Raw genomic sequence first — 72,089 nt, forward strand, 5'->3', positions numbered from 1 at the left:
TTAATTTGTGAATTACTAACTGGCTTAGTATGCAATCCAAAAAAATATACTGTGTTAAATAAATATAGTGCTTAGTCAAAATTGACAACATTGCACTAGTTGTGTTCTGAATCTAATAACAGTACTATGATTTGAATAGAATTTCAGTGTTAAGCATAAGTCTTAGGGCAGCATAGTGATTTCCTCCCCATCACCAATTTCTATTCCTTGGCAATTCAAATGGTTGCAGTTTATATGTTGCAATTCAAGTGGATGCACAGTTTTCTGGTTTATATGTGTTTTATAAAATAATTTTTTAATATTATATTTTGCCTTTCAACTTTTTTTTCTAATACTTTAGTGACTTTGACATTGAAGTATTATATTAATACAGAACTGTGTAATCATTTTCATGTAAATCAATCAGGAAAATTCTGTAAACTAGCCAACTATAGATTTATTGGAAAATAGCTACATTTTTCCATCTCTTTGTTACAAGCAAATTTCATTTTGTTAGATTAAGTGATGGAATACATGAGGAGCTTCCAAGATATCTAAAATATCAAACTGATTTTTCCTATGGTTCTCAGTTCATAGAATTTCAGAGCTCCATGCCATTACTTATTTTGAAGAGTATATTTCAAAGTTTTTCATGTAAACTCATTATTTTTCATTTCAGTTCAAAAGATGTTTAGGGATTCTTTTTTAATTGAAACAATTGCCATTTCACTGAGGAAGGAATAATGCCAAATTAAAATTAAAAGGCAGTGTTATGTACTTACTAACTTTGCATTTTTCTTCAAATCACATAGAAAATACAATAACGAAAGTTACTCAAATTAAGATGCAACTAAATGCTTTTACAAGAGAAGTTATTAAAGGGAAGTTACATGCCACAAAAGAGAAGCTGCCCATTTTCAATATGATTATAATGAAGATCAATTCTTGTAAATCATATTTAATGCAAATGCTAGATTGTTATCATCAAACAGAAACTTACAAAGAACTTTAAGCAACATGTGGCTTTGTTGTGTGATCCTCTAATACACAGATCTCCAACCTTGGCAACTTCCAGAGTTGAATTCCACAAGTCTTAAAGGTTCCAAGGTTGGGGATCCCTGCTCTAATAGATTGTTATCTGTCCAGAAATAACAACTGCACCAATTGTAAAACCAGAAGGCTTCAGATCCTCTTCCTACCACTCAATATCAATTGGAATTAGTTTAGTGGAAAAAGAATTGTAACATGTCTTGGGTAGTACAGTAATGCAAAATAAGTACAGTAAACTATCTGAAGTGGAATCAAGATATTAACTGTAGTCCATCAACACTGAAAGGCAATAAGTGGTGCTGATTTTTGGAGAGGTGTTACTTTTCATACACACTTGACCTAGATGGACCTCTGTTCTTATAGCAGGTTAGGCAGCTTCTTATGTCTGCAACCTACATAACTGCACTCCAGACACTTATCATTTTGTTTGCAAAAATGTAAAATATGGGATGAGTATGCAGTTTAAAAAAAAGGAACAGAACAAACAATTTACAGGGTGTATACAAGAAAATCACTTTTGCTAGTCATTCCAGCATTGGCCTCAAAGTACACATCTCGACATTGCTGATTATGGGGCAATATGAAGTCTTAGCAACAATTAGCTACAATTGCCCAGCTTCAATTCACTTTTTAAATCACCATTTCCTGGTTCTAATTTTCTGATTTCATCCAAATTCAGGCAGCCAAAATAGAAAAAAAAGAAACACAAGTGAAATAACCTGACTCCATGCAGATGTAGTTTTTTCTCCGTAATTCTAAATTGTGCTCCTGGACCCAAAAAGTTAAGTAAAAGAGAAAGATTGTGTTTCACTCTGACGTTTTGTAGCTGTGTGAAGACGACCACCACTGTACCTCCTCAGGAATAGGAAAGACTATCTTTACTTTTTAGTATGAAAGAATGCGAGAAGGTATTGTACACATATTCACAGGCCTGGAGAAAAGCAATAATAAATGCTATATAAAAGTAGCCAACAAGGAGATGAAGACCTTTTCAATTCAATTCTTTTCAGTTCTCCAAAACTACTGATCCAAATGAGAGAGATGCACTGAAAACCACTCCATCAACAAAGTCAGTAGAAAGAGTATTGGTTTTCAACTGCTCTGGTTCTGTTGCGTGAACCTTCACTTTCATGGTAATCTTCTGTGCCAACAGCAGCCGAATCAAACAACCGCTCTGTGCTGTTACTTCGGCTTCGGGCGTTCAGAGTCCCTTCCATCCTATGGTAAAGTGAATGGCTGGCTGAGGAAGAAGAGGAAGAGGTAGTGCCCTCTGATGGAGATGCTGGCTGGAAAGTGACCGGAACAAAGCTGGAAAAGTAATGTTGAGACTGGAGGTCATTTCTGCAAGCAGGCTGCTGGGAAGCTACTGCTGGAGATTGAGTGAGCTCTGAATGGAAGAAGAAAGAAAAAGGCTATTGAATCTAGCTTTTCTGTTCTATGAATATTCCAACTACTACATACTTTTCCAACATTTACAATTGGCTACATTTTCATATGAATTGTTTCATTTATTTCTATTAGTTTTTATACTATGGTTTCTTTTCTAATGTCACCTTGAATTTATTTATTTATTTACAGAGGTCCCTACTCCTTAAAACTAAATAATCTAATATCCAGTTTAATAGAAATACAACTTTAAATTTAAATGCACTAACATTCTTTAAGCAAGAACACAATTACTTGCTGGGTTTACCCAGCAAACTTCAAGTAAATAAAGGATACTATATTAACAATGAATGTTATCGTTTCTTTCCATCCACAGTGGGATTTCATTGCAATATTAAAACCTACAAATGAAATAATACATTTGAATTAGATGCCAATAAAAAGTAAAAGAAGGATTAGATACCAATGAAATACAAAGCAATATTAATTAAGCAAGTTCATTAAAATTGGGATAAATTGATTTTGTGTTTTGAGTTCAATATTTTGATATATTGCAGTATGCAAATCTCCTCTCAAGGCTTTTAATACTTACCAACTCCCCTTTTGCTAGCATTTTTAGTAAAACAAATAAAAACTAAGTTTTTTAATTGGCTAAAGTTTGAAAAATGAGGGGAGAAGGGACTTATTAAAAATGGATGGAATTTATTTATACCATGTTTATAAGGGGCATGGTGGCCTAGTGGTTAAGATGCTGGATTGTCGACTGGAAAGTGGCAGGGTGAATTCCTGTTCCTGCCCCAGCTCCTGCCAACCTAGCAGTTCGAAAGCATGCAAATATAAGTAGATAAATAGGTACCACTTCAGTGGGAAGGTAACAGTGTTCCGTGTGCCTTGGCGTATAGTCATGCCAGCCACATGACCACGGAAGTGTCTTTGGACAACGGTGCCTTCCTTTGGCTGGGAAATGGCGATGAGCACTGCATCCTAAATTCGGACATGATTGGGCAAGGCTTTACCTTTACCATCTTTATAAATTACTCCAATCATTTACAGTTTTGGACAACAAACAATGATAAAACAACGAAGCACAACAAAGAATATAGCCAACCACACAATAAATAAGAAGACCTTAGGTGCCCATAATGAAAGCACACTGGAGTGGTAAAGCTGTAATAGCCTTGCAAAATTCAAAGAAGGAAGCTGCCAAGGATACCTGCTGCCTAACCATTCACCCTGTACTTCATGCCTCAGTTGGCCCTCAGATGTTCAAACTGGATGTTCAAACAGATTTGATCCTAGCAAAGTGGTGTCTGATATAAACATAAAGGTTTCCCCTGTCCAGTTGTCATGTCTGATTCTAGGGGCGGTGCTCATCTCCATTTCTAAGCTGAGGGAGCTAGCATTGTCTGAAGCACTTCTGTAGTCATGTGGCTAGCATGACTATACACTGAAGTGGCACCTATTTATCTACTTGTGTTTGCATGTTTTTGAATTGCTAGGTGGGCAGAAGCTGGGGCAAGAACTGAGCTCACTCCATCACGCAGTGCTCATGTTTCAAACCTGGCTGTCAGCTTTCCGGCTGACGAGCTCAGTGTCTTTAACAGCTGAGCCATCGTGCTCTGATATACTCTGGAACTACACTGTTTAGGGCTTTATAGGTGGTAATCAGCAGTTTGAACCAGGCCTAGAAAACAACTAGCAACCAATGCGGTGATCTTCAAATTAGCATATTCTGCAATGGAAGAATAGTTTCACCAGGAATCAGATAGCCCCATTCTGTATCAGCTGCAGTTTTCAAATTATCTCCAAAGTCAATCCCACGGAGAGTATGTTACAGTAAACCAGCCAAGGAGATATCACAACATGTTTTGATCTTAAGTAGAAAAATGTTAAAATATGGATGTCGTCTGCTTACAGAGTAATTATTTGACTTGTTTAACATGCATGTGAAAACTGCATCTGTCCCTGATGATTGAAAGAAGGCCATTATTGTTTTCTTTACAATGGAAAAATGACAAGTGAAGTTGCATGTAATTGCAATACGGGTGTTTGGCAATCAGCTCACATTTACAATCAGTTGCAGCTTCCTGCAGTCACGTGACTGTGATTTGTGACCTTCCCAGCTGTTTTCCAACAAGCAGTGTCAATTGAGGAAGTCTGATTTGTTTAACAATCATGTGCTTCACTTAATAACGATGGTAAAAATGGTCATACTAAGATGAATATGAATAGGTGTGTGCATGCATGCATGCATGCATGCTGTGAAATAATTTTCAAATAAAGGATAAACCCTTTTGAATATTTCTTCATTCAGTAAAAGTTACATTTCCATCCACTGATCAAGTTTTTATTTTTTGCAGAAGAATATGAATAAGCCTCAAGTATTTGAGAAGTACTGCATGGTTTTATTCTTTGTTTTGCCCAGTTATAAGATAAAATTGCAAACGTGAGAACTTAACTCACCTGGCAGTGGACTCTGGGCCATTACATAGCTGCGGAGGGTTATGTCAGCAGAACCACCTGACTCCAGTGGGATGGGATGCATATGAAAATGCCGCAGCATATCAAAAATACTCTGGAACCAAAGATGTTGGACGTGGCACTGACCATTTTCATTTAAGGACAAACGCAGGTGCTGAAAAGAAATCATTTTTTTAAATTGACTAGTTACCATAGTCCCTGTTCTAAGCATTTGAGAATTATTTTAACACATGAAATACCAGAGACGGATGCCCCCAAATAACCTTTGAGCAGTTTTATCTGTTTTTGCCTTACCATTTCCTTTATAATCCTATTCCTACAATAATCATAAAGTTGGACTATCTATTTAGGCCAGAGTTCTCCAACCTTTCCAGCTTTGCAGACTGGCAGGAGAGGAGAGGAGAGGGTTGATGGGTCTGCATATGCTCGCCTGCTGCTTGTGCAATTGGGGATGTGTGCAGCCCAGTTTGGAATGGCTCAAGGACCAGGCTTTGGACACCTTTGATTTAGGCAATCAAATTCAACTCCTACTCAGTACAGGAGTATTCAATTCAATTTTATTTATTGATTAGCCCTTTGGGCCATATCAAGTGCAGAATTATAAAGACAAATCATTACAAAGGTTTGGTAAAACAAATTAAGTAAGATTGGAATAACTCGCAATTAAAATACAATTAGAATAAAATACGATCTAAAATAAAATCGGGATAAAATACAATAATTTAAAGTACCATTTAAATATAATTAAATTTATATTATAATGTCGCCCCTGCATCTACCCAATCAGTGTTAACTGCTCTTAAAATTACATTGTTAGATCAAGTGATCATTCTTACAATCTACCCAGTACAGGAGTAAAACATTTCAGACAGATGGCTATTCAGCTTCTGCTTGAATGAATCCTGTAAAAGGGAGCCTTGCTCCCTCTCAATAGGTTATTTACTTTTACCTATATGCCATGGGAGGGAGGGAGGTTTGCCCAAACACGTCTCTCTTTCCTTTCTTGCATTTCTTTGGAAATGCAGCAGTGCTGTGCCACAAGGTGCAGTTTAAGCTTGTTTTGTTTGGTGATGGTGATAAAAAGAACATTTGTGAAATGCCACTTGACTGGTGAATTTGAAAAAAATTAGGAAGCTACTCTGGGAATTGAAGTTCATCCTCTGGTGTTCCACACTAACAGAAATTTAATGTATGGGACACAGTTGATCAATAATTTACATTTCATGTATGAGACATAGTTTGTCAATAAAAGTTTGGAATATTATGGGATGGTTACTACATTCAAGCTCAATGTAACATCATAATGTTCACTATGTAACATCAAGAGTTACATACAAGAACGTACTCCACTATTACACCCTTCTTATTGTTAAAAATTTTTTAAATGTTAAATAGGAATCTGCCTGCCTGTACTTTAATGCTCATATTCCATGTTTTGCACTTGGGATGCTAGAGAAGAGTCATGGACTATTCAGGCTATCAGATCCTTTTCAACCCTATTTTTTTCAAAGCTAGAAATAAACCAAGTAGGCTCAATCTCTCGCTGTACCACTTAGTTTCCAGTCCTCTGATCATTTGTCTGAATTATTATTTAGTGCTATGCACACAAATGAGCATAATACTGAAGGTCGCATATGGCTAATGGAGCATAAAGTGGAATTATTAATTCCCATGATTAGGAAACAATATCTCTGTTGGTGCAATCTAACTTGCCTTTGCCTTTTTAGTAATCATATCATACTACTGACTTGTATTCAGTTTATCATCAGCTACTAGTCCAGTATCTTTTTCACAAGTATTGCCAGGCAAATATCCTTCATTCTATACTTCTGAATTTGACTTTGGTGGCATTAGAGGAGGATGGAGGCACTACTTTATGTATAGGAACATCACCAACTGCAGATAAAAAGTACGGTAATACTGTTTACTTTCTTCCAATGAGCAGCAGGTAAAGGTAATTGCACTTGCTTCTTTCTATTGTACTCAGCTTCCAGCACCTTGTGTCAGCACCTTCTGGTCTAGGGATGTGAACAGAATAATGGGGCTATCTGTTGCATCTCTCCATGCAGTGCACGCAGAATTGTGACTCAGGTAGTTACAGAGGGGGCAATAATAATTATAAGCTAAAAGTAAATCTTTGTAACATGGCAACAGCTTGTTTCCAGTTTTAGCTGGGAGAAATAAAAGGTGTCACAGGAAGCATAAGATTGGCAGATATAGATCCAATATACTGGATTAGAAGAATGAATCTGTTTACAGCACCAGTCAAAGAAGAGACGCCAAATGTATAAAGGGCTGCTATTTTAAAACATTTTTTAAAATTCCAGATGGCAGCAAAAGAAAAGAACAAGAGAAAGCTCTGTCTGTGTTGCTCTATTTATCTCATAGTTCTGGCATATGGATACAAAAATTACCAGCATTGTATCTGTTCTGTGCACGCACAAATATACAATCACAAAGAGTTGTTGCCAGAGCACAGGTTTCCACTGTATTTTAAGACAAATTATGTCAATCCTATCATCTCCCCTTTCCTGTAGAAATAAATAAACTACACATACCTGGTTCCCAGATTAAACTTTTGGTTGAGTTTGTAGACTATGTTAAGCTAAAATCAAACAAACCACGATATGTGATCTTAGTACCTTGCCAATTTTCTTTCAATTGGCAATCAAGAAACATTGCACTCAGGTCAAAGTAGCTGGTGGTTTCTAAGTTTTTTTTTTACTTATTTTATAACTGTATTCAGGCTTGCTGCCATGCTCCACTAAGGCCCTTTGAACAGATGGCTTAATTTTCAAGGTGGATTAAAAATTAAGGGAAACGTGCCCGCATATTTCCTGTGGTTTCACTTTAAATACTAGGAGAAAACAAGAGTTATTCATTCATAAATAGATCACTTGCCTTGGCTTTTCCCTGGAAGTTAAAGGTCAGCACATATTCACCAGGCCGTGTTTCGCTCTGCCGAATGACAAATAATCCATGGCTTTTGACTCCACCAAAGAGTACTAGCTGGGCTGCTTTAACCCGCGATAGTGTCCCGTGGAACCAAGGGAACTCCAAGAGATTGATTTCTGCTTCCAGCTCATTTTCATCTCCTGTCACAGTAAGGAAACAGGAACAATAAAATACAAAACCTCAATGCCTTACATTCAACATAGCATTACATTCATTGCAATGCTATCTGGATCAGGGGTGAAATCCAGCAGGTTCTGACAGATTCTGGGGAACCGGTAGCGGAAATTTTGAGTAGTTTGGAGAACTGGCAAAAATATCACCTCTGGCTGGCCCCCGAGTGGGGTGGGAATGGGGATTTTGCAGTATCCTTCCCCTGGCATGGGGTGGGAATGGGGATTTTGCAATATCCTTCCCCTGCCAGACCCAAGCCACGTCCATGCCAACCAAGCCACGTCCACAGAACCGGTAGTAAAAAAAATTGGATTTCACCACTGATCTGGATGGATGTTTGATCAGAGGATGGATGGATGGATGTTTGAACAGAGGATGCAGGAGAAATTATTGTAGATTCTTCCACTTATCAAAACCAATATATGCTTGTACTGAATGCTCTTTCAGCAAAGAGATATGGTTAATATTATCTTTTCAGCAAATCAAAAGTGTCTGTACATTACAATGCATACTTTTCTACTTCACGAATCAGAATTAAAATAGAATAGAACTGGAAGGGACCTTGGAGGTCTTCTAGTCTAGCCCCCTGCTCAAGCAGGAGAACCTATACTATTTTAGATAAGTGGCTGTCTAGTTTCTTCTTAAAAACCTCCAGTGATGGAGCGCCCACGATTTCTGACGGCAAGCTGTTCCACTGGTTAATTGTCCTCATTGTTAGGAAGTTTCTTCTTAATTCCAGGTTGTTTCTCTCTTTGTTTAGTTTCCCACCATTGTTTGTTGTCCTGCCCTCTGATGCTTTGTAGAATAATTTGACCTCCCTCTTCTTTGTGGCAGTCCCTCAAATACTGGAATACTGGATCAAATTATTTAGAAGTACACATAATAACTCTGGAATATAAATGAATGCACTTTATATTTGGAAGAGCTAATGAGAGAGCCAGTAGGAGCTTGGTTGTGGAACACAGCAGGAGAAAAGGGGGAAAGACCAAATAACTGCTTTTTTCTGGTATGTGTGCTTTGCTGTGTGGAATGAAAAGATTATCTCCTGCATAATTGGTAATGGCAAAGGTATGTCCAGAGAACTGTTGATAGTTCATTGTGGATGATCCGAGTGAAAGTCACTCAATAAGCAGAGGCAGCCCATTTTCAAACATGAACAAACAGAAAGTTAACAGGAATTTGACAGGAGAGCTTAAGAGGAACTTTCCTAACATATTTTTTCCCAAGTGGTCAGTAGGTATTCAACTAACCTGAGACTGGAACAAGAAGAAATAAAAAACTTTTGTCAAGTGCAGGAAAATCAGGAAGTCCAGGCGTTTTAAAATGAATATAAAGGTTTATTGCAAGCTCATGCTCTTTACAAGAATCTGAACTATTAAAAGCAAATTGGTGGTAGATAAGAGTCAAAGGAATTCAAGTCCAATTCTGGACTTAGATCTCTTGTGGGTGCGAAGTTGAAACTGATGACAAATCTGACCTATCCCTGAGGCTCAACCTGGTCATCTCCCTACATCTTTCTACCTGAAGACTTTAAGAAACAGAAATAAAGAGAATGGACATACTCTACAATCATGCCTGAAATGTATGCCTAAAAATGATGTTTTCTACATATGCAGCAAGTATAAGCTTGCAGCTGTGCACAAATAAATCGCACAGGGATTGCAGCAGGTAGTGGCAACGCTTCAACTCATAAGAAAGGACCACAATTTATTACAAAAATAATTGACAGAGGAAACATCCCTTTATAAATATCCCCAAAGAAGCAAAATGGGAGTAACAACTGGAAATACAAAGAAGATATTCTGCACCACTGAATGTAAAAAATAACTCTGAGGCCTTTGCAGAAAACAAACAAGTTTGAAGTCTTCAATGACAGAAAAAATGATGCTCTTGAATAGAGGATGTATCTGTGTAATTGTAGCTTGCAAGAAGACACAGAAAAGTCTTTGTAGTTGGTAACTTACAACTACATGGAACAAACATGCTGACTGATTTAATCAGCTCATAGAAGGCACTGTCTGCCAGAATCAGAGATTAACTGTTATAGAATTACCCTTAAGTCTTATCAATTTCACTGACAATTATCTTCTGTAACTTGACTCTGAATTTTCTGAACAAAAACCTACTGGCAGGAGATGGTTACACCTCATGAAGACTGGGCAGATGGTGTTGGCTAAAGCACATTAAACTTGATCAAGAGGGATTTAAACTGATTCTTGTGAGGATTGAAGATAAAACTCCTGAAGTAAGGACATTGGATAATGATTCTGGCACTGTAAAACGAAGTGAGAATTTTCCCTATTAGCCCATTTAGTGAAAAATCTCAAGAAACATTGTATTGGCTCATAAATGTAATCATGTTCAGTGTCTGTACATTGTTACCATATGGGAAATAAACAAGATGAGCCCAAACTCATAGCACAGGAAGTAAGAATGATTTAACATACATCATTTGTTGCAATGGAATGTATGGATGACCTTGGGGAATGAAGGGAAGAGATGCTGCCTAGGAAACAATCAGACAAGAGATGCAAGAGCTCCCAATGGCTTAACAATCAGAGGAAGAAATTTAGGAAGGACATGCCCTAATGGATCAAGCAGTTAAAAGCGGCAGTGATTTGCAAGATTCTGATAACGTAGCCTTACAACAAAGTAGAATTAGATCATTTAATCCTGGTTTACCTGGGAGGGTAACATTTGTTGATGTACCAATTGAAGAACACAATTTATTTAAAAGAAAACAGTATTCCAATTCCCAGCGCTAAAAAAAATTGTGAATAGATTAGAAAGATGAAACTACTAAGCTTTTATTGGAGCTCAGTCTTCTCCAGTGTACGGTTATAAAAAATTGTGAAGAGCAGGATCAAAAACTGAGATGGATAAATCTTTTTATGAAAAAGTTTGTCTGAAAAATTATGGAGAATGAGTGAAATGCCAAATGAATAGAGAAGGGCAAATTTTCTGTTATTAAAAAGAGCAAAAAAAAAAAATTAATCCACGAAATCACAGAGCACTCAAAAACCTAGGAAACCACTAGACCAAATACAGGTATGTCAGTGTATTCATGACTGGCAGAGACATGGTAACAAGGTCAGCCAATGAATAGGGCTTAGTAACAAGGTCAACTAATGGGAGCCGAGACAGCAAGGAGCCTGGGCATGGCTTAGCTGTGCTTAGCTCCGAGTGCTGTGCTGAGAACTGAAACTGAAACTAGTCTGTTCTCTGAATTGAAACTGAAATTGTTCTCTCCTCTGCCTGTGTTTTGCCTGTAACTACTATCACGTTGGAAAATCTGCTTTTGGTATTATATATTTACTTATGTGTTATGTATATAAAGAGAAGTTAATGAACTGCTGAATCAGTTGTGCTTTCTGGATTTGATTACTGTTGCAAACTCTGACAAGGTAGTTCTCGATTTACAGCAGTTCATTTAGTGACCGTTCAAAGTTACAACATCACTGAAAAAAGTGACTTATGACCATTTTTCGCACTTCTGACCATTGCAGCATCCTCATGGTGATCAAAATTCAGAATGCCTGGCAACTGACTCATGTTTATGCTGGTTGTAGTGTCCCAGTGTCATGTGATCACCTTTTGTGATCTTCTGACAAGGAAAGGTAATGAGGAAGCCAGATTCACTTGACAACTGTGCTACTAACAACTGCAGTGATTCAGTTATCAACTGTGACAAGAAAAGTCGTAAAACGAGGCAAAACTCACTTAACAAATGTCTAGCTTAGCAACAGAAATTTGGGCTCAATGGTGGCCATAAGTTGAGGACTTCCAATAATAAATGATTAAATTCTGAGCACCTAAAGAAATAAAGAGGTGCTTACCAGAAGACTGCATGGACTTATGAAAAACAAATCTTATTATGTTATTTGTATCTTATATTTGCTTAATATATTTGCTTAATATCCCCTACAGCAGATGTCTTCAAACTTGGCCGCTTTAAGACTTGTGGACTTCAATTCCCAGGCCAAGTTTGAAGACCTCTGCCCTACAGGAACGCTATGGACAAAAACCTTGATTTCAGGGAGACACCTGACAATGATATTCAGTTCAACATGGAATGAATGAAATGTCTATAAGATGTTTTTACAACCAGTTCAAAAAGTACAAAGTGTCATCAGACTGGAAGAAAGTAGAGTGCCATTTGATTCACTTCTGCAGTTTGTACTCTTCAACATTTTTATTAATGACTAGAATGAAAAGATGGAGAGAATGCTTATCAAATTTGAAAATGACACCAAATTGGGTAAGATAGATAATATAACCAGAGACAAAAATACTGTGTTTCCCTGAAAATAAGACAGGGCGGAGAAGCGAGAAGTGAGACACGTGTCTTACCTGACTTCCAGCTCCTGCCATACCTGGCAAGGGGGGAGAAGAGATGGCAAGGGGAGCCCTATCTCGCTCCATGCTTCTTGCTTCTCCACCGCTCCACCCCTCCACCCCTCCCCACCTGCCACTCCCTCTCGCCGGCCGAGATTGGCAAGCCAGATTTGTGGAGCTGAACGCATTGCTGCCGCCCGGGAGGAGGAGAACATCAGAAATGGGCTCTCTCGCAGCGCCTCCTCTCTCTCTTCTCCCGAGTGGCAGCGGTGCAGCTGACTCACCAAATCTGGCCTGCTGATCTAGGGCGGCAGTGACAGCAGCTCTGACCTGATCCTCCCCAGCAATTCTGTGGGCAAGAACTGGCCACACCAATCCTGCTTCATGGCTGCGCAGACAGCCCACACCAGCCACTGCTCAGAGCTCTGGTACCAGTCCCCCTTCCCCCAGTTCCAGGTTGACAGGGTTAGGGCTGGCAAGGTTTTTTTTGCGGCTGCTCTTTGCGGCCACCACTAAGATAAGGGGCGCGCGAACTAGGGTTTGCGGGAGCGGCCTCCGTGAGACTGTGCCACGTGGATGGCAGGTGCGTGTGGGGTGCGTGGGGCATGTTCCTCCTCCCTTTCCCCCCCTCTCCAGCCTCTCCTCTGCACGTTGTGTTGTTTGTGTGGCAGTTGTGCATGCGTCTAAGTATTTTGGGGGGGTATTTTCGGGGCATCTTATTTTAGCGCATGCGCTCGAAAGCCCAATTAGGCTTATTATCCAGACAGGTCCTAGTTTCGGGGAAACACTGTAATATTCAAATAAACTTTCTAGCCATTTGAAAAGTTCAATAGTGCCTGAAGAGATTATGAAATTATCTTCACAGGATATCATCATATGGACATTACACAATTGTTAGGCATCACACTGGGCCAGCTCTCCAGATATTTAACTACATAAGGCATATAAGATTCTGTACTCCATGATTTTCATTCTTGACTTTTTCCTCCTAACTTCTTGCCTATTCTCTTGATAGCCTTGGTTGACAATGTTTCTCTCTAGCCTGAGAATTATCAACTTTATTCATTACAAAAGCCAATTTGTCAATATGTTTTTATTTAATTTTATATTTCTTTACTATACAGAACAGAAGTTGCATTTGGTTTAAGTAAGCCTATCCAATCCTATGAATCTGTCATTCTAGACTATTTTCCCATCTAGCTCATTATTACAACCAGTCTCACTTAGCAGCCACTTCAGGATTTCAAACTGTTCCTAGTTGATTTGTCATAAATAATTGGAACAACATTGAAACTGCAAAGAATGTGAGAAAATAATGGGTGTTAATAACAAAACAAAACTTTAGCAAAATTGTTATTTGTTGACATGCATGATTCAGTACTTTGTAAGGTACACACTGTTATCAATATATCTAAAAAGAAGCAGAAACATACTTTTTGGATGGGAGAATGAACAGCTGATCTTTTCTAAGCTGTGAAAAACGTAAACTCCAGATCATCTGAGGAACAAAACTACTATACCTGCTGTGTGACTGCTATTGGCTGGAGACTCCAGTGTTTGCAGGAAGTTCTCTAATGGCACATGCGCTCTATATTCCCCTGCAGAGATCCTGCCATGTGGTGCTGTTACAATTGTGGTAGCATTTGATATGCTATCTGAGGCAGTTGAGCCAACACATCTATCCTGGCATCGGGTCACATCTGGAAGATAATTTTATTTCCTTTTTAAAAAAATCCATGCTGCTTTTCCAAACCACATTTTCCTGTGACAGAGGACTTATAGACTCAAGGCTGTCAATTGCTTCAAATCATTCATCATTCATCCTTGGCATCCTTCAGTCTCAAGAGACGATGGTATCGTTAATCGAATGATATTTGATTGATATCAATTATTACTTTCATTATTCATTATTACATCATTATTACTTTCATTACATTTTTTTCCAAGGTACTCTTTCAGATCCTTGAGATACCTGTTGAACCAGGGATTTACAAGACAAAAAAAAAGTTTATGGATGCCCCAGGCTTTTTGATAACACTTGCATTCTGCTATAGTAAAAAATAATGCCTCCAGTTGGAGATTGGCAAAGTTCAAGTATGTGTGAGGACCTGAAAATTAAACTTTAACCAAAACCAGTGTTTAAACAGAATAGAATAGAATAAAATAGAATAGAATAACAGAGTTGGAAGGGACCTTGGAGGTCTTCTAGTCCAACCCCCTGCTTAGGCAGGAAACCCTACACCACTTCAGACAAATAGTTATCCAACATCTTCTTAAAAACTTCCAGTGTTGGAGCATTCACAACTTCTGGAGGCAAGTTGTTCCACTAGTTAATTGTTCTAACTGTCAGAAAATTTCTCCTTAGTTCTAGGTTGCTTCTCTCCTTGACCAGTTTCTACCCACTGCTTCTTATCCTGCCCTCAGGTGCTTTGGAAAATAGCTTGACTCCCTCTTCTTTGTGGCAGCCCCTGAGATATTGGAACACTGCTATCATGTCTCCCCTAGTCCTTCTTTTCATTAAACCAGATATACCCAGTTCCTGCAACCGTTCTTCATATGTCTTAGCCTCCAGTCCCCTAATTATCTTTATTGCTCTTCTCTGTAGTTTTTCTAGAGTCTCAACATTTGTTTACATTGTGGCGACCAAGTGTGGCCTTACCAAGGCATTATAAAGTGATATTAACATTTCATGTGATCTTGATTCTAACCCTCTGTTTATGCAGCTTAGAACTGTGTTGGCTTTTTTGGCAGCTGCTGCACACTGCTGGCTCATATTTAAATGGTTGTCCACTAGAACTCCAAGATCCCTCTCACAGTTACTACTACTGAGCAAGGTACCACAGGTCTGAACTAATTTTTAAGACAATTCTTTAAAAAAAAATCTTATTACCATCAGCCAGGAACTCACAGCTACAAGATGACACTCTGCTTGGCAGGCAAGCTCCTTGGGTACAGGAAGAAAGTTCAATGTCATCACCACTGTCCCTGGAAAGAAGAGAAGAGTGGGCGTTTGGACAGTGGATGGTGCTGCACCAGTGAGTTTCTGCAGCTGTATGCTGAACACTGGAAGGAAGGGTAGAGCAGAGGAGGGGATGCAAAGTTATCAATCACCAACTGGAGAGGATTCCCATAAAATATGTATTTTGTAATCTTACTAAAGATCCAGAAATGGTAACCTTTTGAATACTGCTACATCTGTTCAGAGCTGCATATGGGAAAGCTCTCCATTGACTTCTTATTTTCATGCACTAACTCATCCTCACCCCATAAATCAGGACTGTAAGAGGGGAGGCTAACCCTTCCCAAACCTGCAGGAATATTATCTTGATTCTTATATATGGTGATGCTTATAATGGCAGGAAAAATTACTGCTTAGGGGAGACCTGATCACATAGAAAAGGGGACAGGAGAGCAGTTAAAAAGGTGTTAGCCAGGGGTGAAATCCAGCAGGTTCTAACAGGTTCTGGAGAACCAGTAGTGGAAATTTTAAGTAGTTCAGAGAACTGGCAACTACCACCTCTGGCTGACCCCAGAGTGGGGTGGGAATGGAGTTTTTGCAGTATTCTTCCACTGCCATGCCCACCAAGCCACACCCACAGAACCAGTAGGGAAAAAATTTGAATTTCACCCCTGGTGTTAGCCACTTATTTCCTTCCCTTGCTGACCCTCCCGAAAAGCTGAAATGGAGATCTGACAATATCAAAGCACTCTTCTCCCCTTTGGGAGAAATAGGTCATAGGTAGACATAAGGAAGCTTTCCCCTATAGCTTTCCCCTAACAGTTGGCAACTCAGGACACTGAGTTTCTAATCCTTACTATGATGGCTGATAACAGTTCTGTCAAATTGGAATAAAAGTTTATCATTCTGTCTCTCAGAATATTAACCACGTGGCTCAAGGGAAAAATCAGCTTTTAGGTCATAGATGGGCCATTTTTGGCCCCTGAACTTTAGTGAATCTTAACTCTTACTGCAAAGCCTCCTCTGACTGTAACTACTGAAAACCAATGCCACAATTTCCCACTCACTCTGAGACAGCAAACTAATGAATACTATACAATACAGGTACATTTTAAAAGACAGCATAACACTGTGACAAAGAAAACTCCCAATGGGCACAGACAGAAGTAAAAATATACTAGCAGTGTGTTTCCTTTTTCAGTATAGAACACTCTAAATAAACTATTATTTAGAGATCAGCTTCTTCAGAGGCTTGATAAGAGCAGAAAGAACTAGCTGCTGGCTCTCCAGAAAGAACTAGCTGCTGGCTTTCATATGAAAACACTGTTATGTTTGCCTTTCAGCCAATCAACACAGGTTTTATGTCATTGCATCAGATAATCACTATTGATTGAAACTACAGCAGAACTGCCTAACAGCTTGTCTTTTTATGTTTTGTTAAATGCTGTGAAGTGAATGGGAGAACTTTTGTATAGGGTTCCCAGATCTAGGCTGTGTATCTGGACAAATGGCTTGATGGCTGAGAAGAGAGTGTCCTGTAATTCTCTGCTGCCTTCTAGTGGTGGTGCAGATACAGTAGCTTTAGTAGACTTAACTAGTTCAGAACTATAGAATTCACAAAAGAAAGGCAGGAGCTTACCCCAACTTTTACACAGATGAAGGAAGCAATAAGTCCTTTCTACTTGCAAAATACATATTTTGCTGCAGTAATTCTTTTATCTTTGGATTCCAATTTTTAAAAAATAAATGGGAATATTTAATTTTTAAAAAGTTAAATGGGCAGCTAGCAAACAGCCAAGCCAAGTGCCATTGTTCATATTTTGAGGAAGTTTCCGCACCCCATAAAGTGACAAAACAACAATTCTAGCTAGATATAGCCTACAATTTTATTTCAAAAGCTATCCACCTGTTCAGAGAAAAAGACAAAAATAATATAGGAATAGTAAAAAAGCAGAATGGGAGCTAATAAGAGTCCTGAGAAGATACCTCAATAGTTTGCCTTCTCATCAATGAGTATTTTGGGATTGCCACACCCACGTGTTCCTTCTGCAAATAAGTAGGTCCACTCTGAAAGCCATTTTTGATTACACCTGTTGCACCCTCTCAATATTTCAAAATGTGCCTAAATGGCCAAAAAAAGTTTCTACTCTTCTTCTGCAGGTTTATTTTATCAAAAAAGGCTTTACAAATGAGAATAAATACTTAAATATCCCCAGGACACTGCAAACCAGCACCCATTTAAAATGGTTAACAAAAGGTTTGTTTGCTAAATACTCAACAGCCACCAAATATAAGGCTTTTTCTATCTGGGAGAAAAATTTGCAAAGAAGGAGTTAGGAAAGAGTATTTGAGCTCAATAAATCCATCATAGTGTGACAGCAATGCACAATTTTTTTTTTTTGATGAACAGGTGCTTACATGCCAGATCTTCCAAGGTAATGACTAAGAGGAATTGCTCTGACATAGTTCTTAAAACCAGATAAATGTAAGCAATACAGAAGATAACTTGGTAAGGAAATCCTCGGATAGCAGGGTACTGCTAATCATTAGATATTCTCGTTTCCACGCACAGCTATTCTAGCAACACTTGTTAAGCATGCTCAATATCGGATCACCATGATGTCTTACCCAGGATCTATGCAGTCTTGTATATCCGCCACCCAGGAATGTTTCTGCAACGAATCTATCGTTTCAAGGATATATTCAGCACCATTTTCTACCTAGATGGAAAATATATTTTATTTATTTATTTTTTATTTTTATTTTCATCAAGCAAGTATTTTATGACAGATACAAGTGTAAACATAATTATAAATACAAGAAAAGGATATGAATAAAAGAAAACATTAGGACAGGGATGGTAGGCAGGCTGGTGTGCTTATGCACACCCCTTACATACCTCTTAGGAATGGGGTGAGGTCTACAGTAGACAGTCTAAGGTTAAAGTTTTGGGGATTTGGGGAAGAAACCACAGTCAGGTAGTGCATTCCAGGCGTTGACAACTCTGTTACTGAAGTCGTATTTTCTGCAGTCTAGTTTGAATCGGTTTACCATGAGTTTGTATCTATTGTGTGCTCTTGTATTGTTTTGGTTGTAGCTGAAGTATTCATTGGCTGGTAGGACATTGTAGCAGATGATTTTATGTATTATGCTTAGGTCGGACTGTTGTCTAAGCCCAAAATTTCGAGTCTGGTGGCATAAGGTATTTTGTTGTGAGCAGAGGAGTGGAGCACTCTTCTTGTGAAATATCTCTGGACTCATTCAATTGTATTAATGTCCGATATGCAGTGCGGGTTCCAGACAGATGAGCTGTATTCAAGAATTGGTCTGGCAAAAGTTTTGTATGCCCTAGTTTGCAGTTCAATATTACCAGAGAAGAAGCTATGCAAGATTAGGTTAACAACTCTTAATGCTTTTTTAGCAATGCTGTTACAGTGAGCTCTGGCACTTAGATCATTTGAGATGATATGAACATGCTGACCTTACAGAGAGCTATTGTTTTGGATACTTTTAGTGCAAAACGCACTATTTCCTCACAACAGCCCAGCTGCACAAAGATTTGGAGTAGGTCACTGAATTCACACCTAATTCTAAATTACAAATAAGCAAAGCAAATTATGTCTAATTATGAAGTGGGAGCCTTTCATAGAAAAATCTGACCTTACGGAGGTGCAAACAAACAGGAAATTCTGCTACAGAATTTCTGCTATTTGACAGCTGCTTGGGTGAGGGGACTTTCTGTTGGATTGTGCAGACATCTTGGTGGAAAATAAGATAGTTACTTGTGTGTATTAAAGGCATCAACAGAGTTGGAGTAGCTAAGCAAGCAGCAGAAAGATAGTATAAAACTAGAATCCTAGCTCCCAACATTTGATCCTATAGCAAAAGAGATTTTTAATATAGTACCTCCTCCTTTCCATCTAGTCTGGGATAAAATCTATTACCAGCTGAACCCCAATAAGAGAAGAACTATAAAATGTGTGCTGAATGATTCCTGACTATCATTGGGTAACAGTAAAGAAATGCAGAAAATAGATAGAAAATCATCTACCTGTTCCCTAATTTTGGTTTTCAGTTCAGAAGTTCTTAGTCTCTTTTCAAGAGTTACAACAATTGTTTTGCTGGGTTGACCCAATTTTAGCTCAAATATAGTGCCACCTTATAGGGGAGATGGTGGCATAAAAATTTAATAAATAAATTTTATTTTACACTAAAATAAGATAATTACATTTCTATTCAGATTTTATTCAAAGTAATATACAACTATCCAAGTTCATTGCAGAATGACACTGTGAGGGGGCTGAGTTATGAGGTAGGTTACTTATTCAATGAGCTTTATTGGATTTGAATCTGGGCTGTCTTTAACAACTACCTGCTACCTTGTTGAACAGAACAGTATTTCTCAACCTCAGCAACTCAGGTGAAGCCTACACATTTTAAAATGGCTGAGATTGAGAAATACTGAGCCATAAGAGATGGTAAAATAGCATGTACCATTCTGGATTGCAAATGAAAGAACACTTGTGAAAGCTCCCTAATGCTAGAAATTCTTTGCAAACAGAAAGACAATTAGCAGGCAAAGAAGTATGTTAGTACATGTAGTGCTAACTTTCTTTTGACAGGGTGCTCTTCTACAGACACTTAGAGAAGATTTACAACTGAACCTGGAGATTTCAGCATAGCTAATATATAGTTACTTGATAAAGGCTGAAAAAATACAATCTACAGATGGCAAGAATGGGTTATAGTTTTAGATACCTCTTTGCAATGATCATTCAGATTTTTGCAGCCAGATACAATGGCCAAAACTGAGAGAAATTAGGAACTATTAACATGTCCATTCAGCTTTCTTCTCATAGTGACTAAATTAATCCATTGCTTTCTATTTTATAAGCTTCCGGTAAACATGGACAAAACAAAAAATATGAAAAATATTTTCATATTCGATAGCAATGAAGTCCTCAAGTTAATTAATGCATCAGCTCCAGAAGAACTGTTTGCTTGGATCAGTGTCAATGTTAATTTTACTACTGAGGGCTGAATTAAGTGATGCTGTTTGTCCTTTACAACTCTGCAGAATTAAAAACAAATAAATCACCAGTGCAGGAACTGGATGTACAGTGAAATCAATGCCCCTTTTCCTGCATGCCCAGTCTGGCTTCCGCTCATCTATTTTATGACAATAACACAAATAATTATTTAAATTATGTTATGTTTTACTTTGAATTTTAGCAGACTCAAATCAATTGATAAAAGGAGCAGAGGAGGAAAGACTAACTTTTCAGACACCAAAGATAGGCTGGTATGAATTAGGATGGATAGATGTGATAGATGAAATAAAAATATAATACTAATTTCATTTTCTGCTAGATTAGCCTTTCCCAACCTAATGCCCTCTAAATATGTTGGAACAACAGCCCCCTCAATTCCTGACCAGCAAGGAACATGGACTGGGAATTATGGAAAATATAATTCCAACATATTTGGAGGGCACTAGCTTGGGGAAGGCTCTGCCTTTTATTCTATGAACGCCAGATAATTCAGACAGACAGCATAACATGTTTTTTTCAGAAGCTCCCAAACAGAAAGCAAAATTAAATCCAGCGCCCAGAGATTTCTAAAGACAAAGCAAACACCAAGGATCCTGCTCCTCACAAAAGCCCCTTTTATTCTCCCTGAATTGGGAACTGGAGCTTAGATGGAAGTTTGTTGATTTGTCAGAAAACTGCTCAGGCAGCAGCTAGGCCAGTTGCCACGGCAACAGCCAAGGCCACAGGGCATCCTTTCAGTCCCGTTAGTTCGGGGCTTATAAGGCAATGCTGCAATTTTAATGAAAAGGAGAAAGGAAAGCTCATTAAAATACATAAACTGGAAGGGCAAGAGCTGGGCAAATGCTTGAAAACAGCTCTGCATTTCCTGTTTTGAAAATTAAGCACTATTGTGATCTAGACGTAGAGATTATTCTCTACTATAAAGCTCACAACCTCTCTCTCTCTGTGTGTGTGTGTGTGTGTGTGTGTGTGTGTGTGTGTGTATGAGAGAGGGGGGCCCTTTAGTAATAAGAACCAAGAGTCTTCTGGCAGGTTAAGATTAACAAATTTATCACAGCCTATGCTTTTTTGTGGATACAGTCCACATCATCCTAAGCATTAAATGTAAATTTCCTTTTCTTTTCATATGCAACCAATAGCACTTCCCCTTCCCAAAGGGCCTTGGAAATTATTGCAAAGATAAGATGCTCCAAGTTCCTCTGAATAGAAATAGGAGAAAATAGGCTAAAATAAAACAAAACAAAACAAACCCCAAAATAAAATAAAATAGTGTTCAGAAAATAGGAAAAACCATCGGAATACATTGTATTTGGGGGCCATCTATACTTTTTTCCAAATAGAAGCTTATGGACTTTGATATATTCAGTAATCCTCTGCAAGTGCAAAAAAGTAAAGACAATCCAGAAACCCCAGAGTTTCTTCTAATCCTATGGCTGAGAAGTTTAGGCATTTTTTTCTTTGGGGAAGGGCTGAAGAGAAATATATTTTAATCCCACCACACCCAAATCAACCAGAATCTGCAAGATGCTCTTAGTAATAGTTTGTAGAATGTGTCATTTAGAACCGTGGTCACCAAACTTTCTAGCTTTGCGGACAGCAGGGAAAGTGGGGGGAGAGGGGATGGTTCTGTGTGAGTGGCAGGCGAGTGCACAGCTCGATTTGCACAAGCAGTGGGCATGCGTGTCCACCGCTTGTACAAATGGAGGTGCATGTGCAAGTGGAGCTGCGTGCACATCACACTCACCCACCGTTTTCACAGCCTGATTCTGAAAAGCCCATGGCCCGGTAGTGGGCCATGGCTCAGTGGTTGGGGACCCCTGATTTAGAATACATGGAATACACCCATCCAGGATGTATTTCAGGTCATGCTGTCTTACCTTCAGCACAAAGGTGTTATCCTTGTCTGGCATCTCCAATGGCATAGTTGTGCGCACTTCAATAATAGCCGAGAGAGGGATGCTGACCTTTGCTTTGGAAGCCTGAAAGGCCAAACAGATAGAAAAAGATTTAAAGAATTTAAATTTAATGACATTGCTCTGAACCATACCCAAAGCAGTTAAAAAGAATGCAGGTGCTATACTAGCCTGTGCCATTATTCAAACATTATCACTTCCCTTGAGCCTTCCAGTAATTCCAAATACTTTTAATTAAAAACATGGTATCCAGTGGGAAATAGAAGGTAATAAATTTAATTTTCATATCTCTGCAGTGTTGTAATATGGCTTTAGCATCCATTTCTCCTTTCAAAAATAAAAAGAATTTTGATGTGGATAAACAGAATGCAATTACTTTCCATTTCTGTTTTAAAAATAATAATTAAACCAGGGCGAGCTAAGAAAAAGTCAAAGAAAGCTAAAGTAAAAGGTTTTATAAAAACAAAAAAGCCTGTTATAAATAATGTGACTGGCTCAGATGGTATACTTCCCGAGTATACATATAAATGAATTCCATGTCAAGCTCTTTGAATAATATACTTTTTAAAACAAAAGAAATGTAGGTTGCAAGTCCAAGGCACAAAAGGTTGAAGAGATTGGAGCCAAAGAGCTTCAGAAGACACAAGTAATTCTTTTCTTCTGGCAAATAGGGAGATTTTCTTAATGGGATGCTTACCAAGGGGTTTCAAATAAACGCAAAATATTTATCCAGTCTAAAAGGAAGCAATATTGCCATATTGTTCAGTACAGTAGCAGTAACTTGTAACCGTTAATAATTGTTTATAACAGTTATGATTGCTCACTTAATTGTTTTTCTGTTCTCATGCCCAAAACAATTATGTTTCTTAATGCTGGAAATTGCCAGTTAAGTCAAATCAGCATATGAGTTAACTAGGGCAGAGGTGAAAGCCTAAGGAAAAGGGGACAGCATTCACTAAACGTTATTCTAGTTCAGTAATTTCCACCCTTTCGTGCTTTTAAGCTTCAATGAGAAATTCCATAATCCACTATGGCAGAACTGGTACAAGCATGTTGCAAGAATATGAAACTCTGAACACTTCTAAAATGTTGCATTTTTTTTCTATGTTGTTCTTATTGAAATATGGGGTACACTACATCATACCTCATGCTATTTCCCCAAAGGAAGAATACAACACATCCCATTTCCCAGAAACATGTGTAGGATCAGATCTTAATCTGGAGAGAAGTATGGAGATGTGGCAGCTGCTAAGAAAACAGGAATTTAACCCGGGAAAACAGAAAGCACAAGAAAGGAATTCAAGATTGTCCCTCTTTGATACTCTTTCGTATAAGACAGAGGAGAGGGGAAACATGAACAGGTTTCAAGATTCTGTTGTTATTGCCTACAATCAATAAAATAGAGTTCTAGTACTCCTTGTGGTGTTGATTTCTTATCTTGATCTACTTCAAAGACTGATATAATCTGTGCTAGGTCTTAATCCTTGAGAGCTACTGTACTTTTTCTTCAAATATATTCAATCAGTACAATTTGATGTTTGTTTGTTTGTTTGTTTATTATTTATTTATTTATTTATTTATTTATTTATTTATTTATTTATTTATTTATTTATTTATTGGTTCAATTTATATGCCACCCTTTTCCGGAGACTCAGGGCGGCTTACAATGCGTTAAGCAATAGCCTTCATACTTTTGTATATACCTGCTTAGTAGGGCTTTCAGCCACCCCAAGCGCTGTTCTTTTTTTTAATACAAAGTCAGCTTATTGCCCCCACAAACCGGGTCCTCATTTTACCTACCTCGAAAGGATGGAAGGCTGAGTCAACCTTGAGCCTGGTGAGATTTGAACTTGCAGTAATTGCAGGCAGCTGGTGGTTTAGTCTGCTGCGCCATCAAGGCTCAATAATGTTGTGTTTTAAACAGGGACAACCTGCCTTCTTACCAGAGGAAAAAGCTCCCCACATCATACTTTTTTGCGGGAGGGAATGATTTTTATAGTTGACATTGTGTCAACCACAGAGCCCAGCTGCAATGTAATGATATCCCTTTAGTAGGCAAAGACAGGAACTATTGCCTCCCAACTGTTTTCAGTGAATTAAGTCTAATGGAAACTTAGTACACCTACTATATTAACTTCCTAGCCAAAAGGCAACGATAAGGATAGTGCATCAGAAGAAAAGATTCTGCTTGTTAGAAAAGAATTTTTGATGAAATAACTCCTCTATGATGGTGCCTATCAGTCACAAGAAATCAGGAGCCAGGATAGAGCTCAAAAACACTACAAGTTTATTCCATGCTACCTATATACAAGAATCTGACCTACTAACGGTCAAGTCAAATTGGCGCCAGATAACTCAATGCATTTCAAGGAGGCGCTTGACTTATAGTAGGTTTCTTTCGGTGGGGCATGATGACATAGGGACTCCAGACTGTTGATGCATTTGATCCTGCCTGGTCATCTACCCAGCTTTGGGATTCTTTCTTGGGAGAGAATAAATTTTTTTCTGGAAGAGAATAAAAATGGCATTGACCTCCTAATCTTTCTGGGATCACTGAGACTTATATATTCATCACACATTTTCAAAGCACCTTGAGCTTGATTATTTTCTTGCAGACATTTCATTACCCAAACTAGGTAACATCATCAGTGGAAATTACTGAACTAGAATAATGTTTAGTGAATGCTGTCCCCTTTTCCAGGCTCAGAGAGGAGCTACAAATATTCTCCTTTATTGATTTTCAAAGCAATTTCTTCCCCTTGTCTTGCTGGTTTTAAATTGTTTCTACACTGATCACATCTTTATTCATGTTTACTCTGTAATTTTCTACTATTTATGAAAATGCAGGGCAATGTGGGCAATGCAGACCTATTTTCTAGGCCAAATTAAAAATTATCCTAAATCTGCCTGAAGAAATCATTCTTTCCAACTACAACTTACTCCCCTTCCTTGGGGAGTAAGGAAAGACTCAGAAGGGGAGGAATGGAAACAAGATCTCTTGCTTGTTTGGCACCATAAAAGGAGTTCACCTGAATGGGATTTTCCATGCACTCTTGTCCGGTATGCTCACACTAGCAAATTCCCCTTGGCTCAATTTTCAGAGATCACCACAGCATGAAGAAGACACTCGTGTAAGATTGTTGAGCGCAGCATTTCTATCCACTCTCTCAAGGCTGCAAGTCTCAAACCGCTTACGGCCAACAGTATGTTTTACATTCAGCTGCTTGGACAGCTGGCCTAACAAGAGTCTTGCAAATCCAAAAAGGAAGTACACTTCACAGCTCAGTGGCATCAAAACCCTCCAGTTGTAGGGTTGGTTCTTCCTCTACACCCACAGTTGACAAGTTGAGGACAGAAAAGGAACAGAAACAACTCTAGGACACAGGAAATTCTTTCGATCAAGTCATGCTACCAGGTCAACATTTATTGTTTCCCTTTGACAGCTGCCCTTATAACACTTATGTAACTCAACATTCATTCTAAGCCCAACTGGTAATATGAGCCTTTCTTGATCTTCCAAGGGCCTTGACTTTGGAAACTGCTTGCATGCAACATTCTGTGTTTCACACTTGTCCATTTGCTTCTAAGCAAAAAGCAACAATGTGATCTGAGACGTGGTTTATTTGCAATAAAATTTGTGTAGCTTCCCAAAACTCTAGCTATTCCCAACCCTTCCACTTAAGGGCCATAGTATACAACCATTGTGAGAGCACTCAAAAAGAAAAATTATCCCCCGTTTTCAGTGACAGATATTTATTTCTAAGGCAGATTAACTGTGGAGCAGAGATGCTTTTAAATGTGTCAGCATAAGACCCTTGCTGAAACTACAGGAACAGATTATAGGTTTAAAGGCTTTTGCAATGGATCGTTGGAAGGGAAGATGTGTAGTTATCCCAATAATAATAACATCAAAACAAGAATGAGAAGGAAGGAAGACAATACTTCAGCAGGTACTGCATCCTGCTATTCCAAGGATGGTCTTTCTCTACTGTCCAGTTTTTAAAATATTTTAACATGGGCAGACGTTTCAGGGGGCCAGGATGTTTGAACATCTCATCCTCTTTTTTTTATTGCAATTCTAATTTTTTTCTTCAATTTTGGAGAACCATTAACACCAGTTGTTTAGCAAACAAATGTGGGTAGGGAAAGACAATATAATGAAATCCAGAAATATCTGGGATTACTGTATATATTAACGAATTCCTTTTACTGAAGTTTTTATTGCAACATTCATTCATCTGATCATTTCAAATACTAACCATGCTTCAAATGAGCCAAATTATATGGCTAGAAAAAAATGGCACGTTCATTCAAACATTGCCACCAATCTTTGCAATGTTCATAAGATAACCCAATATCTGAAAGAAACGGTATAGACCAGGGGTCTCCAACCTTAGCAACTTTAAGCCTGGAGGACTTCAACTCCCAGAATTCCCCAGCCAGCAAAGCAAAGCTGGCTGGGGATTTCTGGGAGTTGAAGTCCTCCAGGCTTAAAGTTGCCAAGTTTGGAGACCCCTGGTATAGACTGTGTTGCTTTTTCACCATTCGCAAATCCAGGGTGATCAACAGTAGCATCAAAAGAGAAAATTCAATATAAGCAATAAAACACAAGTGACAGCATAATGACAAGCTGGATAGCAAATAAACAACTACCCGGAATTAATATTAATTAATAATAAGTGAAATCAATACTAAATACTGCATTGGATTGTCCTGCTGAGGATGCTACCAAGCCAGGTTTTCCTTCCAAGATGCTTTTTTTTCAGTTATTGGAAGTATTTGTACATACGTACAGAAAATCCAAAAGAGTTCACAGTAATCACAAAAACAGCATATAAAAAACAATGAGAAGGTAAAGCCAATGAAATTTACTCTTATTTTCATGCAAGTTTTAGGAGGAAGCTGGGAAAGGCTAACCTAAAAAGGCAGGTTTTTAAAGTACACTTTAATGAAGTCAGTGTTGAGGTTTGGTATACCGCAGAGCGAAAGCTGCTGCTCAGACTGGGATCTACCACAAAGCAGACCTCTCTACGTTTCACTAAATAGTCATTTGTAGTTCTGGCATCAGGGCACCCTGGGAAGGTCCTAGGTGCCTATGAGGCCGATTTAATCCAAGGCTTTTTAAAAAGAATGTGATTCCTAATTGTTTAAATATACTAGACCCACATCATTAAATTGTCTTGTTAACAGATTGGCAACAAGTGCAGATATATATATATATTTAGCAAACAATACATGTAGAGTAAGATGCTCCAGAAAACAACTTAGCCACAACCTCCTGCACCAGTTATATTTTTTGGAGCGGTCCCAAAAGCAGTACATTAAATAATTTGATCTTAAGGTTACCAATGCAGGAATGACCAAACTAACCATATCCATAAAAAGGCACTGTAGCCTACTTTGAAAGTAAGTGCTCCTGACCACAGGTGATCTGAGCGCTCACTAACAATGATGGATCTTGAAGCACCCCCCACACCAAGAGCCTGTTTCTTTAAAAGCAATGCAGCCTCATTCAGAACAGGCAATTCCTCCAGCTCCTCAATCCACATGCACTACAGGTAGTCCTTGACTTATGACAGTTTGTTTAGTGACCGTTTGAAGTTAAATGGCACTGAAAAAGTGACTTATGTCCATTTTTTACACTTATAGCATCCCCACAGTCATGTGATCAAAATTCAGACGCTTGGCAACTGGACATTGACTTACCTGAATGTCCTTTTTCAGAACGCTGCGTATACACTCCAGCATTGGGAAAATCCTCTTATCTGACAGCAACTGAGAGAACTTTTTTTACTTATCTTCCACTCTGTGCTCTCTCCACGCCCCCTTTTGCACCCGAATCCCCAGTCTTGAACGAAGACACCACAGGTGAACAACAACAAACTTTATTAACACAAAACCACCACAAGCAAACAACCAAAGAAAGGGGAGGGAAATGGAGTGTATACGCAGCGTTCCGAAAAAGGACATTCAGGTAAGTCAATGTCCATTTTCCAGAACGCTGCTACTACACTCCAGCATTGGGACATACCCAAGCCTAACTTTCAGGGCCGGGCAAAACACTATCCAACTCAGAAGACCCAGACACCACTGCCTGCAAAACTCGTCGCCCAAAAGACGCCTCAGCCGAAGCATAGGCATCAATCCGGTAATGTCTTATGAAAGGCGACAAAGAAGTCCAAGTAGCCGCCCTACAGATGTCCAACACAGAAGCCTGGGTAGCCCAGGCTGCTGAAGTAGCCGCACTCCGCGTAGAATGAGGCAAAATGTTCCCAGGAACAGGACGACGCTGATTCTCATAAGCAGCAGCAATACAGGCCTTAATCCAACGACCAATCGTGGTCGACGACACTTTCTGACCCATGGATGCAGGATGGAACGAAACAAACAGGGCTTCCGTCTTCTGAAACTCGGCCGTCCTACGCATATAACGTCTCAACGCCCTGCGCACATCCAGAGTGTGCCAAAGAACCTCTCGATGATGTCTTGGCGACGGACAGAAATCCGGAAGCACCAATTCCTGCGCCCGGTGAAACCACGAATTAACTTTGGGCAAGAACGCAGGATCCATCCGCAGGACCACAGTATTAGCATGAAAAATGCACAAGTCTTTCCTGACGGATAAAGCAGCAAGCTCAGAAATGCGCCTAGCCGATGTGATCGCCAGGAGAAAAGCAACTTTGAACGACAGAAACTTCAGTGAAGTGGAACCCAGCGGCTCAAACGGAGACAAAGTGAGAGCCTGCAAAACTAAAGACAAATCCCAAGAGGGATAACGATGAACTGTAGGCGGTCTCAGGTTCGTAGCTCCATGAAGGAATCCCTTCACCCACGGGTGATGAGCTAAGGAAGTATACGGTGGACAGGATAACACAGTGGCCAGGGCCGCTACCTGGCGCCTGAGAGTTGCGGGAGACAAACCCCATTCCAAACCCGCCTGTAGAAAAATGAGGACGTCCTGAACCGTTGCAGATGTAGGGTCCACATGAGCAGTCGCACACCAATGGCAAAAGGCTCTCCACGAGGCTTCGTAGATCCTCGTCGTGGATGGTCGACGGGCCGACTGAATCGTACCAATCACCGTATCCGGCAAACGACCTTTCTTCAAGATGACACGCTCAAATGCCAGACGGCCAACTGCAGCCACTGGGGCTCGGGATGACGAATGGCCCCCTGACGCAGCACGATCCGATGTGGAGGAATCACCCACGGTTCCATCACCGAAAACTCCACCAGATCCGCGAACCACGGTCTGCGGGGCCAATGTGGAGCTACCAGTAACATCTCCGCCTTCTCCGCCATCATCTTGCGAACCACCTGCTGAATCAGTGTGACGGGCGGGAAGGCATACAGTAGACCCGCTGGCCAACGACACCGCAGAGCGTTTGTGTCTTCTGCCGCAGGAGTCGGATACCGAGTGATGAACCGGGAAAGCTGGGCGTTGGTCGGACTGGCGAACAGGTCCACCAAAGGCCGTCCGAAGCGAAGACAAATCTCCTGAAATAGACTGGGAAGTAGCTGCCATTCGGACCGAAGAGAATGCATCTTGAAACGACGGTAACGTACCGCCCGGTTCAACTCCTTGAGGTTGAGAATGCCTCTGACCCCTCCCGAACTTTTGGGAACCAAAAACAGTATCGAATAGAAGCCGGTCCCCTGCTGGTCCAACGGAACTGGTTCTATCGCATGGATCTCCAGCAGGTGTGCTATCTCTTTCACCATCAGGCTGCGGGAGTCTGTGGACAGTGGAACTGGGCACCGGATGAACCGTCGTGGGGGCCGATCCGTGAATTCGATAGCGAGGCCCTCCGAAATAGTGCGACGCACCCACTCGTCCGGAGTGGACCGGGCCCACCGATGACGAAATGCCCGGAGACGTCCTCCCACTGGCCCTGGAGTCGGTGAGTCATTTGCCCCATCTGAAGGGCCTAGAAGTGGACCCACGATAGGGGCGCTTGGAGGAGGACTGTGACCTGCCACGCTCTCTGAAACGCTGTCTGTCAGAGAAGCGTTCTGGAGTCTGGAACGACTGCCGGTAAGTCGAGGGGCCTCCCTGCCCCGAGTAGGAACGAAATGGCTGACGTTGCGTGTAAGGGGTGTAACGCCTGTCTTGTCTGCGAAAGGACGAGGGCATAATTTTGCGTTTGTCTTTGTCCTCCACGAGAATCGGCTCCAATGCCGTACCAAACAGGTTCGGGGCTTTATACGGGGCCGCCGCCAACTTCCATTTGGTTTTCACATCAGCTTTCCACGGCCGTAGCCAGAAAAGGCGTCGCGATGTGACAGAAGTCGCTAACGCCCGCGATGCAAACTTGACAGAGTTCAACGAGGCATCCGCCGAATACTCTGTGGCTGCAATAATCTTGTTAATATCGTGGCGTAAGCGGGTATCCTCTGGAGGGAGCCGCTCCTGAAGTTGGCGCAACCAGATCAAGGAGGCCCTATTGAAGAATGAAGTAGCCGTGGCAGTTCTAACAGTCCAGGCCACGGCTTGATGAGACCTACGAAAGGCCAATTCAGTGCGCCTGTCCTCCGACTTGAGCCCCTCCGGCGGATCAGATGAGACCATCGAATGCGAAGTGAGAGACGCCACCGGCGCATCCACTGTGGGAACATCCAACATGGCTTCAAGTTCGGGCGCCGCACAGAACAGTTTCTTATCTAAATTGCTTGGAGCAGTGGACGACCCTGGTTGGGCCCTAGGCGCTTGCAGAACATCCGCGAACAGTTGGGGACACGGAATAAAGTCCTTCTCCTGCTTGACTTGCTTAAACAGGGCATCATGAGGACCGGTCTCAGACAGGGTTGTCGGTGGTTGTGCTCCCACCGAACCCAAATTAGTAGTCAAACGCGCCTTGTGAAGGAGGGACTTAAATAGTGAGGGACGAAACAAGCCCGTGAAGGCTGGAGTGTCAGGTACCAGACCTTCATCCTCAGAGAATTCGAGGTCGTCGGGGCCCTCCTCGTCATGGCACGAGTCCTCAGACAAAACAGACTCACGAGGCGAGGGGGATCGAGCCCTGCGAGAGCTTGAAGAGGGCAACGTGCTTGAAGTCCCCGCCGCCGATGTCCGGGCCGCTGTCTGCGCTCCGGCCGCCATAATAGAGGCCAATGCTGTTGATAACATCGTCTGGAAGTCGAACTGAGACGGAGGCGGAGGATTGTCCACCTCACGGAGTCCCGCTGCTGTAGGTGTGAAAGTGGCCGAAGGTTGGCGTCGAGGGGGCGGAAAGGCCTCCAACCCCGCTGAGGAAACATCAGGCATCGACTGGGACACGCCCTTCTGCCAAGCCAAGGAACCGGATTGGACCGCTCTCCGCTCCGAGAGGCCAGGAACAGGAACAGACTGTTGGGCGGATCCCGCATCATCACGGGCTAAAGAAGCTGACGCCTGCTTGGCCTTCTCGCATCGTTTCTCCAAAGCCTTATGACGCCTGAGAGCATCCTTATCAGCGGCCGAGGAGGTCTTAGAGTGGCGGGACTTGTGACCGCCAGACGCAGAGCGTTTGCCCGATTGTTTCTTGCGGGACTTAGATCTGACAGGACTGACCTCCTGATCACTGTCTGAGGAGAACGAGCAGTCCGCCATGGTGAGAATGCCCCAAGCAGAATAGAATTCTTAAACAGTTGATTGACAGATGAAGATGTAATAATAAATAATGATTGATTGATTGACAAAAATCAGTTTACTTGATTAATTGATTAATTGATTGGATGAATGCTTGTTTGATTGATTAATTGGTTGACTGAATGACTGGCTGCTTTGATTGCGTAATTAATAGATATCCGCCTGAGAATAATTAATTGAGTGATTGCTTAATTGATTAAAACCAGATGAATTAATATTCTGGTTACTGCCCTGGGCAATGCACTATGCCCCAACGAGCAGAGCTGGCACTCCTGCCACGCTAATCACAAGGGTACCCCTGTCTCTGCCCAGATAGAGGGAAAGCCATGCACTAGAGGCTGCAAACCAAGGGGTGAGCGATAAACTGGCCACGCTCCCCCCCCTCTTTTCTCTTCTTCGAGTCACTGCCCAGCACGGGACAGAGGCTCAGCCAGCCAGCCCTCGGAGTAAGGCTGCGGCCCTCTAATTAGGGTCCGCGCTGCCACGAGGAGATTTCAAAATGGGGGCCGCCCTAATGCTTCAAAATGGCGGCCGCAAGTTGGTGGCGTAGTTGTAAAATGACGGCCCGCCCGAGCTTAGAAGGATGGCGGAGCGCTTTCCCCTTGGCGCCGCTCACACGCGGACGCCAATCAGAGCTGGAAACAGGGCGGCTTAGGTATGACGGGAGGGTAGCGAGCCCCGACAGCCACGCCACACCCTCCCCAGCGATCACTTACGGCTGTATCGAGGCCTTAGCGAAAAGCCGCCAGTCACAGCGCCGCCCGCAGAAGCCTGACGGGACGGCCGCTGTAGAAATATGCCACGAAACACAGCGAGCCGGTAGCCGCACTTGCAATACCTCAATTCCGGCTCGCTGTTCCACACGGGAGTCGGGGATCGATCCGCTCAGCCCCAATCTCCCCGGCGATAGCAATACCTTACCGGCTCCGCCCCGCAGGGTCAGAAGCCGGCAGCAGCAAGCGCAGGTGCGCTAAAGCCGGCACGACCCAGTTCCCTGGGCACGAAACCGGCAATCAGCTGATTGACTCCAGAAGGCAAAGAAACTAACTCAACCGAAAAAAAGGGAGAAGAAAAAAATAAAAAAAAAGGGGGCTAATCAAAAATAACCAAAAAGGCCTAACGCAACACTCAGAGCACAGAGAAAATCCTCCCAGTGTGTCAGCAACTGAGAGAAAGACTGGGGATTCGGGTGCAAAAGGGGGTGTGGAGAGAGCACAGAGTGGAAGATAAGTAAAAAAAGTTCTCTCAGTTGCTGTCAGATAAGAGGATTTTCCCAATGCTGGAGTGTAGTAGCAGCGTTCTGGAAAATGGTATGTATTTATGATGGTTGCAGTGTCCCAGGGTCATATGATCCCCTTTTGTGACCTTCTAACAAGCAGTCAATGGGGAAGCCAGATTCACTTAACAATTATAGCAATAGCAATAGCACTTAGACTTATATACCGCTTTACAGTGCTTTAAAGCCCTCTCTAAGCGGTTTACAGAATCAGCATACTGCCCCCAACAATTTTGGGTCCTCATTTTACCCACCTCAGAAGGATGGAAGGCTGAGTCAACATTGAGCCTGGTGAGATTTGAACTGCCAAATTGCAGGCAGCCGCAATCAGCAAAAGTAGCCTGCAGTACTGCACTCTAACCATTGCGCCACTGCGACTAAATTTAACAATTGCAGTGATTCATTTAACAACTGCAGCAAGAAAGATTGTAAAATGGGGTAAAATTCATTTAACAATTATCTCACTTAGTAACAGAAATTTTGGGATCATAAGTCACAGACTATCTGTACTGGGATTCAGCTTTAGTTTATTGTCCATCATCCATTCCATTACTACATTCCTATATTAGTTTAAGTTAGCCTCGCCTGTTTCAAATATTGGATGGGCTTTATTGCGGATCATAATCTCATTTTGGTTGACATTCTGATTCATACTTGTTCTCCATGGCTCCTTCATTTCTATTTTATGTGGAGCTCAGTAATTAGTTAACAGGTTTTTAAATGATATATGGTGTACTCAGTTACCTTCCTCTATGCATTGAAAAATTGTAATTTTATCATGCTTATAAATCTCTTGCTTATTTATCTGACTTTTTTCTTTTTGGGGGGAAGAGGGTTTCCCTTCTACTTTTTATATACATATATTTTTTAAAGTTTAACAAAAATATATCAGACAAAAAGAGAATGGCAGTATTTTAATTCATTATTTTCTTTAATAGCTTAAGGTTCCCAGGAACCTTGAATCCCAATTTGTTTAGTATCAACTTATATTGCTAGAGTATACTTTATTTTTTCCAAGCCTCAGAGCAAATACTCTGGAGGAAGGGAAAAGTTGCCTTATATGGCATATAAAAGAGAATAAATGTGGGAGAAGATGTCACAAACTGAACAGTAGAGAATAAACAAAGTACTTCATCAATCATTTCCCAAATCTTTAAAGAGAAACAATCAATTAAGAGGGGATGAGTATATACATAGAAATATTGCTATGCAAGAATACAATCACTCATGCACTGGACATCTCACAATCGAACTATTGCAATTTGCTGTATATGGGGATGCCCCTGAAGACCATCCAGAAGCTGCAGCTGGCTCAAAATGCAGCAGCATGAGAAGTAACAGGCACTTCACACTATGGTTATTTGGCACCACAAGTTATGCAAGCTGCATTGGCTGCCAGTTAACTTCTGGGTGCAGTTCAAAGTGCTAGTTGTTACCTATAAAGCTCTTCCTGGCATTCCTTGGTTATCTGAGAGATCATTGTTTCTGCCCACTTAGTACATCTGGGCAGAGTGAGCACATGCCAGGTCCCTCAATTAAAGTCTGACATTCTATGGAACCAAAGAGCATGCATTTTCTGTCACTCTGGACTTGCCTTCTGGAAGATTATCTCCCCTTCCCCGGAGATATAGATGGTGCCCACTTTTCTGGAGTTCCAGAAAACACTTCAAACCTGGCTCGGTTCTGAAGTCTGCAATTAATGAGGGCCCCCTGTGATATTTTTTATTGTTAAGGCTGTTTGTGGTCCGGGCTGACACATTATGTTTTTATTTTTTATGCTTTTAGCCGCTTAAATGGTGTATTATGATTTTGTAAGCTGCCCAGAGTAAATTGGAGGGGGCAGCCATAACAAATTCAAATGTAGTAAACAAGTACTACAAAGGAATGCAAAAAATAAATTAGGAAAGAATTCAACAGAAGTACCATTGTGCACCAGTTAAGTCTAGTGGTTAAGGCACCAGACTAAAAACTAGGAAACTGTGAATTCTAATCCTGCCTTTGGCATGAAAGCTGACTGGGGGATTTTGGTCAGTCACTCTCCTGCAACCGAACCCAATTCACAGGGTTGTTGTTGTGGGGAAAACAGAAGGAATATTATATGTCCACTGCCTTGAGTTATTTATAAAAATATTAAAGGCAGGATATAAATCAATCAATCACACGGGTAAATCTTGGAAATGGGAAGATTATGATTGTTTTTTATATGCCAGTTTCTAATGGTTTGAGCACTGCATGATGAACCATATTCCACAGAGCACTTGCTTTGCACATTCAGAGTTCCAAATTTATCATATTTTTCAGAGTATAAGATGCACTTCCCCCACCCGCAAAAGTGGGTGAAAATTTTGGTGCGTCTTATAGACCGAATACGGACCCGTTTTGGCCTCCCGAACCCTCTGCGCGTCATGTTTTCGCCCTCCCCAGCCTCCAGAAGCACTCTGCAGTGCTCCGCACATCCCATTTTTGCAAAAAACGGGCCTGTTTTCACCAAAAATGGCCCACCTTTGGCCTCCCAAACCCTCAGCACGTCGCGTTTTCGCCTTCCCCGGCCCCCAGAAGCATTCTGCAGTGCTACACACATCCAATTTTTGCCTAAAACTGACCCATTTTTGGCCTCCTGAACCCTCCATGCATCCTGTTTTCACTCTCCCCGGCTCCTAGAAGCACTCTGCAGGCCAAAAACGGGTGCATTTTTGGCAAAAACAGGATGCGCAGAGGGTTCGGGAGGCAAAGTGCTTCTGGGGGCTGGAGAGGGTGAAAACGGGATGTGCGGAGGCCAAAAACTTTTTCCCCCTTGTTTTCCTCCTCTAAATCTAGGTATGTCTTAATAGTCTGAAAAATACGATAATGCTTCTACCATAAGAATTTCAAGTAGCAAAGCTTAACAAAACTTTTGCCTTATACTATGGAGAGCTACAAGTATTGCAACAGATATTATTATTCACAAATACGGTATCTCAGGTTGTCATAACAAGTGGGAAAGTCCAGGGGTTTCTTTACATGCAGAAGATCCCAGGTGGCCTCCACTAGATGTGCCAATGGAAATTATTTAGATCTGCAATGTTTCTAATTCACTTTTGCCAGAAATAGTCTGGAGAGCAGCTACTCAATATTGTGCTTGATGGATCTGTAATCTGATTCAGTATATATAATTACATAGATACAAGGAAGATGTATTTGAAAGTAATAAACGATTATTTGATCATCATAGGGATGATTCAAGGGGAGCCCTAAGCTTGTATATTCTCTTAGTCCCCTTTCCTCCTTCTATGCCACTGTAAGGAGCTGCTGGAACAATTTTGCTTGCAACTTAGGAATTTGCTTTGCTTCATTTCATTTTGCTCTAGAGAGCTACAGTCATCTTTTCTGCCAACAGATAGCAGACTGTTTAATCTTTTCCAACCTGATGACCTCCAGATGGATTAGTACTACAGTCACAGAATTTCTGACAAGTATGATCAAATGCATGATCAAATTCCAGAGGTTGTCTGGAAAGTACCTGGATGGAGAAGGCTTGTCTAGTGGAAGTCTCTATGCTTTCCTGGAAAAAGCTAGCCTGATCAACCAATTTAAGATTCGGATTCAACATTAAATTGCTAATAAAGGGGCCTATCCTATCTGAGCCATATATTTTTAAAAAAGCTATATATAGGTAGTCCTTGACTTACAACAGTTCGTTTAGTGACCATTCAAAGTTACAATGGCACTGAAAAATGTAACATGACCGTTTTTTCAGTTATGACCTTTGCAGCATCCCTATGGTCATGTGATCAAAATTCAGACGCTTGGCAATTGGTTCGTGTTTATGACCGTTGCTGTGTCCCAAGGTCATGCGATCCCCTTTTGCGACCTTCTCACAAGCAAAGTCAATGGGGAAGACAGGGTCACTTAACAACTATTGTTGTGGCTCCCTAAATGGCTTAGAGGCTAAGACGCTGAGCTTGCCGATCAGAAAGGTTGGTGGTTCGAATCCCATATATAGGTTTCCTGCGTGAGCTGGGGGTTGGACTAGATGACCTCCAAGGTCCCTTCCAACTCTGTTACTGTTACTAACTTAACAATTGCAGTGATTCACTTAACAACTGTGGCAAGCAAGCTTGTAAAATGGAGCAAAACTCACTTAACAAATGTCTCACCTAACAACAGAAATTTTGGCCTCAATTGTGGTTGTTAAGTTGAGGACGACCTGTATAACTGTGGTGAAAAATGAGAATAAAGCAGATTCAGATCTGCTACAGAGAAACTGAGGGGGAAAAATAACCACCCCTCCATTTTGTAATGAAAGAAGTATTCAGCAATCATCCGGGATCTGCACAAAGTATCCATATGGCTCACAAAACATAAAGAAAAAATCAACATTAATCATCTCATGAAGCTCAAGACCTCTCAGGTTGCACTCTGCACTATTTTTGAACACTGACATCTGGAAGACCTGCACGCCAAAGCAGCTTGAGAAGGAAGCATCTGATACAGTGCTTGCTAATTTCATGGACAACAAACTGGAAGTTGCCAAGACTATATGGGGCTCCAAAAAACCAAACGTTGGCATTATCTATTCCAGAATAGTCAAGTCATCCAAGAATCTTACAGGTGCTGAAATAATGAACAACCCAATTAAGAGCGCTCAGATGGAGATACAAGATATAGAGTTACTGAAATGGGAGAAGCTACCATATCATCTGACCCACATACATCAGGACCTACTTAATTTTAAACATGGAAATAGCAAAATATTTCCCCACAATCTATTTTTTTTTTAAAGTGTGGATGGACGAAAAAACAAGTAGCAAAGATTGCCCACATGTTAATATTACACTACAACTCTTTATTTTGTCATTCGTACTTAGCTACTTTTATACAGATAGTGCTCAATTTACCACCATTTGTTTAATGATAGGTTGACATAACAACAGCTATGAAAAAAGTGATTTATGATTGTCCGGAAGGTGCTTCTTCAAGTGGCAACTGGACTTTCTTGTTTTTCTTTGAAGACATTTCGCTTTTCATCTAAGAAGCTTCTTCCACTCTGAAGAAGGTTCTTGGATGAGAAGCGAAACGTCTTTGCCTCTTGAAAAAGCACCTTTGGGACAACCATGACCTGGATGACTGAGAAGCTCCATAGACATTTGACTTATGATTGGTTTTCACACTGGCGACTGTTGCAGCATCTCCATGGTCACGTGATCACAATTAGGATATTTAGCAACTGGCTCATATTTATGATGGTTGCAGTATTCCAGGGTCATGGGATCATCTTTTGCAACCTTCTGACAAGCAAAGCCAATGGAGAAGCCAGATTCACTGTACAACTTAGTTTAAAGATTCACATTACTAAGTTGAATTACTTAGTAAAATGAATTACTGCAGTGATTCACTTAACAACTGTACAAGAAAGGTCATAAAATGGGGCAAAACTGACTTAACTGTCTTGCTTAGCAGTGGAACATTTGGGCTCGGTTATGGTTGTAAGTCAAGGACTACTTATATTAGGTCGCAGGGGCATTTTGGATGTCGGGATACTTTTGAAAAGTTATCCAAAGTGACAAGTGATTCAGAACATGTCCCACAGTTGTTGAGCCAGTTTCTCTATGGTCATAAATGTCATGTAACAGTACAAGTCACATCTGTATAACCAAAACGTGAGATCCTTTGCCATCAATTAGTTCCCCATTTAGGTACGCACAAGTCCCACAAATGCGGAATGTTTTATATTCCTGCAAATACAGGTAGTCCTCAACTTACGACTACAATTGAGCCCAAATGAATGTTGTTAAGTGAGAAATTTGTTTTTGCCCCATTTTACGATTTTTCTTGGCACAATTGTTAAGTGAATCACTGCAGTTATTAAATTAGTAACACGGTTGTTAAGTGAATGTAGCTTCCCCATTGACTTGTCAGAAGGTCACAAAAAGGGATCCCACGATTCCCGGGACACTGCAACCATCAGAAATGTGAGTCAGTTGCCAAGCATCTGAATGTAAATCATGTGACCGATGCTGTAACGGTCATAAGTGTGAAAAATGGTCATAACTCACTTTTTTCAGTGCCGTTGTAACTAATTTAACTGTTGTAAGTCAAGGAGTACCTGTACTGCATATAAGGAACTCCTGAATTTCACTTGTAAATAGAAGCTGACCACATGAAGGAGTGTTTGATTCTCCACTGTTTCTGCACATTTTAATCTGCAGGCTTCTGTATGGCTACCAGCTGAATTACCTGGAAAATTACCTATATGACTACCAGCTGAATTACCTGGAAAAACTACACGCAAAAACTTCAGTAATGAAGACTGTTACCTTAGGAGGAACATAGAACTCGAGAAGGAACCTTTCCCCTTCCATCTTTACTGCTTTCCTTAGCAGCAAACGGCATTTTTGCCACTGAGAGGTACCCACACAGTTTGTGTCGTCGGCAACCATGTAGCGAAGGGTTCCCTCTCTCTGAATGTCCACTAAATCCACTTTAGAAGATTGGCCCTTGGAAAGCCAGAGTTTGTGGGTCCATTTCTCTCTGGAATCGCTATGTTCTTTGCTAACAGGAGGACAGTGTTCCCTCTCAGACTGTTTGCTCTGCATGGATTCTGCACCTGGCTCAGGAGAAGACCGCCGATGCCACATCTCCTTCATGCCGTCCACCACGCACAAGCTCATGTTCCTCAGAGAAAAACCTTTCTTGAATTTTGTCTTGGAAGAACTGTGGACAGAGACATCTTCGGAGCTTCGGGACTGGCCGTATGAGGAGACTTTTCTTGCCTGAGCCTGTTGGGTTTGGCTCAAGTACCTGCTGGAGGTGAGTGTGTGGTCCATGCTGTCTAGAGACTCCACGGAAGTCTGCTCTTTTCTTGGCAAGAGATCCCGTCCATAAGGCATGTGGCAGTTCTGAAGGCCCACAAACGGGACAATGTTATACTTCGTAGGAGAATTGGACACAAACACCCTGTTGACCTCCAGGCTGAAGATGTCCAAGAAATTTGCTGCAAAATGATGAGAGAAGGAAGTCTCGGCTCCAGGAGTGTCGTAGTGAGGATTTTCCTTCAGGAACTGGCAGAACTTCTGAGCAAAGTCCACTGCAGCAGCCTGGGCATGGAGCTCACAGAATTCCCGCCAGTCAGGAAGCTGGGAGGGAGGTTCTTGACAAAAAGCATCGCCATTCATGACTGTTCCATTCCACCTATAACCAAGAGGAAGACGGTGAGTGAGTGTGTGTGTGTGTGTGTGAGAGAGAGAGAGAGAGATGAACAAGCTCTAACCACCCACCTGTTCTCAAATACAGGTAGTCCTTGACTTACCACCACTCAGTTAGTGACCGTTCAGAGTTAAAACAGCACTGAAAAAAGTGACTTATGACCAGGGATGGGCTTCAAAAAGTTTAGCAAGGGGTTCTTTATCCAGTTGCTGGGTGGGCGTGGCCATGGTGGTCGTGGCCTAGTCGGCCTCCTGCACCATGGCAGGGGGGCGTTTTTGCCCTTCCTGGGCTCTAGAGGCTTTCTTCGCGCCTATGGGAGGTCGAAAACAGGCTCCGGAGGCCTTCTGAAGGCTGGAAACAGGTCCGTTTCCAGCCTTCCCGAACTTCTGGTAGGCCTGTTTTTCGCCCTCCTTGAGCCTCCGTGCACACCCTGCACTTACCTGCATCCAAAATGGGCAGCGTGGGGATTCCTAGGAAGGACGGGATGGGCGGGGCCAGCCAGGAGTGGGATTTGGGAGTTCTCTGAACTGCACAGAATCTTAGCTAGAGGTTCTCCCAAACCCCTGCAAACCCCCAGCAGCCCACCCCTGATTATGACTGGTTTTCACACTTATGACTATTGCAGCATCCTCACGGTCACATGATTAAAATTTGGGTGCTTGGCAACTGGCAGTATTTATGTCGGTTGCACTATCCCAGGGATCGGTAATCACCATTTGTAACCTTCCCAGCTGGCTTCCGACAAGCAAAGTCAATGGGGGAACCCAGATTCGCTTAATGATTGTATAATACCCTTAATAGCAACAATGATTTGCTTAACAACTGCAACAAAAAAGATCATAAAATGGGACAAAACTCATTTAACTGTCTTGCTTAGCAACGGAAATTTCGGGCTCAATTATGGTTGTAAATCAAGGATTACCTGTAAAACAATAACTTGATTTGCTTGTACTGGGCTATTTCAGAAGAGGTGGTGGGGCCTGGAGGAGAAACAGCAGTCCTAACCGTAGTAGCCATTAAACCTCTCAATAAATTCAGAAAAAAATTAAAATAGCCTTCATAACATCTAAGATCCATTACACTGCCAAACACCCCCATTCTCTCTCAATTTTTAAAATGATACTGGGCTTGAAAATCTTAGCTTCTCAGTTTATTCATAAAGTGCAAAATTAACACTAACCAAAGGAAATAGATGGGGACATGTATCTCACTGCTCATATATTTTGGAGATGTAGAGTCTGCAAACCGCACTTTAACGTTGCAATCTTATGTCTGCCAAGATCACACTGCTAAATCCTAACCACAAAGTCTTGTACTCAATTGCCCAAATTATCATAGGAAATGAAAGGTAATAGGTAAACAGTTACACAGACTTACAGATATTAAAAATACTACTCCCAACTTTTGGGGGGCGGGGGGAGGGAAGCATGAAAATCTAAGCCAAGCATTCTACCCTGTTGTCATGGCAACATGGCTACCTTGTCTCCATGTACGTCTTTCGCATGAAAAAAAGTGATTTTAAAAAAGGGGCCAAAAACCCGCCTGCCTTTGATGCATTCAAAGATAAAATGCATTCACATGAACATTAAATCACCAACTATGCTTTCCTAATGTGGCTTTTATAACCCAAAGCGCAATGTTGAAAGAGAAGAAAATCTTCTCATCCTTTCAAGGACATTCACACCTAAATTTACCTCCCTTTCCTAGCTCTGAGGTAGCCTATTTCCTGTGTGTTCCTGGAGTACGTGTGCTTCACATGGAGCTTCTATCTCACTGCCTGCCTGTTGCCAAGGCAGGCTGAAGCTGGATCAAGATGACCCATTTCTGACAAGGCTGCTGGACAAAACACGACATCTCCCGGAAGCCCTGTCTCCTCACATCATGGAAATATTGATTGTGTGAAATATAAGTCAGTCTTCCCATCAGGAAACGCCCTTGCCTTCTCCACTTCATTCCTCTGCCTGCCCATCAGTCCCTTCCAGTAATGCAGAAACCAAATATAGGTAGTCCTCAACTGAGCCCAAAATTTCTGTTGTTAAGCAAGACAGTTATTAAGTGAGTTTTGCCCCATTTTCCAAGCTTTCTTGCCACGGTTGTTAAGTGGAACACTGTGGTTGTTAAGTGAATCTAGCTGCCTCATTGACTTTTCATCACATGAGGTCGGGACACTGCAAACCATCATAAATATGGGCCAGTTGCCAAATATTGATCACATGACCATGGGGATGCTGCAAAGGTCATAAGTGTGAATAATGGTCATAAGTCACTTTTTTCAGTGCCATTGTAACTTCAAACTGTCAATAAATGGTTGTTAAGTCGATGACTACCCGAAGAGCCCTCCCATTGTGGAGGAAGGCAACTTATCCTTGGAGCAATGTACATTCACCAATCCTTTGTTTATTTATTTAATAAATACAGCCACCCATCTCATATACTTGACCACGTGACTAACCATTACAAACAAGAGTAAAAACAGTACAAAAACACAACCAAAATTGTAAATAACATAAAACAGCAGGCAGGAATACCCACAACATCCCACAATCAACATAATCAAGTTTGCTAGCAACTTGGGAGATCGCAACACAGGTCATAATGATTACAATTACAGATTAACATAGTTGGAAGGGACCTTGTAGATCTGATCCAACCCCCTACCCACGCAGGAGACCCTACACCATTTCTGACAGATGGCAGTCCAATCTCTTCTTGAAAGCCTCCAGTGATGAAGCTCCCACAACTTCTGAAGGCAACCCCTGTTCCATTGGTTGATTGTTCTCACTGTCAGAAAATTTCTCCTTACTTCTAGGTTGAATCTCTCCTTGATCAGTTTCCATCCATTATAGAATAGAATAGAATAGAATAGAATAGAATAGAATAGAATAGAATAGAATAGAATAGAATAGAATAGAATAGAATAGAATAGAATAGAATAACAGAGTTGAAAGGGATCTTGGAGGTCTTCTAGTCCAACCCCCTGCTTAGGCAGGAAAGCCTACATCACTTCAGACAAATGGTTATCCAACATCTTCTTGAAAACCTCTAGTGTTTAGACTGGATTTAGACAGTGATTAGACCAATGACAATACAGTATCAGCAGAGGAAAGGGCCAGTGATGCAAACTTCATGTTCTCAAATGGTACAGAACATCTCTATGCTTCAAGGAGGAAGAAACTCTGAAGGCCACACAGCCGTCTGTCTATGAAGATAATCAGTCCTTCAGGCGATGACTGTCCCAAAGGCGTTTTTTTCAAGAGGCAATTGGACTTCCTAGTTTTTCTTTGAGGACGTTTCACTTCTCATCCAAGAAGTGTCTTCAGCTTTGACTGGATGGTGGAGAATGGAAGGATTTATTTTATACTCCTTGCAGGCAGCTGGTCATTTGCATTCTTTGAATCGTTAAGGCTACTGGGAGGTTTGTCAGGGTCTCCTGAGTAATGCAATGGGTGTGGAGTCTTCTTGGAACTACTGAAAAGATTGTGTGGTTGTGGAGCTGTGTTTCCTTAGGGATGTTTTCTGCCCTGTGTCCCTTACACTGTTAAACACAGGTGCAGACCATTGGGAATGAATCTGTGTTGTCTCCATCTCAAACTGAAGCACAAATGGTTCCTGTAGTCTGCAATTTTTCTGGAAATCCATTCATTCTCCCACACCAACGGATTTCCCAAAAAGTTGCAGACTACAGGAAACATTTGCGCTTCAATTTGAGATGAAGACAACACAGATCCATCCCCAACAACCTGCACCTGTGTTCAATAGTGAAGGGACACAGGGCAGAAAACATCCTACTAGCACAGCTCTACAACACAGTCCTTTCAGCAGTTCCAAGGCGGCTCCGCACTCATTTGCACTCCTCAGGTGACCCCGAGGACACAGACAAACCTCCTAGTGGCCTCAATGACTCTCTAAAAACAATGCAAATGACCAGATGACTGCAAGGAATATAAATCCTTCCATTCCCCACCATCCAGTCAGAGCTGAAGAAGCTTCTTGGATGAGAAGCGAAACCTCTTCAAAGAAAAGTCCAGTTGCCTCTTGAAAAAGCACCTTTGGGCCACAGAACCCTCTTTTTTGGGAATAGAATGGCAGTTTTAGGGAGATGCAATTTCCTTTTTTCCTTCCATGGATTCATGGCAATGGGGACTGTGGGTGTTTCAGCGACATGGACAAATGTGCTAATGTTTTCCTTTAGGAATGAGAGTTCTCAATCTTTGGGCAGATTCAGGCTATGCCTGAAATTTGCCTATTTTGGGTTAGTACAGGGCTGGTTAACAATGGCAACTTTACAACTTGTGGACTTCAGCTCCCAGAATTCCTTATCCAGCCATGCTCAGGAATTGAAGTTGACGTCCACAGGTCATAAATTTGCCATAGTTGCCCATCTCTGGGTTGGTAAGCAAGTGGGATTGTGGTTTATTATCCCTGGTTTATTTGCACTCCATTCAAACCATGTCTTAGCACAATGGATGAAGCCAGCAAATCTCAAAGCAAGCATTAAGCAGATGCAGAAGTCGTTAAGCAAACCCATTTTAGCCAGTGGGCGGTTTTTGTTGGAAATCAGAAGTAAATGCCGACTTCCAGCAAAAAAAAAAAAAGTCATAAATTGTGATCATATGACTGAGAGATGCTGCAAATGGCCATAAATATAGGCCAATTGCCTAGTGCACAAAATGCAATCATGTGATCTCAAGGGGGAAAGGCACAGCTATTGGAACTTTGAACACAAGTCATAAATACTTTTGGGGGTGGATAACTTCAAATGGTCATTAAGTGACCAATTGTAAGTCAAGGACTATCTGTATTAAGCTGCTAATGGGCAAACAGAGTTTGTGAATCCAGTTTATGGGAAATATGCGCTCATTCTGTTAATCATTCACTTTGCAAGATATTTTAGCTAATTTAAATCCAGTTTCTTTTATTTGATAAGTTGCTTTGATTTATGCAGAAATAAATTGCAATTTGATTTTTTTTTTACAGAGAGAAGAGCACCATGATGAGCCATTTTATATTAAGACACAATGAAGATAATTTTTCCTCCTGACACTGCAAGGTATTTTAATAAACGTGGCAGCAACTTTTAAGTTGTGTTTTTGGTTTAACTCTAAAACAAGCTCTGGTTTGTGGCCCTTAGTATTTGGTGATTCTAGAATAGTTAGGCTGGTCCTACATTCAGAGGAGGAAATGATATAAGGCTGGCCCAAACCTCTTGTGGGTGGGGAAGCAACAGAACTGAGTACATGCAAATAAAAAAGGGTTTATACCATATATAATTCACTGTGTTTAACCACTGATAAATCCCCCAACAATGTGTGATGCCTTTAAACCAAAGGTGAATTAAGAATAAATTATTAAATCAGAATCTGGGTAAGTTTTTAAATCAGAGTCTGGGCCTTAGTCCAGGGCCCAATTACAAAGTAAGCAAAAAAAAAAAAAAAAGCATGGTTTTAGAGATCACAAAAAAACCTCTCATGAGCTTGGCTTTAACTTAGTCTGATGGATGAATCCATCTATTATGGCTTAGTGTTGTTTGTGTGTGACGCAGGTAACATGTTCAATACCATGGTTTAAAAATCTAGCTCTAGCACTGTGAATGTCTCCAATTGCATCTTATATCTACATGTGTAATATATCGTGATAGACCAGGGATGTCAAATTCGACCACGTCACAGGCTGGATCGTGATGTATTACGACATTTTTTGCCTTTGCAGAACCAGGCTGGGCGTGGCCTGCACGTGACAAATCCAGCCAGCGGGCCACCAGTTTGACAAGCCTATATAGACTATTGTTATCTGTATCCCAAGAATTGATATCAACATCACAAACTATTGAATATAATTCCTATAGGAATACAATAATTCAAGCCAAAGTTTGGAGAAAAAGTTGGCCAAGAATTGCTGAAGAATTTTTATTTTATTTTAATTCATTTTATTTTATTTTATAACACCCATTTCAGTGTTGAAGTGACTCTGGGCGGCTTACAGAAATAAAAGCATAATAAAAACAATTAAAATGAGCAAGAATTAAATAGACTAATAAGAGGATGAATGGCATGGGGGTGGAGCCCTCTCTCTTACCCCGTCAATAATTATGGATTCTCATTACCGAGTAAAAGATAAATTAATTGATATAAATGCATGGTTGTATTACAGAGAGGGAGAATCCATCTCCTACTCGCCAGCATTTGTCGTATTTGCATATTTATTGCTGGGCTCTAAATTTTAGCTACTCTTTAAAAGAAATGCCACAGCTGCTTTGCCTATTACATGGAACAAAAGGTGTGAACAGAAAAAAACATTAAAGGTATGGGCTATTTTGATGAATTATAAGGGCAGTTGTACCAACCGAATGCCAAGTTTGCAATCAAGAATTGAATCTGGGCAGCGTATGACCACTTTAATTGAAGCTAATAAATTGGGCTACTTTTATTAGCACTATTATATTTGCTGTTTTATTAATTTGTTCACAGAGGTTCATTGAACTTTTGCACATACTGTAGTTTAATGTGGTCTAAACTTTGCATTCCCCACCCACCCAGCAGAAATGAGCCTTTCGTGTGAAATTTGAAAATAAGATTCAGGAGGAAGGGAGGCGATGGTCAGCTACTTGCAGTTGAAGTGTGCAGTTGAGATCTGCACACACCCTTTCTTTCTCAAGCATTACAGCAACTCACTTTCAGTATCGGCTTCTTTATTGCATGGTATTGTTCAGAAACCTTTTCCACAGCAAAGCTCACGGGGTCTGGGTGCCAGAGAAGCATTTCTGTTCTGACCGAAGATAACCTTCCAAGCTGACAAGGCACAAAGGTTTATAGAGAAGCTACAAGATGTAAACTGAGGTTAAAGGATGCAGCAGGAAGAGGAGAAGGAGGAAGGGGGAAAGCTTCCATTTAGAACTCAGCGTGCCCAGCCGAATAGTGGAATCCACCAATATATTGCTGGCACAAGCAACAATCAAGAAACCGTTGCTACCTTTTTATAGCTGGCTGGCTCCACCGCTCAGACATGTTTGTCAAGTTGCCCAGCCACATTTATGCAGCTGTGAAAAAGGGATCCTGACTACGACTTCCTCAGACAAGCCACGGATTGCTATCTGTTTAATTTTTGGATTTCGGTGGGATCCCACAACCCTGCCTGCTGTTCACTTCCAGACTGGTATTCAGAGCAGAGCTACCTCCAAGGCAGCAGGGTGGCTCTATTTCACTATGATGACTGATTTGCCCATCTCCAATCCTTGATGGCCTGCCCAGTTGTTCAAAGGCCCTTTTGTTTTACTGGTTATTGGATAACGTTGCTCTCATCTTCTGTCTTTGTGTTCTTTCTTCTCTAATTCTAGCAGCGGTTATGAACAGGGGTGGGAATCACATAATTTACCTACCGGTTCGCCCAGCACTGAAAATGTGAGCGCGTGCAGTTGCCTCACTCGCATGCACCATCTCCGCACATGTGCACGGCCGTCTGTGCGTGTGCTTTGCTCGCACGTGCAGTTTCCACGCATGCGCGCGGCTTTAAAACATGGCTAAATAGGACAGCATGGCACTGGGGCGGGGGTGAGGTATTCAGGTAAATGTATGTTTTAAAACTGATGGTAGCCTCATGGAAACTATTCTATGAAGAGATTTTCCCTGTAAGCCATTTTGCACAACTGCCTATGATAATCCTGTATACCGCCAACAGTCTCCAAGTATGCATACCAGTTCATCACATTTGGGGACCAATAGATCCACCTCCCTAATCAATGCACAAAGCATTGAAACATTTTTAAGAGACGTCAGCCTCTTCCTGAATCTATATCCAGGGACCAGAACTCTTCTAGGTAATGAGCTACTGTGACAACTCAATTCAGCTAAGATCTCCCTTCCAAAAACACAATCTCTGTTTGGTGTTTCACTGATCATCAATGAGAAAATCTGTAATGGCAGAAGAGCTCCATCCCTGTTACATACATCCACAGCTCCAAGCCTAGACTTGGCTCAAGGATAATGGAATCCAATCGCGCGGTCTGGAGCACATCCATGGACACGTTCCAAAGTCTTCACTTTCAATGGGTGATAAATTTTATTCCTGAGATGCCGGGGTCTGAATAGAGGACCTTTTACTTGCCAAGCATATTCAGTTCCACCACCCTACGGCATCTGACATCTATTCCAGAATACAGTTACAGCTATGACTGGAAATACCTATAAGGGAGATAGATACTGCTTATTTCTGTACAGACCTTGAAGAAGGAATGAAAAGACCATCAGCAAAATACGAATTAGACCCGGAAGATAAGAGAGCACGAGAAAGAAACTTAAGGCTGCCCCACCCTGATTGCCTTTGGTTTAAGAGGGAAGGAAATGGTCAGCTTTCAAAATTGTTATTATAGCCAATATCAACAAAGTTCCAACAATGAGTCCTGGGGGTGGTGCAGTGATTAGAATACAGTGTTGCAGGCAAACTCTGCCCGCAACCTCAAGTTCGATCCTAATGTGGCTCAAGTTTGACTCAGCCTTTCATCCTTCCAAGGTCAGTAACATGAGGATCCAGATAATTGGGGGCAATATTCTGACTCTGTAGACTACTTAGAGAGGGCTGTAAAGCACCGTGAAGCAGTATATAAGTCTAAGTGCTAAGTCCTACTGCTATTTCATGTGGAGTCTGTTGCCTGACTTGGCCTTCCTTGAAGGACTGACATCAGTTTTGAAGGTCTCACTACTCTCTGTTCAAATAGGCAGATAACCTTGCCTTTGGATGTAGTGATGGTTCCCTTCCTTCTCCAAGATAGTCTCTGTGGATTTTCTACAGTGGTGGGATTTAACCGGTGTAACAACTGGTTTGCCAATTGTGCGATGCGCACGCGCAGTGCATTTGAAAACACCATTAAAAGCTACTTACTACTAGCTACGGTGAGTGAAACAGCTGAGGCGCGGCAATCCACTCTACTGCAGTTATCAGCTGGGCTTCAAACGAACTAAATATAGGTAGGTATAGCGCAGGGGCGGGCAGGCCCAGCTGATGGTCGGAGCGAACCGGTTCACTCTCAGCTGATCATCGGAGCAACTGGCTTGCCCAAACCAGACCGAATAGGCTGAATCCCACCTGATTCGCTACCATTTTCTTTCTTCAGTACAATTAATAGTTACATTTAATCAGACTTTTTTTTTTAATCTTCAGCATGCTGCCTGTGAATCCAGCTTGTTTACTTATAATCTGATATTTTGGGAAAACACAGAAAATAGGTGAACTCAATGACTACAAGTAATCCTTGATTTATGACTGTAATGGAGCTTGTTCACCATGGTCATAGGACACGTTGGTGAATGATTAAAGCAGCACAGGATTACAAAATAACAAGGGCATAAATACATTATTACATCTATATTCTGCCCTCTCTCTGAGACGACAACAGGACTTTCCTAATTCTGTAAGAGATTGGTTGGGTAAGAGACAGAGTCATCTCATTAGTGTGTGGTTTTCACCAGCCTTCCAATCCCATAATAAAAATGGACCCAGCTTCCATCACTGTGTCCATAAGTATCTACTTTATCTTCCCATTGCTGAACTACCTCCTTCACATGCTTCTATCTTTTATTCCAACTCGCTGTCAGCTTTGGAAGCTATTTGCCATTCCCATGTTTGCCGGAACTAAATGAGAATGACAGTCAAACTCTTCCCTGTCAGACTGATTCTCCATCAGATAAGGCTCAGCTAACTGACCAGGTCATAAGGCTTTGGAAATCAACTGCCTCATCCAGTGTAATATTGAGTATCTTTCCATCCTTCACTGGGTTTTCCTTTCATATCACGCAAGAGCGACAGGTTTCCTTGATGGATGGCTTCATCTACTTGAAACTCATCACTCGGATGACTGATTATAGAGCCATGGACTGAAGCATTTAACATATTGTATAGCCATCCACTTCCTGCACACAAAGAATCAATGCTTTTAGCAGGTCAAGATTCCTGCAGTTCACTTTTAAATAGAATAAAGGAGAATACACTATTTGTAGCTCAGGGTTGATATGAGGGGTCCTTGGTGCTCTCTGTGCTTGTTTTCTTATAGACATTTCATTACCCAAACTAGGTAACATCATCAGTGCTAATAAGGAGTGCAGTTTTCTATCAGTTTATATTCTGGTGGCTCGCCTGTCAGTGTTGGTGGGGGTGGTCTTAGAGATTCTTTGGTTGAGCTGTTTGCTGTTGGCTTCTTTGGCAGTTTCTTGATTGGGGTATTATTTACTTGATTGTTGGTCTAATGATAATCTTGGAGTCAATCTATGCTAATCTGGGTGCTGATTGCTGATGGAGTGGTCTTTTTGTTTCTTTTTAGGTTGGGCGATTGTCTCTTTTGCATTGTCTATAGGTAAAGGTAAAGGTTCCCCTCGCACATATGTGCTAGTCATTCCCGACTCTAGGGGGCGGTGCTCATCTCCATTTCAAAGCCGAAGAGCCAGCACTGTCTGAAGACGTCTCCGTGGTCATGTGGCTGGCATGACTAAACACCAAAGGCGCATGGTACGCTGTTTCCTTCCCACCAAAGGTGGTTCCTATTTTTCTACTTGCATTTTTTACATGCTTTCGAACTGCTACGTTGGCAGAAGCTGGGACAAGTAACGGGAGCTCACCCCGTTACACGGCACTAGGGATTCGAATTGCTGAACTGCCGATCTTTTGATCGACAAGTTCAGCATCTTAGCCATTGAGCCACTGCATTCCTATTGTCTATAGTTAATGTCTAGTTAATGTCTATGTGTCTATTGATGGCTGATTTGTCAGAGTGCCAGGCTTCTAGAAACTCCCTGGCATTTTTGGACTTGTCTTAATCTAGGATGGTCACATTTTCCCAATTGAAACTATGGTTAAATCTGTCTCTATGTTGTAAAATTAAAATAAAATAGAACTCTGTGTTTTGAGGGTGGGGCAATATAAGCAAGAATCAACATTTCTTATCAAGGAAATACACCAGGGTCTGAATTCTTCTGCATGGAAAGCAGCTTCTGTGGAAGAGATGAACTGTACAGGAAATCCACAATTTATGTAATGGAACCTGTCCATTTCAGTCGTAAGTTTTTATGCTGTAATGTGGGTCACCACATGGCCAGACCTGATTCAACAGGTGACTGTTAAGGAAACACGGCAATCTTTTAAGCATACCCATTGTTCATGATAGGGCATTTTCCCCCCAAATCAGAAGTAAACACCTGTTTGGGGCCAAAAAATGTAAATTCACGTAATGTTTATGTGCATTCACAAATTCACATAATTTAGGCCACATAACTATGGGGCCATGCAAAGTAAATGAGGGCCAGCTTCTGAGCACCCAAAATGCTCAGCTGTTAGGAACTCTGGTCATAATTAACGTTTGTGGGGATCCATTGTAACCTCAAACGGTTGTTAGCAACCAGTTGTAAGTTGAGGACTCACTCTATTGCCAATTAGAATTTTTGCTGACTCAGCTTCTGAGGTTTTCCCCATGTATTTTTATTCCAGTCAAGAACCATAAGGACTAGAATTCAGTTTAGGCAGTTTTGATTTATTTTGTTTTGAACAGCTAGTTCCCAAATGTTGAACATAACTCCAAATCCGTGAAGAGCTAGCATGCCTGGGAGATGGATGGAAAAATTATCTTAGGGGGGAAACAGGTGCACATAGAGATTTAATTGAGCAAAGCAGCAAGTGATCTTGCACATTTTATAAAAAATATAGGAATAATGCAAGACCTGCACTTGCATATTGGTGTTCCTCAATCAAGCTCTAGTGCTCTAATACTCTTCAGACAGCCTGCAAAAAAAATCACAACTGATTATAGTGGGATACACCATCCAACTCCATCTTTGAAAATTTAAACTGGGAAGAGGAAACACAGATCAGAGATAATTTGTGAGACACCCCTGGTCCAAACAAACATGAATCCTAATCAGCAGCCCGTTTTTGGCTAGGAAAATAAGAAAGAGAGCGACTTCATGGAAAGCAAGAATTGCCAGAAAAAAGGTTTTTCAATTTTCAAGAACAGCATTTAATTGAGAAGAAGAGATAATGACATAATCTCTTCCCCCAAAGGAAGAAGATTTCAGTTTTACATAAAAATGGAGGAACGACAAGCAAGAGCTTCAATGAAGAGTCACAATTGGGTTGCTTTTCAGCCACAAGAAAGTCAAGGCTTTGTTTCTTTTCTTTTTTTCTTTTTAAAGCCAATAAAAGGGAATTGTTGAGACTCAGAGCCTGCCAGTTTACAACTCAGCATTCAGGGAATTTCACAAGAGTTTCAACTATTAAACAGCAGAGAGGTACAAGGCGGCACCAAATGGCACCACAAGAAGATTGGCTCGCGGTCCGGTGCAAAGCAGTGCCAGTAAGAAACAGAGAGAAAACTCTAGTGTGAATTTTGTTGCTTTCTCCAGCAGTTCCTCAAATACACACCAAGACCTGTAGACCACCCATTTCAATAGAAGTCAGAAAACAAGGACTAGCTGAAAACTTAGCTTTATCTCCTTTTCATTCTATTGAGTATAAATGTTGCAAAAATTCAAGGCTAAAGTCTTCGGTTCTTCAGAGATAGTTTGGACATTTAAATGAGCATAATTCTGCTACCGCTGGCTAAATCCCATTCCGGTTTAAGCTTCTGCTTCTATGTGGCCAACTGAAGGGGAAAAGGAAGCCCAATTCACCACTTTGCGACCCGGACTAGCAAGATCAATAAAGGAGAATATTTATAAGACAGGTTGACTCAAAGGTGTTTTTTCAAAAAACAACTGGACTATTCCCTTGAGGAAAAAGATGACGTTTCGCTTCTCATCCATGAAGCTTCATTAATTCTGGTTGGATGGTGGTGAGGTCAGACCTATCAGAAGTAATCCTTCCATCCCCCCCCCACCATAAGGGAAAAACATAATCCAGTTGTCTTTTGAAAAGCACCTTTTAAACAACTATGACCTGGATGACTGAGAATCTCCATAGACATTTGTACCTCAGTCAGGGTTGAAATGATGGATCCTTGGTGCTTTCTGAGCTTGGTTGTTTTCTTGCAGACATTTCAATAAATAACTAGGTATTATCAACAGTGCTAGTCAGTGCTAGACTAGCAAGAGGCATTTAGTGTAACTTTCTTAATACATAGAAGCTATCTTAGTCAATTCTTCCCTCCCCCCCCAGCCCAAATTGAGGATCCGAATCCAAAGGCAGGAGAAAAAAGGAAGAAACATTTAAAAACTATTAAATAGAAACACTAATAGAAACCTAATAGAAACACTACCTTTTCCAAAACCACATTATTTCACTCTTGTTCCATCTATGATATTTCCCCGAATGTGCAGGTGACAGAAAATAATCCTGTAATCTTCTTTAGCAGAGTGGAGAAATATCTCAACAAAGGTTGCAGTTGTTATTATCATCTGAAGAGTATTTGTTTAGAGGAGGTACTATGAGGTCCATGCAAAGGTGAAAATAAAATATATATTGATGTCTCAAGAACAACAATTTTGCAGAGAGAGAGGAAGGGAGGGAGAGGGAGAGAGCTCACAGGATCTGGAGGCTAAATCATATGATGAACAATTGAGGGAATTGGGAATATCTAATCCAGTGGTTCTCTTTTTTTTTTTTTTTTTTTTTTTTTTTTAAAATCTAAACAAACTTTATTCATATTTAAAAAAAAAAGACATTTAAAACAATTATAAGAAAAACTGAACAAGTTTTTCTTAATCAAACACACAAATTACAAGTACATATACTATACATATATAGTGCTCAATTTCATCTATCAACTACTTTCTAATGTTATATATACATATATATATATACACACAGTGACTATATTTCCTTCTATATCTCTCTGACAGTGCAGTTGTTTATTTACATTGATTTCTCCTAACTTTCATCTCTAAGCATTCCCTCTCTCTGACTTATCCACTGGTACCAGCTATTCCATATTTTAAAATAATTTGAATCTTCCTTATCCTGTAATTTTAGGGTTAATTTATCCATCTCTGCGCATACATAGATTTTCTGTATAACTTCCTGATCAGTTGGCAAACGGTCAATTTTCCAGAGTTGTGCCAATGCTAATCTTGCCGCTGTTATAATATGGAGTATTAGATATTTTATGTCCTTCCTAATATTTTTATTGATCATGCCGAGTAAAAAGACTTCAGGTGTTAATTCAATTTCGTGATTTGTTATTTCTATTATCCATGTTTTTATTTTGTTCCAATATTTTTTGATTTTTGGGCAAAGCCACCAAGCATGGTAAAAAGTTCCCTGTGCTTTTTTACATTTCCAGCAAACCGGGTTCACATTTGGATACATTTTTGCTAACCTTGCGGGTGGCAGATACCATCGGTACCACATTTTATAATGATTTTCTTTGTATGGTACCGATTTTGTCATTCTATAATTATCTTCCCAAGCTCTTTCCCAATCTTCTAATTGTATATTATGCCCTATGTTCCTCGCCCAGGCTACCATCTGCCCTTTGACCAACTCTTCTGCCAGATCGAATTCGAGTAAATATTTGTAAATTTTTGAGATTAGCTTCCCTTCTTTTGATTCTAATAATTTGTCTAATTGATTTTGTTTTAAATCTATTCCTTCTTTCTCTTGGTCTTTTCTGTATCTTACTTTTATTTGCGGGTAGGGCCACCAGTCTATTTCCATTCCTTGTTCTTTGAGCTCTTCCCTAGTTTTCAAATTCCCCTGAACATCTACTATTTCCCTATATTTTAGAATCTTTTGTTTTGATAATATGTTGGGGTGAGTTATTGCTTCTATAGACGATAGCCAGCCAGGAATTTTCATGTAGTGTTTTTGTTTAATTTGTAGCCATGTGTTAATTAAGGATCTCCTGATTGTATGGTTATTAAAATGTTTATATATTTTATTTCCTGAACTCCATATAAAGGCGTGCCATCCTTTCATTAAATCATGCCCTTCTAAATTTAGCAATCTTTGATTATCTAAGGTTATCCAATCTTTAATCCATAATAAACTGGCAGCCTTGTAATATTTATCCCATGCCGGGAGTCCAAATCCACCTCTACTTTTATCATCTTGTAGTATATTCAATTTTATTCTTGATTTCTTCCCTTCCCACACAAATTTTTTAGTTATTTTATCCAAATTATCAAAGAATTTCTTATCTAATTTTATTGGAATTGTTTGGAATAGATAAAGGAGTCTTGGCAGTATGTTTGATTTTATTGCTGCTATTTTCCCCAATAAAGACAGTTTTAGTTTCCCCCATTTTTCTAAATCTTCCTTTATTTTCTGGACTAAAGTATCATAATTGTCTTCTTTTATTGTTGTCGTTTTGGCCGTCAAATTTATCCCTAGGTATTTAATTTTTTTTACTGTCTGCAGACCGGATTCTTTTACTAATTTCTCTACTTGTTTTATTGTCATGTTTTTTGTTATCATTTTTGTCTTTTCTTTATTAATTTTTAAACCTGCTACCTTTCCAAATTTTTCAATCTCTTTTATTAATTTTGGGGTTGTTTCTAATGGGTTTTCTACGAAAAAAACAAGGTCGTCTGCAAATGCTTGGACCTTATAATCCTCTCTCTTGATCTTTAATCCTTGAATTTCTTTATTTGCTCTAATTCTGATTAATAAATTTTCCAATGTTAAAATGAATAGTAAAGGGGAAAGTGGACATCCCTGCCTTACTCCTTTATCTATTCCAAAGAATTTTGTTGGGTCACCATTCACCAAAACACATGCTTTCTGATTCTGATATATCGATGTTATCATTTTAGTGAATTTTTCTCCAAAATTCATACTTTTAATTTGTTGCTTCATAAATTGCCAGTTAACTTGATCAAAGGCTTTTTGTGCATCCAGAAAGATCAGTGCTACCTGTCTCTCTGGATGCACCTCATAATATTCTAGAACATCCAATACTATTCTTAAATTGTTTTTTATCTGCCTTGTAGGCAGAAAACCATTTTGATCCTGGTGTATTTTATTTTGTAATATTATTTTCATCCTATTGGCAATTATACTCATGAAAGCTTTATAATCAGTGTTCAACAAAGAAATCGGCCTATAATTTTTTATTAGTGTGGTATCTGTCCCCTCTTTAGATATTAAGGAAATGTATGCTTCTTTCCATGTGTTGGGTAGCTTTGCCTCCATTAGGGCCTCATTGTATATTTCTAACAGTATTCCATTTAATGAGTCTCCAAATGTCTTATAGAATTCTATTGGTAAACCGTCTGTCCCCGGGGTTTTATTATTTTTTTGCCTCTTCAGTGCCTCTTTTAGCTCCCCCATCGTAATCTCCTTATCTAATAATTCTCTTTCTTCCTCTGTTAGTATTTGCAATCCCTCCCCTTTTAAATAGTATTCAATTTCCTCCTCTGTTACTATATCCTTTTCATACAGTTTTTGATAATATTGGACTATTATGTCCTTTTTTTCCTCTAGGACCCATTGAATCCTTCCCTCATCATCTCGTACTTTCTGAATTGTTCTTTTTTCTCTTTCCTTCCTCAGCCTATACGCCAGCCATCTCCCTGGTTTGTTTGCGTTTTCAAAGTAATTTTGTCTTGTATATTTCAATGCTGTTACATATTTCCCCTGCTCTAATATGTTCAGGTTATGTTTTGCTGTTAACCAATTTAACCTTATTTTTTCATCCCCTGGGTTTCTTTGCAATTTACATTCCCAATTTTGAATTTCTTCTAATAATTTGTTATATTCTTTCTCTCTCTCTTTTCTCCGTTTTACATTATATGATATCGTGAGGCCTCTTATATATGCTTTGGTTGTATCCCATAGGTTTTGTAGGGAAGTGTGTTGCTTTGTGTTTTCCTTATAAAACCATTCTAACTCCTTTTCTATATAATTCTTATATTCTTTTTCTTGCAGAATCTGTGTGTTCATAGTCCATCTATTCTTCTTTCTCTGCTGACCTCTCCACTTCATCATTATCGGGTTGTGGTCAGCCCAATTATTTGGTAAAATCTCTACTTCTTCTATCTCCATTATTAACATCTTAGTTACCCAAATCATATCCAACCTTGACCATGATTTATGCGGATTCGAATAATATGTATAATTTCTTGCTTCGGGATTAAGATATCTCCAGCTATCTACCATATCTAACTCTTCCACCATATCCATAAAGGTTTTAGGTAATACATTTTTTTTATTTTTGTTTTGTTGACCACATTCATAATCTTTTCTTACATCTAATATAGCATTAAAATCCCCAATCAAACAGACATTCTCCATTTTTTGTTCTATAATTTTCTCATGCACTTTTTTGTAAAATTCTAATTGTTGACTATTTGGGGCGTATATTACTACCAATAATATCTTTTTGAGCTCAAGATTTAGTTCTACCATGACTATCCTACCTTCTGTATCTACATACCTCATATTACTGTCTATTCCTTCTTTGATATATACCACCACTCCTCTTTTTTTTTCTTCTGCCAATGAAACGTATTCTTTACCTAATTTTTTATATTGTATATATTTGATATCCTGTTTTCTTATATGTACCTCCTGGAGGCACACAATGTCTGATTTTTGTTTCAAAATTTTTTTGTAAATTTGGTGTCGTTTGGATGGTGAATTGAGTCCATTAACATTTACAGATAGTATTTTTAAAGTCCGTTCCATTTTTTTTTTTTTTATTAACTTTCCTGTTGTTTCTTCTTTATTTCTTCCTGTTCCTTTTTTTTGCCTCTTGTCTGTACTCCTTCCTCTTCCTGGGTCTCTCCTTCATCTGCTTTCCCTCCTTGTTGTGGTGTTCTTTCCCGATCTCTCTTCTGTTTTCCTTTGATATATCGTCCTTCCTCTTCTTTATTACCATTTGTTACTTCAGCCCCCATCATTTGGTCATATAATTCTTTTGCTTTGCTGTGCGAATCCACCTTGATTTTCTTTCCCTGCCACGATACTAACATTCCTTCCGGGGTTATCCATTTGAATGGTATATATCTTCTGTTTAGTAACGTGGCCAGGAACCAATAATCTCTTCGCAAATCTCGTATTCTTTTAGGTACTTGCTTTAGAGTGATTATTTCTTTATTTCTATAATACATCGGTTCGTCCTTTGTTATCTTATATACAATATCCCTCACCTTCCTTCTTACAAATCTTATGTGTACCTCCCGAGGGAGTTTGTTTTGTCGGGCGTAGTTAGTGTGGACTCGGTAGACTTCATCTAGTTCATTAATTATCTCGTCTTTTTCTCTCTGGAGTGCCTCTGCTATCATCTCAGCCATTACCATCGTCAAATCTTCCTCCCGGTCTTCCGCTACGTTCTGGAAACGCAAATAGAATGCTGCCTTCTCCATTTCTAATTGGGCCACAGTGTTCTCAAGTTCCTTATTTAATCCTGTCATTTTTGTATCTAATGCTTCTAATTTTTCTTCCGTCAATTCAGTTTTTTGTTCTATTTCTTTTATCCTTTGGTCATTTTTTTGGATGATTTCTTGTATTAAGTCCATTTTTCCATCAATCTTTTGAATGTCATTCTTAACTTCTCTCTTTACCTCGTCCATGTCTTTTCTAGATTGTTCATGGTTTCTTGTCATACACTCTTGCATTTTGACCATAGTTTCCTGAATTGTTATAAGCGTGGCCTGCATTGTTGGCATATTAGGTGTACTGGGTTGCTTGTCTGATGCAAACATTCCCTCCAAAGTTTTCTGTGTCACTGGGGAGGCCCCTGTTCCTGTTAAAAATGGTGTTGGCTTCTTAGCTGTTTTCAACGTGGTTGTGGTGGTGCTAGTCATTTCTTTCAAAATCTTGTATTGTTCTCCCAGTATTTTATCAACTTTCTCCCAAATCACCATCCAAATTCTATAATTTCTATAATTCTTTTCTTTTCTTTTCTCTTTTTCCCCCCTCCTTATAAAAGATCAATCCACTAACCCTTCTTTAAATGAATAAATTCTTTTAAATAATTAATTCTCTCTATATGAAATTATATATAAATCAATTAAGAATGTGATGAGAATATAAATATAAATCTAAATATAAATATGAATATAAATATAGCTACAAATATAAATATATATATAAATAAATATCTTATCTAGTTAAAAACTATACAATTGATCAATTCTTAGTATCTTAATATCTAATAATTAATTATTCAATAAAATCCACAAACAGAAAATATTCTAATAATATCTACTGGTTAATATATAATAATTAATTAATTAATAGTAATATGATATTCTAATAATAGTACTTCTAAGTCTCTATGTATTGTAAATATTTTCTAAATTGATTAAATACACTCTATATTTCTTAATTAATTAATTCCAATAAATAGCATTAATAATAATTCATCTATACTTAAGTAAAGAAAATGATGATAAGCTAGAGCAGTGCTTTTCAATGAAAAACATTAATCCAGTGGTTCTCAACCTGTGGGTCGGGACCCCTTTGGGGGTCGAATGACCCTTTCACAGGGGTTGCCTAAGACCATCAGAAAACACATATTATCAATGGTTTTAGGAATAATTTTATGGTTGGGGGTCACCACAACATGAGGAACTGTATTAAAGGGTCGCAGCATTAGGAAGGTTGAGAACCACTGGTCTAATCTAACGAAGAAAAGGACTAAGTGATATTGCTCTATCAGACCCCAGAACCACCTAAAAATTTAATAGCCATAATATTGAGGGTCTTCTTGGATGCCTTTCGCCAGGTGAAAATTTACCTGGAAAAATCGAAAGTAAAAAGCCATTGATGAAAAATCAAATTCTCGTATTTGAACCCATGCCTGTAATTTTGCACTTTGCAAGACATCAGAATGTATTCACAACTGAGATCCTGGCGCTCAGAATCTAGAAAGAACAATTCTCAGCAAGTACAAGTTTTTAAGCATAGATATTTGAGAAACGGGCAGCATCATGTCTTAGACTTAATCCATTTAAAAGACCCATCCACTCTCAAGGTTTCCAAAGCTATTTTGGTACAACCCTGTGGTGTTGGATTTCCCAGATTAAGTGTCATGGAAAAAAATAGTTTTTCTGTGGTCTGATCAAAACCTGCTAATTTTGACAGATGACTCAGAGCTGTACTATAATGAGAGAGGAAGTAAAATCTTTTTTCAATCAAATGTTGATGCCAAACATAACCGTGTGAATTCTTATCATGTCTGGTACTTCTCTTTCTTCGCCTTTTCTCTAAAGTAAATAGAAATATAGAAAACTGATGGCAAAAAAAAAAAACACCCTAGTAGTCCATCAAGTCTGCCCTTTTGAGTATGTTGTTTGTTTTCTTTTTATTTAGTTATTATATCTAATTATTATTTTTATGTTTAATTCATTTTTATTTTACTTTTAATTTTTGTCGGATGATGGACATGTGTTTATCTCAAGCATGTTTAAACTCAATTACTGATAATTGACCTCTATTTTCGCTGGAAGTTGGTTTGAAGCTCCCACTACTTTTTCTTTTGAACTTCCCTCTTGTCAGTTTGAACGTATGCCTCCGTGTTCCTGATTTTTGCTTCATATTGAAATAGCCTTTCGGTATTGCAATTTTGCTTTGTGTGGAGATACCCAGTGGTTATGTGTTCCTTTATGTAGTCACCTGCTTGCCAAGCTAAGGAAGAAAAACAACTTAAGAACAAGAAGAAAATAGAGAAGGTTCGGGGGGGGTGGGCTGAGCTCTTTTTTCAGAGAGGGTGGCAGAGGGTGGCAGGAGGCCGTAGAAGCTGAAAATGGAGCTCTGGAGCCCGTTTTTGCTGGCAGAGTGCTCGGGCCGCCACAGATGCCCCTGACATGAGTGACATCAATCTGGCCACGCCTACCCTGGCCACACCCACCCTGCCCCTGAGGTCAAACACAACCCTGATGCGGCCCTCAATGAAATTGAGTTTGACACTCCTGGTCTAGAAGCAGATTTTTTTTTTTTAATTTGATTTATATGCTGCCCTTCTCCGGAGACTCAGGGCAGCTTACAATGCGTTAAGCAATAGCCTTCATACTTTTTGTATATTTATACAAAGTCATCTTATTGCCCCCACAAACTGGGTCCTCAATTCACCTACCTTAGAAAGGATGGAAGGCTGAGTCAACCTTGAGCCTGATGAGATTCGAACTTACAGTAATTGCAGACAGCTGGTGTTAATCACAATGCTTTCAGTCTGCTGAGCCACCAGGCCTCTGTATTGGTTGTAGATTGAAGGTTGTAGTGGAAAAAAGACAGATCTTGAAAATTTATTTGAAAAATTATGTAACCGCCCTTGATCTGAGTAGCTGAAATGGCTACTCAGAAAGGCACAATTTGCTCATATTCTTTTTGCCCAATTCTTCACCACCGTCTCTGTTTTCGCACATGTGCTTTGCTCGCGTGTGCACCTTCCGCACATGCACCCGGCCGCAAAAATGTGCCTAAGTAGGACAGCATAGAGCAGGGGCGGGTGGGCGGGCCCTGCTACTGATTTCTGCTACTGGTTTTGCCTGAACCGGTCCAAACCAGCTGAATACCACCTCTGGGTCTCCTGCTTAAGCAATTTCTGTTGCTAAGTGAGACATTTGTTAAATCAATTTTTGCCCCATTTTATGGCTTTTCTTGCTACAGTTGTTAAGTGAATTACTGCAGTTGTTAAGTTAATAACACGGTTGTTAAGTGAATTTGCCTTCCCCATTGACTTTGCTAGTCATAAGAATGCAAAAGGGGATCACGTGATCCCAGGACATCATATGAATCGGTGGCCAAACATCCGAATTTTGATTATGTGATCATAGGAATGCTGCAACAGTTGTAAATGTGAAAAATGGTCTTAAGTAACTTATTTTAGTGCCGTTGTAACTTCGAATGGTCACTAAACGAACGGTTGTACATCGAGGACTACCCGTATTTATGGCTTTCTTTTTGTACACATTGTCTGCATTCCCATGCATATTCTTCCATTCAATTCCACTCTTTCACATCTCGTTTCCTTAAAAAAATTACTCCTCCCAGCTTTCTCTCACTTCGGGCTTCATCCCAAATAATTTCATTATTTTCATTCCATCGCTCTGTTAGAGATTTCTTGTTGATTGTTTTCACCCGCTTCCCAAATTATCTCTTGTTGCTATGAAAATCATTCTCTATTTTCTATCTTTTAATCTTAATTATGCCTTATTCTTTGACAACACTGTTTGCCGATCTATTTTTCCATACACACATTATACAACAGCTTTCTCTCATTTTCAATTTTTCAGCCAATTGTTCTTTGATGTAGTTTATCCCTCCCCCACTTTAACCTTGGTTTCTTTCATTTCATCATTAGAAGAGGCACAAATTTGCATGCCTCCTACTATCACAATTCCAAACATTTCTATGGGCTCTGTAACATAATGCATTCCTGTCCATTCCAAGCAGCTTCCACATCCTCCTCCTTCACGTCCACTTTCTGCTCATTTTGTAAAGGGAGGAATCAATTTTCCAACATTCTTTTCTAAGACTCATTCCATCTCTTCCTACAGTTGTTCTACTCTCGTTATAGTTTAACCACCAAATCAGATTTATTACTACAATCAAGCATCAACCTAAGAAAGAAAATCAAACCAGAACAATAAAATTAAACAAACCGAGATTGGAAAATTTGTCACATTTGTAGGAATGGTTGCCATGTTTTCACTGCAGCTGCCCAGGATTTGACTCCTGGGTTGGTGATGATATTATATATGGCTAAATTATACAGTGTTTTCTAGAAAATAAGATCGGGTCTTATATTAATTTTTGCTCCAAAAGACACATTAGGGCTTATTTTCTGGTTAGGTCTTATTTTTGGGGAAATACGGTACTAAATGCATCCATCTGGCTGACAATCTTAACTGGGGCTTATTTTGGGGGTAGGGCTTATATTACGAGCATCCTGAAAAAACATGCTAGGACTTATTTTCTGGTTGGGTCCTATTTTCGGGGAAACAGGGTGTGTATATATATGTGTGTGTGTGTGTGTGTATGTATGTATGTATATATATATATGTTTGTATATATATATATATGTATGTATGTATATATATATATGTATGTGTGTGTGTGTGTGTGTGTGTGTGTGTGTGTGTGTGTGTGTATATCCCACCTAGCAGTTAGAGCTTGCTAGGTGTTAGAAAGGAAAAAAGCCCAGAACCGAGTAGATGTGATTCTACTGAGCTGGAGCTACAAAAAAACCTTGGCTACGTAGAGAAAACCTGGCTAGAAGAAAAACACACACACACATATATATAGATAGATAGATAGATAGATAGATAGATAGATAGATAGATAGATAGATAGATATGCATATTCTTTCTAGCCAGGTTTTACCTACGTAAGCTAAGATGTTATACAGCCCTGGTTCTGTGAAATCTCATTCACAAGTTTCTGGGCTTTTTGTTATATATATATATATATCTTTATCAGCAAAATATAAATTTGATATAAAATGGTTTGTCGTGAATGCGACTGATTGAGGGCTCCTGAATTGGAGCTGAAAGGCGAAATTTGGGGTAGACCAGGTGTCTCGATAGAAAAACACTTAATATATGTATGTATATGTGTATATATGTGTGTGTGTGTATGTGTGTATGTGTGTGTATTAATTTAATGCATCTTCCCTAGGAGATGTTGCAGCAAAGATAGAAGGTAATATTTTTGCAACTTTCCTTATAAAATATGTAACAAAACAATGCTTGCTATATCGTTTCTATTTTCACAAAGACCCATGAGGAGAAGCATTCTGTTAGTGGGGTTTACATAAAGTACTAATGTTAATGGAAGCACATTGAGCCTGCTTCTAAATTTTTTTTTTTTAAAAAATATGTAGACAGTTTACAGATTGCCAAATGCCTTTCACTATGAAACACTCTGCTGTTTCATGAGAGGGCACCAAAGTCCATGTGATAATCCTCAGTTATTAACAGTCTCATTTAATGGCCATTCAAATTTACAATGATGTAAACAAAAAAAAAACCCAGTTGAATGGCCAGTTCTCATATTTACAGCCATCTCAGTGTCCAATGATCATATAATCGCCCTCTGGGCACTTCATAATTGACTTCTGACAAGTAGAGACAATAGAGAAGCCAGCAGTAAAACTGTTGAGTTGTGGTCACATGATGTCTTGCTTAATGACATGATTTGCTTAATGACCAAATGGGAAGTGATGTAAACCAACCAATCAATCAGAATAGAGCTGGAAGGGGACTTCTTCTGCTCCAACCCTCTGCTCAAGCAGGAGACACTATACTTGACTTACATCAGTTCATTTAGTGACTGTTCAAAGTTACAACAGCCCTGGAAAAAGTGACTTACGACCATTTTTCACACTTATGACCTTTGCAGTATCCCCAGAGTCATGGGATCAAAATTCAGATGCCTGGCAACTGACTCATATTTATGACATCTGCATTGTCCTGGGGTCATGTGATCACATTTTGCGACTTTCTGACAAGCAAAGTCAAATGGGGGAGCTAGATTCACTGAACAACTCTGTGACTAATTTAACACCTGCAGTGATTCACTTAACAACTGTTGCAAGAGAGGTCTTAAAATGGTGCAAAACTCACTTAACCAATGTCTCACTTAACAACAGAAATTTGGGGCTCAATTGTGGTCGTAAGTCGAGGACTACCTGTACCATCATGTTCATGTGATTTTCCACTTAGCAATTATAGAGTTCAATGATCCAGTTGCTGGTCCTAACAGGTCACAAAGTGAAGACTACCTCCATTCAATATCATCCAGTCTTTGAAGGACTACGCTTTTGGCCTGGTTAAAAGCAGAAGATAGAAGTTTGCAAACTTGCAATCTTTGAGCACTTCGATCTCTGATTCCTTACTAATATCCATGGTGAGTTGCAGTTTCTTTTACAATTTTCTTTTTTCTTTTTATGTCTATATTTTTCCCAGGATCCACTCTTGAACACTGCCATATTTCACATTCAGATTTTCTCATTAGCCTGCTATCAATCCCAAATTCTTTCTGCCTTTCATTATAAACAATCAGATCATAATATTTCTGCCTTTCACTATAAACAATTACACTTTTCAATTCCTTTTCCATGTAGATGTACCAGAAATAAACTATGTTCTGAGCAACTATTCATCAAACCGTCACTATTTAGAAAATCCTACATAGGCATTTAAAAAAAAATAATTCCATGCATTTTCTTAAAACTGTACACTGATGTAGAAATTGGACAAAATTGATGAAAAGTGAAGTGGTCAGAAGTTCAAAATACCGTACCAGAGATAGAACTAGGGACTTTTGCATGGCTGGAGTTATATATTGCTAGTGCTACCAGATTTGGGGCTGTAAAAAAACTGGATAATCATCGGAAGATAGGAAAGATTCCTGTGGTTCACTTTGTTTCCATCTAGTGGTCATCCAGATTTTATCATCCAGATGTGGTAGGCCCAGATATTTTAAAAAGCTATAATTGTTTAATAAACCATATCGCTTGAACTTGTTTAGAATAGTAAACCGTAAGGCAGATTTGGGCAACCCATAGTCTGCTTTCTCCTGTCTGGCACCTCCTTTTTAGCCTCCTGAGCACCTTTAGATGTGGCAGATTCTGGGTGGGGGAGGGGGAATTAGTATATATAAGAGGATTAAAGGGCAAAATGCTTGGTTTAAAACATACATTTCATTGCTTGGAAAATCCCACCTCGCAAAAAGAGGGGGTAATTTCATATATGTTGTGTTTGGGATTTTAACAGACAAGCAGTGTTTTAAGTTTCAACCGCAGACATCTGATATTTGAGGGGTAACTGGGCCCATTCCTCTCCGCAGATGCTGAGTGGCCAAAAAAATCAAAGTGTGAGTACAAAAAAAATCTAGCTACACCTACCATACTTAATACAGGTAGTCCTTGACTTACGACCACAATTGAGCCCAAAATTCTGTTGCTAGATGAGACAGTTAAGTGAGTTTTGTTCCATTTTATGACCTTTCTTGTCATAGCTTTTAAGCAATGGGTTTCCCCATTGATCTTGCTTGTCAGGAGGTCGCAAAAGGTAAATCACTTGACCCCGGGAGACTGCAACCATCATAAATATGAGTCAGTTACCAAGGGGATGCCATACGATCATGCGTGAATAAGAATTATAAATCACTTTTTTCAGTGCTGTTGTAACTTTGAACAGTCACTAAATGAACTGTTGTAAGTCAAGGACTACCTGTACCCAAACTGCATCGAATGTGGAGATGTATTCTCTATTATCCTGTATGTTCTCTGGATTTCTCTTCTTTCTAGCATCCATAAAGTGCCTGTTTGTACAACTGTGGGACTCCTCCTAAAATTCAGCAATTTAACCGTGCCTCCTCTCTGTTAATATTATGCGGCTTTTCCCACTCCTTTCTCTTCCTCTTCTAATTCATGGGTGTTTACAGTACATTCATCATTTGACATTTATTTTAATGCCATTGTTGTACTTCATTTTCATTTTGTAATCAGCTTTGAAAGGATTATCTCGAAAGTATCACAACACCACATTAAATGAATAAACCATAATCTGCAAGCCACAACAGCAGTCCATACAACCACTCAGCCAATGGTGAAATCCAAATTTTTTTATTAGGATACTACAAAATCTCCATTCCCACCCCACTCCAGGGGAAGGATACTGCAAAATCTCCATTCCCACCCCACTCTGGGGCCAGCCAGAGGTGGTATTTGCCAGTTCTCCGAACTGCTCAAAATTTCTGCTACCGGTTCTCCAGAACCTGTCAGAACCTGCTGGATTTTACCCCTGCACTCAGCCCATACAAACCACAGTACTTCAACCTTCCTAATTTGTGTGAAGTCAGTCTCAAGCACTGGACTACATGCAGTCCAGCCTCCCCATTTGTGCTGGGTCTCAGCTCATGTTGTAAAAAACACCAAGCATGCTAAGTGATCTTTATTAATAGCCACTTACTTGGATAGTCACCAGCCTTACTACAGCAGGTTTGATTTCCAAGCATTTATGCTTTGAACTTCAGGTTGAGCAGAATTAAAAATACAAGCGACATTTATCTCTGGCCATGCCATGCCAGATCCTCACAGCATCTCCTTGTTGAGACATAGCTTTAAAAAGAAAAAGAAGAAAGAGGCCTAAGAGACAATTCACAGAATATAACATAAATAGGGCATCAGCCTGGCTGTCCATGTTTATTGGCATTAAATGCAGTTGTTAAGCTCCTGCTTTTTCATCCTAGCTTCTTCCACAAAAAACACCCCACTGCTTAATGCGAGTATTACGACTTCCCATTCAACTGCTTACTCCCCCATCTACCCATTAAAAGCAAGTTTTGACTTCCTGCCCAGACTGGCTAAAAGGCCCGTCTGTCATTCAAGGTTTAGAAAACATTTGTCCAGAGAAGCAATAAAAACCCTCTCGGATTGTTTCTCCATTGCCCTATTAGGAATAGGTCCAGCCATATAGTAAATAATAATGGTCCCCAAACCAGACAATTTTCTCCTCTTCCTCCCACCCATAATTTTCCCCCTAGCAAGAAGAAAAAACACCAAAAAGCAGCAAAAACTGGAAATCTGCATCCAGCGCACACCATCAAGCTTGTTAGACCATGCAAACACAATCTGACTTCTGAACAAGAGTGTGCAAATTTATTTATAGATGACCATGTTGTTAATGGACTTTCACATGGCCTAGAAATGTGAAATTTGATACAAAAGAAACTACAGTGAGATCACCAAACTACGCTAAAAATAAAGACCATTTCCCATTTTTGTTCTCCTCGGCTTTTCAAGTCTTTGATTTTATCCCGCTGTTGTCTTTCTGGTGCTTTTTAGTTTATTTATGTTGATGCTATAGCTATTTATTTTATCGGCGTTAGCTGCTCAGAAAATAAGCTTTCTGGATGTCCAATATAAATGCTGTGAAGAAATGTTTTGTTAGAGAAAAGGGAAGATGTAAACACTCAGACAGATTTTACACTTTCAGTTCACCAAAATGGTAAAAACGCATAGATTGAAAATCAATTGCTAGAAATAAGCAGGCATTAAGCATGACATTTATCTTCTAACACAGGGGTGTCAAACTCAATTTCATTGAGGGCCAGATCAGGGTTGTGTTTGACCTTAGGGGGCTGGGGTGGGTGTGGCCAGCTTGATGTCACTCGTGTCGGGGGGGGGAGTTGCCTGTGGTGGCCCAAGCACTCTGCCAGCAAAAACAGGCTCCCGAGGTTTGCTTTCACTGGCAGAGGGTTGCAGGAGGCCATCCCAGCCGAAAATGGAGATCGGGTGCCCGTTTTCACTGGCAGAGGCACCACGGGCACCTTCGCTGTTTTCAGAGTGGCCCCACGGGCCAGATCTAAGCATTAAACACAGCTTGCAAGGGGTTTTCCTCAGGAACTAGGCTACTCTTCAAATTTGAATTCTGCTACCTTGTTGTTTTAGAAAATCTACATATCTTCTAGGATCAGTGAAGTACATTTTTATTCAAATCAGCTTTAGACGCAGAGGAATGTACAGGTGTCTATGTAAGTTGATCCAATTAAATCCATAATAAGACTGTTAAAGGTAGAAATCCAGTCAAACCAGTATTTAGCAGCATAGCAATCGTAAGTCTATCACCCTGCAGAAAACATGTCTGGTATCTCCTATTCAGTGCCCACTGTAGGCAGAAACACAAGGGAGAAGGTTCTATGCAACACTGGGAAACTTTAGGCAAATATAATCTTGCCATTGCATCATGTTACAGCGGCAGTGCCTTGATGTAGGAAATTCAGTTACATTAAGCGAAAGGAAGCAAGGCTGCACTAATCAGCAGCAATATAACAAAGAGCAAATTACACATTGTAGGACTTTGAAATATCTCAGAAAGCATGCATTTCCAAGGGTATCCCTATTGCCACAATTCTCTGATTTAACCCCAACACCTGCTCCTCTTTTTGAAAGCTCTTGCAGTTCAGTTTCTGAAGCATCGTCCCCTTGTGTTACCTAGTCCCTGTTATGAACTACAAGGCAACCAATAAGGTTTTGTTTTCTAACCATTCAAAGCAGGGGTGCAAACCTTTGCTCCCTCCAGTAGCTTGCAGATGTTCTCACTTTGAGGTATTACTTAATGAGCTGGCAGAGGGGAAATTATGAGGTGCATTTAAGTCCCTGGCATTTAATTTTAATTACACGCATACTTCAATTTTTACACTGTTCACTTCAGCCCTCCGCACGTCAATCAAAGTGTGGCTTTGGGTCTCACTAAAGGCTGTTCAAGATTAAAGGATTTGATATGACATTTAGAATTGATAAAAACACACGTGCTTGGTTTGCATGCATTTCCCCCAGATTCATTTTGGCAGCTCCCTTGATTCTCCAGTATTGTGCTGCTGAAATCCAGGGGCACAAGTGTCACTGTTTGGGCTTGGTCTCCTACTATAACATAGTAGGAGACTATGTATAATACTGCCCTGTATACCACTTCTGTTACAGGATCAATTTTTAAAATGCTGATGTACAAAAAGTTACATCCAAATGAAATTTTATGACAGGTGTTTTTAAACCATGGTTTATTGAATAAGCTACAAAGGCCTGGCTTACATATACCAGCAAGCTTTAATAGGAAGGATTTACATATCATACTAACCCAAACAAATCACATTATGGTTTAGTGTAAAAAGCAAATCATCTGTAATTCAAAGGATAGGATTTTTTTTTTCACGTACTAAGGGGTGGTTTCTCACAGAAGAGGTCACTTTTTGCTACTAATGGTAGCAAAAGTATCTTCATGGGACTCCAAAAATCATCATTATCTGGGTTCAAAAAGGAAAACAATCAATGCCAAGCAGTTTCTGGTTAGTTGCTGGAGAAGACTCCTGCGAGTCCCTTGGATTGCAAGGCGATCAAACCGGTCAGTCCTAGAGGAGATCAACCCTGACTGCTCTTTAGAAGGCCAGATCCTGAAGATGAAACTCAAATACTTTGGCCACCTAATGAGAAGGAAGGACTCACTGGAGAAGAGCCTAGTGCTGGGAAAGATTGAAGGCAAAAGAAGAACGGCACGACAAAGAATGAGGTGGCTGGATGGAGTCACTGAAGCAGTAGGTGTGAGCTTAAATGGACTCCAGAGGATGGTAGAGGACAGGAAGGCCTGGAGGAACGTTGTCCATGGAGTCGCGATGGGTCGGACACGACTTCGCAACTAACAACAGCAAAGCAGTTTCTATCAAACAATTGCGATTAGTGCCTCTAATATAGTCTGGATCACCAACTACTTTAAGAACCACCAGCTCAAGAAAGACCATTTCCTGATGTCCGCAGAGGTGATCTGCATTTGTAGAGATAGCATGAAGCAGCTTCTGAAACAATTTTGATTATTTTATAAAACTAGTTAGTTTAGTTTTCATTATTTCATTAAACCTGTAAAACTATTATGCTTTAATTGTTTGAAAGGAGGTGCTTACATGCACTTTTAAACGTGCTAAAATTTTGTCCTACTGTCAAGTAGTATACATATGTGTCCTAGAAGGTGCCTGATCAGATTGTTCAAGATTAATTTTTATTTCCTTCCTTGGAAGCTAGTTACTCTCCTAAAAATCTTGTGAGATGCAACTGTGTTGTCTTTAAGCAGTTGGTAGAAAGTAAACACCAGATCTCGCAAAGGTTCCAGGGAATTGCTTTGCAATAAATGGTATATAAATTCAATAAATGAAATAAATTATATTTTCAACAGTTAAAGATGAAATTTTGGGCTCAATTCTGGTCGTAAGTCGAGGACTACCCGTACTGTGTTCTGACAAAAGCTTAGGTTTCTATTTGATAGAATTTTATGAGATATTGCGGGGAGGATTCAATTCAGACACAGCCATTTTTTTTTTTATCACTAGAGGTTTACCTCTTGTTCAAAGGTTCCAGGATTTTTTTCCCCTTAACTAAAAGACTTCACAGAGAGAAAGCTGCTGTTTTGTTGATTACAGCTCCCCTCCCTTCATCTCTTTCGGGCCCCAATGCATTTGCCCCACACCAGTGTGGAATTCAAATTTTTTGACTACTAGTTCGGTGGGTGTGGCTTGGTGGGCGTGGTGTGGCTTGGTGGGCATGGCAAGGGAAGGATACTGCAAAATCCCCATTCCCACCCCACTCTGGGGCCACCAGAGGTTCTCTGAGCTTCTCAAAATTTTTGCTACCGGTTCTCCAGAACCTGTCAGAACCTGCTGAATAGCACCCCTGCCCCAAACCCTCCAGACTCAAATCTATACAAATATCCAGAAGTAAAGTGTTAAATAGAGGAAGTTGTAATATTGTCTTACTTGGGACTGTGATTGCCTACTCTAGAAGCTAAGCAGCAGCACCAGGAAGGCAAAACAGGCAACCCTAAAATCAATCTAGATCATTAGCAGCTATTCCATTATGTCCACCTCTGGTTGTTGACTTTAAATTGTCTATGAAAATGGTCTTTCAGTAAAACTACGTCCCTAGAAGCTCAAACCAGCCACTCAACTTCTATTGAGCCAAAATAGATTTCATATCAAAGTTACACCTGAGCAGATTTTGGACCAAAACAAGTAGTTAAGATGTCATGCTAAAATTTGGGATTAAAGATTCCAAATTAAAATCCCCATATAGTGATCAGATTCTGACACCATTACAGTCATCCTTCCCTAAAAAGGCATAAATTAGGGAGTGAAAGAGAATTACCCACCCTCTCTGAGCTTCTTGGCGGGGTGTGTGTGTCTCAGGTGAGTAACAAAATTAAAATGAATATCAGAAGAATCCTGACACAGAGGCACATAGAATTAAGATCCTTGTAGTCATGTAGCCATGAAGAGGTTAGCTGAGGAATATGAGTATGTTATGTTGTTTCTT

General features: G+C 40.1%; 1 protein-coding gene across 1 annotated transcript; it reads right to left on the reverse strand.

Annotated features, from left to right (window-relative positions):
* Window positions 1-2,099: 2,099 nt before the first annotated feature.
* On the reverse strand, window positions 2,100-47,397 carry SH2B2 (SH2B adaptor protein 2). The gene is made up of 9 exons (XM_070945782.1): window positions 47,339-47,397; window positions 39,481-40,354; window positions 22,245-22,346; window positions 17,945-18,036; window positions 15,248-15,420; window positions 13,878-14,057; window positions 7,798-7,991; window positions 4,879-5,050; window positions 2,100-2,416 (listed from the first exon to the last, which is right to left on the reverse strand). The coding sequence occupies exons 1-9, from the start codon at window positions 47,395-47,397 to the stop codon at window positions 2,100-2,102; spliced, it is 2,163 nt and encodes a 720-aa protein (XP_070801883.1).
* Between the last annotated feature and the right edge of the window lie 24,692 nt (window positions 47,398-72,089).

Source organism: Pituophis catenifer, unplaced genomic scaffold (genome assembly GCF_029215685.1).
Source record: "Pituophis catenifer annectens isolate HBS135680 unplaced genomic scaffold, rPitCat1.0.hap2 SCAF_1, whole genome shotgun sequence".
NCBI classification, from domain to species: Eukaryota; Metazoa; Chordata; class Lepidosauria; order Squamata; family Colubridae; genus Pituophis; species Pituophis catenifer.

What these genes read in the sequence shown, in the direction of transcription:
- SH2B2 (XM_070945782.1), bottom strand. Translation starts at nt 47,397, where the DNA reads ATGTGGCTGGGCAACTTGACAAACATGTCTGAGCGGTGGAGCCAGCCA. An exon ending in AGTTCTATGTTCCTCCTAAG is followed by an intron (nt 22,347 to 39,480) that starts GTAACAGTCTTC and finishes TTGGCCTTTCAG; the next exon opens with GCTTCCAAAGCAAAGGTCAG. An exon ending in CTGTGAGTTCCTGGCTGATG is followed by an intron (nt 14,058 to 15,247) that starts GTAATAAGATTT and finishes ATTATCTTCCAG; the next exon opens with ATGTGACCCGATGCCAGGAT.